General features: G+C 46.5%; 4 protein-coding genes, 1 long non-coding RNA gene and 1 pseudogene across 24 annotated transcripts; 3 read left to right on the forward strand and 3 right to left on the reverse strand.

The window, feature by feature from the left end:
- Positions 1-9,454: 9,454 nt before the first annotated feature.
- Positions 9,455-13,103, reverse strand: Brcc3-ps7 (BRCA1/BRCA2-containing complex, subunit 3, pseudogene 7; annotated as a pseudogene). The gene is made up of 4 exons (NR_185091.1): positions 12,975-13,103; positions 12,594-12,743; positions 11,521-11,744; positions 9,455-9,625 (listed from the first exon to the last, which is right to left on the reverse strand). The product of NR_185091.1 is annotated as a BRCA1/BRCA2-containing complex, subunit 3, pseudogene 7 (transcript).
- Positions 12,697-20,352, forward strand: Cmc4 (C-X9-C motif containing 4). 3 transcript variants are annotated; one of them, XM_039097393.2, is made up of 3 exons: positions 12,697-13,108; positions 17,761-17,828; positions 19,505-20,352. In XM_039097393.2, the coding sequence occupies exons 1-3, from the start codon at positions 12,930-12,932 to the stop codon at positions 19,651-19,653; spliced, it is 396 nt and encodes a 131-aa protein (XP_038953321.2). In that variant the 5' UTR covers positions 12,697-12,929; the 3' UTR covers positions 19,654-20,352. The 3 variants fall into 3 exon arrangements, with proteins under 3 accessions (XP_038953321.2, NP_001387777.1, XP_006254454.1); NM_001400848.1 differs by lacking the exon at positions 12,697-13,108 and adding an exon at positions 13,436-13,998 and having other exon boundaries at positions 19,505-19,834; XM_006254392.4 differs by lacking the exon at positions 12,697-13,108 and adding an exon at positions 16,623-16,730.
- Mtcp1 (mature T-cell proliferation 1) lies at positions 15,731-17,797 on the forward strand. Of its 2 annotated transcripts, none has more exons than XM_574098.7 (4): positions 15,731-16,129; positions 16,246-16,416; positions 16,623-16,730; positions 16,843-17,797. In XM_574098.7, exons 1-3 carry the CDS (start codon positions 16,025-16,027, stop codon positions 16,668-16,670), a joined length of 324 nt encoding a protein of 107 aa, XP_574098.2. In that variant the 5' UTR covers positions 15,731-16,024; the 3' UTR covers positions 16,671-16,730; positions 16,843-17,797. The 2 variants fall into 2 exon arrangements, with proteins under 2 accessions (XP_574098.2, XP_038953322.1); XM_039097394.2 differs by having other exon boundaries at positions 17,761-17,797.
- On the reverse strand, positions 16,144-28,438 carry Fundc2 (FUN14 domain containing 2). 10 transcript variants are annotated; one of them, XM_039096945.2, is made up of 6 exons: positions 25,441-28,438; positions 24,838-24,981; positions 23,449-23,599; positions 23,129-23,204; positions 21,874-22,005; positions 16,144-17,261 (listed from the first exon to the last, which is right to left on the reverse strand). In XM_039096945.2, the coding sequence occupies exons 1-6, from the start codon at positions 25,457-25,459 to the stop codon at positions 16,956-16,958; spliced, it is 828 nt and encodes a 275-aa protein (XP_038952873.1). In that variant the 5' UTR covers positions 25,460-28,438; the 3' UTR covers positions 16,144-16,955. The 10 variants fall into 10 exon arrangements, with proteins under 10 accessions (XP_038952873.1, XP_038952872.1, XP_038952876.1 ...); XM_039096944.1 differs by lacking the exon at positions 25,441-28,438 and adding an exon at positions 25,161-25,434; XM_017600984.3 differs by lacking the exon at positions 16,144-17,261 and adding an exon at positions 19,917-20,818 and having other exon boundaries at positions 25,300-25,913.
- Positions 28,439-28,551: 113 nt separating this feature from the next.
- Positions 28,552-60,501, forward strand: F8 (coagulation factor VIII). Of its 7 annotated transcripts, NM_183331.2 has the most exons (26): positions 28,624-28,849; positions 31,388-31,500; positions 32,123-32,245; positions 33,193-33,405; positions 34,367-34,435; positions 34,642-34,737; positions 35,348-35,569; positions 35,716-35,968; positions 36,517-36,688; positions 36,805-36,898; positions 37,961-38,175; positions 40,197-40,347; positions 41,210-41,419; positions 44,046-46,911; positions 49,829-49,982; positions 50,508-50,717; positions 51,394-51,622; positions 51,948-52,130; positions 53,359-53,475; positions 53,709-53,780; positions 54,216-54,301; positions 55,060-55,215; positions 55,814-55,958; positions 56,051-56,199; positions 56,484-56,660; positions 58,365-59,998. In NM_183331.2, the coding sequence occupies exons 1-26, from the start codon at positions 28,704-28,706 to the stop codon at positions 58,518-58,520; spliced, it is 6,777 nt and encodes a 2,258-aa protein (NP_899160.2). In that variant the 5' UTR covers positions 28,624-28,703; the 3' UTR covers positions 58,521-59,998. The 7 variants fall into 7 exon arrangements, with proteins under 7 accessions (XP_063133352.1, XP_063133353.1, XP_038952684.1 ...); XM_063277282.1 differs by lacking the exon at positions 58,365-59,998 and having other exon boundaries at positions 28,552-28,849; positions 55,814-55,969; positions 56,058-56,199; positions 56,484-56,627; XM_063277283.1 differs by lacking the exon at positions 58,365-59,998 and having other exon boundaries at positions 28,552-28,849; positions 56,058-56,199; positions 56,484-56,622.
- On the reverse strand, positions 39,069-40,220 carry LOC134482991 (uncharacterized). The gene is made up of 3 exons (XR_010059771.1): positions 40,089-40,220; positions 39,369-39,642; positions 39,069-39,269 (listed from the first exon to the last, which is right to left on the reverse strand). It is a non-coding gene; the product is annotated as an uncharacterized LOC134482991 (long non-coding RNA).
- Positions 60,502-60,948: the final 447 nt, after the last annotated feature.

Consider the following 60,948-nt stretch of genomic DNA (forward strand, 5'->3'; position numbering starts at 1 on the left):
CCAAATACGAATATAACAATAAGCAACAATCACTATTCCTTAATATCTCTCAATATCAATGGACTCAACTCCCAATAAAAAGACAGAGATTAACAAACTGGATATGCAATGAGGACCTTGCTGCCTACAGGAAACACACCTCAGAGACAAAGACAGACACTACCTCAGAGTGAAAGGCTGGAAAACAACTTTCCAAGCAAATGGTCTGAAGAAGCAAGCTGGAGTAGCCATTCTAATATCAAAATAAATCAATTTTCAACTAAAAGTCATCAAAAAAGATAAGGAAGGACACTTCATATTCATCAAAGGAAAAATCTACCAAGATGAACTCTCAATCCTAAATACCTATGCTCCAAATACAAGGGCACCTACATACATAAAAGATACATTACCAAAGCTCAAAGCACACATTGAACCTCACGAAATAATAGTAGGAGATTTCAACACTCCACTCTCATCAATGGACAGATCATGGAAACAGAAAATAAACAGAGACATAGACAGACTAAGAGAAATCATGAACCAAATGGATTTAACAGATATTTATAGAACATTCTATCCTAAAGCAAAAGGATATACATTCTTCTCAACTCCTCATGGTACTTTCTCCAAAATGGACCATATAATTGGTCATAAAACAGGCCTTGAAAGATACAGAAAGATAAAAATAATCCCATGCGTCCTATCAGACCACCACAGGCTAAAGCTGGTCTTCAATAACAATAAGGGAAGAATGCCCACATATACATGGAAGTTGAACAATGCTCTACTCAAGGATAACCTGGTCAAGGAAGAAATTAAAGACTTCTTAGAATTTAATGAAAATGAAGGTACAACACACCCAAACTTATGGGACACTATGAAAGCTGTGCTAAGAGGAAAACTCATAGCTCTGAGTGCCTGCAGAAAGAAACAGGAAAGAGCATATATCACCAGCTTGAGAGCACACCTAAAAGCTCTAGAACAAAAAGAAATAAATAAACGCAAGAGGAGTAGAAGGCAGGAAATAATCAAACTCAGAGCTGAAATCAACCAAGTAGAAACAAAAAGGACCATAGAAAGAATCAACAGACCCAAAAGTTGGTTCTTTGAGAAAGTCAGCAAGATAGATAAACCCTTAGCCAGACTAACGAGAGGACACAGAGAGTGTGTCCAAATTAACAAAATCAGAAATGAAAAGGTAGACATAACTACAGAATCAGAGGAAATTCAAAAAGTCATCAGATTCTACTACAAAAGTTTATATTCAACAAAACTTGAAAATCTGGAGGAAATGGACAATTTCCTAGACAGATACCAGGTACCGAAGTTAAACCAGGAACAGATAAAACATTTAAACAACCCCAGAACTCCTACAGAAATAGACGCAGTCATTAAAGGTCTCCCAACCAAAAAGAGCCCAGGTCCAGACGGTTTCAGTGCAGAATTCTATCAGACCTTCATAGAAGACCTCATACTAATACTATCCAAACTATTCCACAAAATTGAAACAGATGGAGCACTACCAGGTTCCTTCTATGAAGCCACAATTACTCTTATACCTAAACTACACAAAGACCCAACAAAGAAAGAGAACTTCAGACCAATTTCCCTTATGAATATTGCCACAAAAATACTCAATAAAATTCTGGCACACCGAATCTAAGAGTACATCGAAACAATCATCCACTATGATCAAGAAGGCTTCATCCCAGGCATGCAGGGATGGTTGAATATACGGAAAACCATCAACGTGATCCGTTCTATAAACAAACTGAAAGATAAAAACCACATGATCATTTCATTAGATGCTGAGAAAGCATTTGACAAAATTCAAAACCCCTTCATGATAAAAGTCCTGGAAAAAACAGGAATTCAAGGCCCATACCTAAACATAGTAAAAGCCATATACAGCAAACCAGTAGGTAACATTAAACTAAATGGAGAGAAACTTGAAGCAATCCCACTAAAATCAGGGGCTAGACAAGGCTGCCCACTCTCTCCCTACTTATTCAATATAGTTCTTGAAGTTCTAGCCAGAGCAATCAGACAACAAAAGGAGATCAAGGGGATACAGATTGGAAAAGAAGAAGTCAAAATATCACTATTTGCAGATGATAGGATAGTATATTTAAGCAATCCCAAAAGTTTCACCAGAGAACTACTAAACCTGATAAACACCTTCAGCAAAGTGTCAGGGTATAAAATTAACTCAAATAAATCAGTAGCCTTCCTCTACACAAAAGAGAAACAAGCCGAGAAAGAAATTAGGGAAATGACACTGTTCATAATAGTCCCAAATAATATAAACTACCTCGGTGTGACTTTAACCAAGCAAATAAAAGATCTGAATGATAAGAACTTCAAGCCTCTGAAGAAAGAAATTGAAGAAGACCTCAGAAGATGGAAAGATCTCCCATGCTCGTGGAATGGCAGGATTAACATAGTAAAAATAGCCATTTTACCAAAAGCGATCTACAGATTCAATGCAATCCCCGTCAAACTACCAATCCAATTCTTCAGAGAGTTAGACTGAACAATTTGCAAATTCATCTGGAATAACAAAAAACCAGGATAGATAAAACTATCCTCAACAAGAAAAGGATTTCTGGGGGAATCACTATCCCTGAACTCAAGCAGTATTACAGAGCAATAGTGATTAAAAAAACAAAACAAAACAAAAACTGCATGGTATTGGTACAGAGACAGACAGATAGACCAGTGGAATAGAATTGAAGACCCAGAAATGAATCCACACACCTATGGTCACTTGAATTTTGACAAAGGAGCCAAAACCATCCAATGGAAAAAAGATAGCATTTTCAGCAAATCGTGTTGGTTCAACTGGAGGTCAACATGTAGAAGAATGCATATCGATCCACGCTTATCACCCTGTACAAAGCTTAAGTCCAAGTGGATCAAGGACCTCCACATCAAACCAGATACACTCAAACTAATAGAAGAAAAAGTGGGGAAGCATGTCGAACACATGGGCACTGGAGAAAATTTCCCGAACAAAACACCAATGGCTTACGCTCTAAGATCAAGAATCAACAAATGGAATCTCATAAAACTGCAAAGTTTCTGTAAGGCAAAGGACACTGTTGTTAGGACAAAATGACAACCAATAGATTAGGAAGATCTTTACCAATCCTACAACTGATAGAGGACTTATATCCAAAATATACAAAGAACTCAAGAATTTATACCGCAGGGGGACAAATAACCCTATTAAAAGATGGGGTTCAGAGCTAAACAAAGAATTCACAGCTGAGGAATGCCGAATGGCTGAGAAACACCTAAAGAAATGTTCAACATCTTTAATCATAAGGGAAATGCAAATCAAAACAACACAGAGATTTCACCTCATACCAGTGAGAATGGCTAAGATCAAAAACTCAGGTGACAGCAAATGCTGATGAGGACGTGGAGAAAGATGAACACTCCTCCATTGTTGGTGGGATTGCAGACTGGTACCACCATTCTGGAAATCAGTCTGGAGGTTCCTCAGAAAATTGGACAGTGAACTACCTGAGGACCCAGCTATACCTCTCTTGGGCATATACCCAAAAGATGCCCCAATATATAACAAAGACACGTGCTCCACTATGTTCATAACAGCCTTTTTTATAATAGCCAGAAGCTGGAAAGAACCCAGATGCCCTTCAACAGAGGAATGGATACAGAAAATGTGGTACATCTACACAATGGAATATTACTCAGCTATCAACAACAATGACTTCATGAAATTCATAGGCAAATGGTTGGAACTGGAAAATATCACCCTCAGTGAGGTAACCCAATCACAGAAAAATACACGTTGTATGCACTCATTGATAATTGGCTATTAGCCCAAATGCTCAAATTACCCTAGATTCACAGAACACATGAAACCCAAGAAGGATGACCAAAATGCAAATGCTTCACTCCTTCTTTAAAAGGAGTACAAGAATACCCTTGGCAGGGAATAGGGAGGCAAAGTTTAGAACAGAGACAGAAGGAACACCCATTCAGAGCCTGCCCCACATGTGCCCCATACATATATAGCCACCAAACTAGATAAGATGGATGAAGCAAAGAAGTGCAGGCTGACAGGAACTGGATGTAGATCTCTCCTGAGAGACACACCCAAAATACAGCAAATACATAGGCGAATGCCAGCAGCAATCCACTGAACTGAGAACGGGACCCCCGTTGAAGGAATCAGAGAAAGGACTGGAAAGGCTTAAAGGGGCTTGAGACCCCATATGAACAACAATGCCAACCAAGCAGAGCTTCCAAGGACTAAGCCACTACCCAAAGACTATACATGGACTGACCCTGGGCTCCACCCTCATAGGTAGCAATGAACAACCTAGTAAGATCACCAGTGGAAGGGGAAGCCCTTGGTCCTGCCAAGACTGAACCCCCAGTGAACGTGATTATTGGAGGGAGGTTGGTCATGGGGGGAGGATGGGGTGGGGAAGCCCATATAGAAGGGGAGGTGGAGAGGTTAGGGGGATGCTGGCCCGGAAACCAGGAAGGGGAATAACAATAGAAATGTAAATAAGAAATACTCAAGTTAATAAAGATGAAAAAAAAGAGAGATTGTTGAATCTGGGACATGGCCATTTAGGAAAACTGAGGATCAAAATCATAATTCCTACTCCTGGAAGGACCAGTTCAAGCCAACCTCCTCCACGAAGCTCCCTTAACCCTGCCCAGTACTCACTAGGCCTTCCCCAGGACCACTTCCTTTGTGTTGTTCCCCAACATGATAGAAGGCTGGCCTCATTCTGCCTTGGTCCATTCTCTGCATGTATATGATTCTCCCTGGAGAATATGCCTGCTTCTTAACCCATTAGACTCTGAAAGGATATCACTCAGGCAGTCGGTTTCACCACAACACTGGTGACATCACAGAAGATTCTAGGGTTCTCCTGGATACAAGAGAATTTCCAGGGAAGACACTACCAATGATGTCACTGGGAAATGCCATAGCCTACTTGCTAACTACCTCTACCCAGAATGACCAGTTTCTGGAGTGCCTTTTCCAGAGACTCACTTTTGAGCCAGGGAACACCCATTCACACACTCTCCTTTCAGAGTTAGAGAGTTCTCATTATTTCATTACAATTCAGTTGCTGAGGATAGGGAGAGTTGGTTAAGGCCTTGATATGGGTAGAAAATCTTTGTTAACACCCAAATATCTAAAGGCCTTATATGAGGGAGATTCTTCTCCCTGAAATGTATAAACCGGGTTCCATTCATGTCACATATAGTCCAATTTTCACAGTTTTTGCTATTTCCCATGGCCAATATTGTTCCTACACCTTTAAATGTATGCAAGTTGGAATATATTTTTTCATTGAGTATGCCTTGAGAGGGGGCATGGTTTCAAAATATTCACCCATGTGTTTTCATGAAATCTCTGTCTTACAATCCCATTTTATGCAATGAAAACTCCATTGTCCTGGCAACATAGGTGATCTAGTATAGGGCAAATATCAAATTGTAAACTTTCTGTCCATTCTTAAAACGTAAAATCCCACATACTCACAATCTTCCATACAACCACACAAAGTAGACATCAGTGAGCAAAGTTCAACAGGCACTGTCATTTGCTGCTCTGTGGTCTCATCAACTGTCACTTCTCCAATATCTACCTTCCTGAATTCCCAGGTCCAGGCCTGAGTTAGTTGGAGTTGGATCCTGATTCTATATTCATAATATAGCTAGGACTAACAAGAATAGATAGGGAATGAAAAAGCCTCGATTTTCATGTGTTGTTAAGTGCCTAAGGGAGTGCCTTAGACACTTATCTGGGCTTCTGTCTTCTTGACAAGGGTCTGCAGAATCCATGGTAAAATGCTGCCTAAGCACACAGGTGTTAGAATGGGTACATCATGTAAATCCTTTCCAAATTGATTTCATTACTTCTGCTACCCCCTTGAGTAGGTAGTGTCACAAGGACAAGGCTCAAAATGGGAACTGTTGGGATGTTGGGGTAAGTAGGAAATCCAATGGATCTCTGAGATAGTTCAATGAATAGCCTTTATGGATAACTAGAGGGCCTCGATAATGAAAAGGAATTGGTTAGAGATTTTAGCCAACTACTGATTTCTGAGCCTGAGAAACAATGAAGGAGGTATTTCAAACATGAAATTATATGGATGTATCCCTCCGTGTATAGAGTTAAATAGGCCCAAGGTAAGTAGGAGGCCTATCCACTCTTTCTTGGACAACAATGAGAGTTTTGCACTGTTTCCTGTAATGTCCTTTTCTTTATTTGCACGTGACCAAAACTTTGAAGTCTGCAGGTACAATGAAGGTTTTCATCTATACATTTTTATTCGCCTTTAGTTGACAGGGTGATATGGGATGGAGCCTAGCAGGTGAGACGCTTTGTTGACAGAGATGAAAATATCCCACAGATGCCATGTGGCCCTGTGGTGCCAGCACTAGTGCGGGATAAAAGAAATGCCTTTATTATATATACTGCAACAGGTGGTGAAACACCGTGTTGGGCAAGAATCCACTAGTAAGTTAAGATTATCACCCTAAGAGTTGAAAGAAAGTTTTATTTTCTAAGTAAGAGGGTGCCAGTGCCATGTTGAATCACGTGATGGCCCAAACATAGTAACCTTAAACAAAGGGATAGAAGGGGTTCTGCTCACAGACTCTAGGTCACCTGGGCTGCTCCTATAAGAACTAAAAAATGGAAGCGGCCTGCTTTCTTAGCAGGTGTTGATTAGGGACATTGATAAGTCTTACAAGATACTCATTTTCTTTCTAATATGGGATCCACAGGAATTTTAGGTTAAAATTCTAATTAGACAAGCTGCCTGCTTCTTAATGACAGGTGTCATTGGAAGAAGATTAAGTTTGTTTTTAGGAGAAGAAAGTAGAATTTAACTGAATCACCTGAGGATTTTCACCCATAGTTCGAAATTTAGGGAAAATTAGTCACTGAATCCAATTAAAGACTTTGGATATTTATAAGGTAATATGGTTATTAAAAAATAGAAGTCTGTACCCCAGGCACTGTAAATATAGACATATATTATAGAAACTATTAATAAATAAAAAAATAAAAATCTGAGGCTCCAGGTAGAGAGGTTGACAGATCAATGTATTTTGGGCTAAAGTTCTGGTTTGATAAGTTGCTTAAATGCCATAATCTCATTTGATAACTAAGCTATAATCATATTTTTACTTTGGTATACAATTTATTGGTTACAAATTTTAAAAGCACAAGGTTTGGACCCAGTCCTTTTATTGATGCCATTATAAGCTTCTGAGTTAATTAAACATATGAGTTAAGGGCCAAATAGCAAATTCATGATTCTAAGTTTATTTATAGAGTGCTTTCAAGATAATATATTAGGATGGTTAATGGACAACAGTCCAGATTACTTTATATAGATAAATGGTTTTCAAAAACATCAGAAATCCACAAAATATGACATTTAAAGTTATTTATCTTTTGTTGACACACATCTGCCCCTATCAGTTCCACTTTGGTGGATTTAATGAAGAAATTGAGCATATCTACCTTTAGGTGAAGTAGTACTTTGTGGCTAGGCAGCCACTGGGCAGAAACTGCCTATTTCATCTACAGACTAACACTGTCCAAAAAGGGACACATACATAGTAGTTGACTGATAATCTTTGCCGAGCCAGAATTATCAGCCCTTCAAGATTTCTACATTTCAAGGGTCTGTCAGTTGATCCTAGGCTAGAAGGCTGATAGCTAGACATGCCTGGCATTTTAAGATGCTCGATTTATTCATAAGCTTCATTCTGTTTTATTTTTCAAAGATTTATTTAGTTTTATTTATATGAGTACACTCCAGCTGTCTTCAGACACAGGGCAGAAGCGTGCATGGGATCCCTTTGCAGAGGATTGTGAACCGCTATGTGGTTGCTGGGGAATGGAACTCAGGACTTCTGGAAGGGCAATTAGTGTTCTTAACCTCTGAGACATCTCTCCAGCTCTTCACAAGCTTTATTTAACTAAACACTAAACATTAATTAGAAATGCTAAATCCTGTAAATACGGTCCAGATTCAGCCTTAGAAATCCCAGAGCTGGCAGGGCGAGGCTGGAAGTTGAGAGTGAGCAAAGGGAGTCTTTCTCTTTCCCTGAGGGTGTGCTATCAACTCCATTACCATTTCCAACAGCAGTGAAAAGACCACCCAACCCCGCTCAGCGAGCTCCTGTCCACCCTTCCCCCCTCCCCCACATAAGGGGAGGAGGCCTTGTGGGGGGAGAGAGGTGGAGGTATTGAGAGAGAGTTCGGGTCCCTCAAACATTTATTTACTTTATTTCATTGAGCATACCATGGAAGAGGGAAAAGGAAAAGGGAAACTAGGCCAACTGGTCGAGCTCCTTTCATCTCGTTTCAAAAAGGAAAAGCCAAAGAAACAACACTCCCTCATTTTTGTTAAAGGAACAGAATGGTAAAAGTTAAAACATCAGCTCGCCACTTAATACTTTGGCTTTTAATAAAAGGCACAACAGATCGACCTCCTATTTGATAAAAAAGAGAAAAAAAAAAAACACAAAAAAGTTCTGTTGGCCAGCCTCCTTTTAAACCTCTGTTAAACAGGAAGATTGGTCAACTTTTTTTTATAACCTCATTTTAAATATTTAAATATGTATTTGTGTGTCTGTCTGTCTCTCTGTCAATGTCTTCTGTATGGAGAGGATGTGTTGACTCTGAAGCTATGATCACTTTCTAGATCACAGTTCAAAAGTTTTTAATAACTGTGTGAAGGAGACAGGTGTGTGTGTGTGTGTGTGTGTGTGTGTGTGTGTGTGTGTGTGTGTGTATGTTTCAAAACCCAGAGCCTGTCTGCAACAGATCTAAACACAGTTCTCAGAGGGGAAAATGGAGACAAGTTTATAGTCTCTGGCAGTGAAGTCATCTGCCATTGACAACCACAGGAGATGGGAATATTGTTCTTTCTTCAATGGAGACTCAATATCAACCAGTATTTCACAGGCAGACCTTCAGGGAGGTGCAGATTCCCCAGCCCTATCTCCCCTCCCATTCCCCCCAGCGCCCCCCCCCCCCCCTTATCTCCTGTCCACCCCTTGTTGTTGTTGTTCCTGGTGTGAAGAACACTGTGAGGTAGCCTTCCTCTAATAAGCCCTCTGGCCTTTAAGGATCCTTCACCCACTTACTCTCTGTCAGACTGAGTTCACAGCAGAAAACAGGCTTTTGAGAGAAGCATGTTCCTGCTCCTGTGTGCCCATGTTGAGGGAGACATGAGAAAGGGATAACAGGGAAGGGAGACCTGGTGGTGGTAAGGGGCTGGGGTGGGGGCAGGGGTGGGTGTCCTAGTTTGCTAATCCTCACACGACTCCACCCAACCCCCCTCCCCCCCACACACAGGGAGACAGCCTCCCTGTGTAGTGGGGGGAGGGGTGGAGGTGTTGAGGGATAATTTCCAACAAATAAATTCCAACAAATAAATTACTAGAGACTTGATTCATTGATTTACTTTAATTTTATTGAGTGTATCGGGGAAGAGGGAAAATGGGTCAAAAGGGAGGGAGGGAGGGCCATCTTTTCCTCCAAATTGGCTGGTAAGCAGTGCTTCAAGAAAAAGATCGGTTCTGGCCTCCATTCTGATTCCCCCAAGGCAGTCTGGGCACCCTGCTGGGATAGAAAGGGAAACCACAGTCAAGTCCTGGGAGCGAGTGAGCAAGCAAGGAAGCAAACAAGCAAGCAAGCAAACAAACAAGCAAAACAAAAACAAAAACAAAAACAAAAATACTTCTGTTAAGTTGAGCAGGGCAAAGCAATGCAAGGTCACATTCCACAAAGGCTGATAGTCTGCCATCTTGGTTTACAGAGTGTAAAGTAGAAGGAGAAAATAAATATCGTTTTCTGTGTCACAAAATTTCTAAGTTTTAAGGTACATTGCAGGGCTCAACCTTCAAATCCTCAGGTTCCCTAGCATCTTCCTCAAACCACCCAATCAATGCTTACCTCCTCCTCCTCCTCCTCCTCCTCCTCCTCCTCCTCCTCCTCCTCCTCCATGATTGCCTCCCCCACTGGTGTGGTGTGTATATGTGTGTGTGTGTGTGTGTGTGTGCGCGCGCGCACGTGCATGCATTTCTTTCACTGCACAACCATCACTGGAGGAGGCTTAAATAAGGACAAATGAATAAGACAGACAGACAGACAGGGGCCCATAATGGATCCCTACAACATGGTGGGGGGTGGGGCACGCCGATTTGTTGACCTCTTTATTTTAAAGGACAAGAAACAAAGAGAAATAAAAATGAAGGAATATAGACCTAGCCAAATATTATTTTATTCCCTCCTTCATGGAGAGACAAGATTTACTGATCAATCTTTGTCTAGATTAAGAAATTACAAATTAAATCGAGCCATCTTACTGTAATAATCATTGATTCTGTTGAGAGAAAGGGGAATCGGATACTCGATCAATTGCTGCCCCCCCACCCCACACAAATTGGAAAGAAAAGCAACTCCTCAAATCACTCAACTAACAAGGCTTATTTAAAAATGGAAAAAGAAAGGCCAACTGGTTGACCTCCTTTCTCTTTCTCTCTCTCTCTCTCTCTCTCTCTCTCTCTCTCTCTCTCTCTCTCCCCCTCCCTCCCTCCACTCACTCACTATGACCATGCACACACAAATTGAAAGGATAAGCAACTCCCAAAACCATGCAAGTGACAGGTCTTATTTTCAAAAGAAATGGAAAAAGATGCCAACTGGCTGACCTCCTTTCATATTACTTCCTTCCATACACACACACACACACACACACACACACACACACATTTAATATTTTAAAAAAAATACAGGCTGGAGAGATGGCTCAGCCGTTAAGAGAACTGACCGCTATTCTAGAGTTCAAATCTCAGAAACCACATGGTGGCTGACAACCGTCTTGATGCCCTCTTCTCCTGTGTCTGGAGAGAGAGCAACCATGTACTAATATAATAGATAGATAGATAGATAGATAGATAGATAGATAGATAGATGGTAGAAATAGAGAGGATATAGATATAGAGGATATAGAGACTATATAGAGAGGGTATAGATATAGAGACGACATAGATATAGAAAGGGTATAGATATAGAGAGGATAGAGATATAGAGAGGATATAGATATAGATATAGAGGATATAGAGAGAGGATATAGATATAGAGAGGATATATACCTCAGGATGCAGATACAGAGAGGAGAGAGAGAGAGAAAGAGAGAGAGAGAGAGAGAGAGAGAGAGAGAGATCTTCGCACCGCGTGGGTGGGGATCTCGTAGCTATGAGGGGAAGGGCCCGGGTCACGTGTCATCCTTACAGTACCCAGCGTTCCCTGGGGTCACCTTCGAGTTGGGGAGGTCAAGGGCTTCGCAGATTGATTATTCTTTATGTTTATGTCTTATGTTTCTTATTTTATATATTTTTTCACTTATTTCTTCTATTTTTTAATTAAGCAATCAATTTATTTACTTAAGATCGTATATTTGTTTTATCTTTTAAATTTTTTTAAATTAAAAATTAATTTTCTAATTTCTTCACCCATTTCCGGTGCATTGCATTCTGATTCGCCAACATCACAAGGACCCACTCTTCTCCCAAGCGTTTGCGCCCTCGTCTTGCATGTTTACGCCCCGGGCTCGTTGGTAGCTAATTTCCATATGTGCTGTGAGCTGGGGTCCGGCTCCACTGTCCTATATGGGTAAGTATAGCCGTCAAAGTGCGACCTATAGGGGAGAATTCTCGTCCTCATGGAAAAGCAAAACCTGTGTAGGAAAAGAACTATTATCATATATCACAGTCGTCATCACACTATCTATACATGTATAGTGAATGAACTGTCATCATATATAACAGTCGTCATCACACATCTATACATCTATAGTGATATGAACTGTACATCATATTACACTATGGACACGGTGACGCCATGGCTGTGGCCCGACACGTGCGGAGCGTGTCACGCGTGATGGGCAATGTCTCCGCCCACAGAGATCTCCACGCAGTTGGAGCGGACGTGGACACCCCTGAGCGCATCCACCTAAAGGGAACGTATAGAGACGGTGACTTCCAAAGGGAAATGTATAGAAATGATGGTATCCGCGTGAAGGGAAAAGTATGTATATATGTATGTATGTACATGTGTATGTATGTGTGTGTGTATTTATATGTGTAGGTAAGTAAACCGTGCTGTGATATGAGGTTAAAATGGATCTATAGGACAGTGGATCTATAGGATGGGGGGATCTACAGGATGGGGGGATCTATAGGATGGGGAGATCTATAGGATGGGGGATCTATAGGATGGGGGATCTATAGGATGGGGATCTATAGGATGGGGGATCTATAGGATGGGAGGATCTACAGGATGGGGGAATCTACAGGATGGGGGATCTATAGGATAACGGATCTACAGGATGGGGGATGTACAGGATGGGGGATCTATAGGATGGGGGATCTATAGAATAACGGATCTACAGGATGGGGATCTATAGGAATGGGGTGGGAGTAACATGACTGTGAGCGACCTCTATACATGCACACTGAGGTCGCAGACGGTCAGTCCAGAGGTCATAAATACATATAGGTTATGCAGCGCTGTAAACAAACCTCACCTGATGTTGTCGCTCAGTCGCAGCGGGGAAGAGAAGACAACGTCAGCGTCGCCCTCACTGAGTCACTGGAACGTGGGGTCACATGGACACCGGGCCATACATTCAGGAAGCGGAGCTGGCGCTCTAACCACTGAGCTGTCCTTCCAGCCCCTGATAAGCACAGTGTGTGTCTTAATCCCTCACAGCAGGGTGTGTATCCACCGGTCAGAGGTCAGAGGGGGTCAGAGGGGGTCAGAGGGGAAAAGCAGGAGTCAGAGGAGGTCAGAGGGGGTCAGAGGGGGTCAGCACGGGTCAGAGGGTTAGAGCCCCATCCCGACCGGAAGAACCCCACCCACCATGGCCACCCAGAAGGACCCCGCCCACCATGGCCGCCAGCCTCACCTCATCCTGCTCGGTGCTCAGGGCGTGGTTCAGACAAACCAGGAAGGCGCCCAACTCAAGATGGACGGAATAGACAGCCTGCACCACCCGCGCCATCTTCTCCCCTCTCACTTCCGCCTGGGGCGAGTCCTGAGGTTAGGGAAGGGGTCTGGGGTTAGAGGTGAGGCCTGGGGTTAGGGGCGGGGCCTGGGGTTAGGGGCGGGGCCTGGACTTATTGGTGGGGCCTGGGGTTAGGGGAGGGGCCTGAGGTTAGAGGTGGAGCCTGGGCCTTAGTGGGGGGAGTCTGGAGCTTGGAATCGGAGCGGGGGATAGGGGTAGAGCCTTGCTAGGGGCGAGGCCTGGGGTTAGGGGAGGGGCCTGAGATTAGATGTAGGGCCTGGGTTGGGGCGGAGCCTGGGATTAGGGGCGGGATCTGGGTCTTGGGGGAGGGGCCTGAGCGTAGGGGCGGGGCCCGCGTGTCGTCACCAGGGAGACTCCGGGGTTGGTCCCGGTAGCAAAGCGGAGAGGAGGGAGGGGAGGAGGAAGCGGAGGGCGGCGGGTAGGGCGGGCGGCTGTCTGGCTGGGCGGCGTCGCTCCGCCGTGGCGGACGTGGGCTGTGATTGGATCCGAGTCAGGGCAGATACCTTCCCCGTGCTGACGTCCGTTTCGCGCGCCCGCCGGCCCTCTCGCTCGTGAGAACTCGGCGCGGAGTATTGCGTCACGGACAGCAACCTCGCCGGCGCGGCGTATGTGCATCACGCCGTCGGAGGCGACGTCGCCGCGAGAAAGGGGCACCGTTTTAAACGTCAGCCCGGAAACGGTTCGTGATCGGTTTCCTTTCTACGTCACGGACCTCGGGGCACTTCCGGCTTCCGGCCTACGGCCCCCGCGTCCGGTTTTACTCCGCGGTTCGTCCCGGGATCCCTGCGCACTCGTTGCTTGAGTGTCCGGTGTGGGGCGGGGGCGGCGGCGGTCGTGCGACCCGGAAGTTTTAGCCGCGCTGCGCCGGAGGCGGAGGAATCACTTCCGGAAACGTCGTCTTCCTGTGAGTAACCCCGGCGGAAACAGCGACCGCGGCCGCTGCGCTGTGCAGAAGGCTTTGGACATCTATCCGTTCGCGTGGGAAGACTTTAAAATATAACGTATATAAAACTGACCTTATGCTAAAGATAACGTATATAAAACTGACCTTACATTAAGAATAACGTATATAAAACTGACCTCGTGTTAAAGATAACGTATATAAAACCGACCTCGTGTTAAAAGATAACGTATATAAAACCGACCTCATGTTAAAAATAACGTATATAAAACCGACCTCATGTTAAAAGATAACGTATATAAAACTGACCTCATGGTAAACATAGCGTATATAAAACTGACCTCATGGTAAACATAGCATATATAAAACTGAACTTATATAGCGTATGTAAAACTAGTTTTACTTTTACACACGCCGATGAACTGAGGGATAAACACACAAACCTTCCTTAGGATTTACGAGGTCACCTGGGACACGAGGGCCTAATGGTTAGGGCGCGTCTTTATGGATAACTCATGACGGGCTAAAGCGTTTACGTATAGATTAATATTAACGTGTATGGCGAGGTCCTGATGCGCTCGCTATATGTTAACTAAGACTTTGCATATGCAGTGTGTATAGACTGCATAGTCATGGGCTAAAGACTGGTAATTTACATATAATTTACATATATGGTAAACGAAACCGGCCTGTGGCCCTGACGTGTGTATGTGTATGTGTGTATGTATGTGTGTGTGTCTGTATATATGTATGTGCTCACCTGACTTACACGTGCCGCGCATGCGTCCCCTTTAGGTGGGAAGATCACGTGGGTCAATGTATGTGAACATATGTTAGACATGTGGGGAGTGTTTAATGCATGTCAGTGCGATCCGCGTGTTTCCCGTTTTACACCTCAGAGAGGGAAGGGGAGGAAGGAAGGAGCCTAATGGTAACAGAGCTTCAAGTGGGTCAATGTATGTGAACGTATGTTAAGAATAGGAGAAGTGTGTGTGTATGTATATGTATGTTTGTATATATGTATGTGTGTATGTATGTCTATGTATGTATGTGTGCGTATGTGCCTATGTATATATGTGTATATGTGTATATGTATATTTGTATGTATATATGTGAGTGTATGTGTGTATATGTGTGGGTGTGCATGTGTGTATGTATGTGTGTATTTATGTATGTGTGTGTATGTGTGCATGTGTATGTGTCTGTATGTGTGTGTCTGTATATGTGTATGTGTATGTGTGTATGTGTGTGTAAATATGTGTGGATGTATGTATGCGAGTGCATGTATGTTTATGTGTGTATGTATGTGTATGTGTGTGCATGTGTATGTCTGTATACATGTATGTATGTGTGCATGCATGTGTATGTATGTATGTGTATGTGTGTATGTATGTATGCCTGTATGTATATGTATGTGTATGTATACGTGTATGTGTGTGTTTATGTGTGTATATGTGTGTGCATGTGTGTATGTGTATGTATGTATGTGTGTATATATGTATGGCACTGTACCTTGTGACTAACTTTATCCTGAGCTGACGATGTTCCTCAGGCTGGAGAATCCTGACATGCGTGAACAAACACCATGCGCCAGAAAACGTGTTCTGCTCACATACATGTAGGACGGGTGTGAGGATCACGTGCGCAGAGACGACGACGGTGCACCCAACCCGGGTTACAGCCTCTAGGGGTCACAGCGTCTAGGGGTCACCGTAATTCGGAATATCCGGGGTAGCAGAGGGAGTGTAGCTCAGTGGTCGGCCATGGACAGCAGAGCACCCCGCGCTGTCTGCCCCCTCGCCTACCCCAGTTTCGTTTCCCGACACCGTAAGCTGTCACGTGATGCGCCCAGGTCACGCGATCGATGCGCGTGAGGCTTGATTCCGCCGCGCGGTCGCCCATCCCGGGTCGTGTGACTCAATAGGGAGTTCATCCTGACGTCTCCCAGTCACCCCCGTGTCCCGCGCGCGCGGATGCTGCAGGCTCGGGTGCAGGAGAGCAGGGCCCGGACTCGAACCCCCAGCCCGGGATGGCCCGAGAGGACACGGGGGCCCCGCCCACCCGACTCTGGGTTCACTGTGAGGGTGTCTACCGCGACGAGCACCAGCGCACGTGGGTCGCTGCTGCAGAAGAGGTGAGGCCGCCATCTTGGTTCAGTCTAATTTTAATATTTTAATTTTTTAATTTTTTAAAGATATTTTAATGCTTTTAATTTAATTTAATTTAAATTTTAACTTTAATTCCCCTCAGGACACAGCCACCCTAAAGGCTCGGGTCCGGCGAGTTCCAGTTCCTCTGGGTGACGCTTCGAAGCCCCGTGACCTCCTGACCTCACCGCTGCCTCTCATGTGGCAGCTCTACCCCGAGGGGCGGTACATGGACAACAAGTCCCGCCTCTGGCAGATCCGGCGTCATTCAGTGGTAGCCGTCTCTGTTAATCATTTCAGCCGTGCTTGTTGATCAGTCATGTGCTTGTCAATCATTCAGCCATGTTTGTCACTCATGTGCTTGTCAATCATTTCAGCCGTGCTTGTCAATCATTCCACAGTAGGCGTGTCTGTTCATCATTTGCCCCGCCCTGAGGTTCTTATGTCAGAATCCCTCACGTGATTTCCTTTTCCTCACAGGTCAGGGGGGCGCAGGAGCTGCTCCTACAACTTCTGCCAGAAACCTGACCCGCTACACGGTTTCACTTCCGCTTCCTGGAACACGCGCGATTGTACTTCCGCTTCAAGGTTCACACATGATTATACTTCCGCTTCCTTGTTTTAGTTCCCAGCCCTGGGTGTGCAGGCGAGGCGCCCCTCAGTTCCGTGTGTCACGTGACCATCGCTTTCTGCACCGCAGCTGCCGCCCACCCTGGGCCTCCGGGATGGGGGGAAGGGTGGGGGGAGGAGGGCAAGAGCGGAGCTTCGAGGGAAGGGCTGTGGAGAGCGCGGCGTCATCATCACCGGGACAGGTTAGCGCCATGCGAGGGCAGGGGCAGAGTCAGGGCCCGGAAGTGACGCCTTTGGGAGCAGCCACCAAACCCTCAATGGACGCCGATGGCCCAACTCGCAGCACCTGGGACCCGGTCGTGATTGACATGGAAGAGAGCGGCATCTGCAGGGCCCACGCGGGTTTCCCACTCCTGGCGCCGAGCGCTCAAGGGATTCTGGGAGGGAAAGACGAGTCGCACCTCTGATTGGCACCTCTCTTTGATTGACACCTCTCTCGTGAGGCCGTAGCCACCAACGTTGCTGATCACTGGGCACCGTCCGTGGGAACTGTGAGGAATTTCGGGGGTGAAAACATGCACAGCGGTTCATTCACATCGAAGTCGGGTTTTGCTTTTTGGGATAAGTGTGGGGCCCAGAGCAATGGTGCGGACCTGAAATTCCAGCTGTGTGGGAGACCATTGTGTGCACTTTGTATGTTGTGTGCACTTTGTATGTTGTGTGTACTTTGTATGTTGTGTGTACTTTGTATGTTGTGTGCTATTTGACTACACTGAATTTTTCCATGAACGTTTACATCCTCCGCATTAATGATCCATGTAATCCGTCTGTCCAATTGGTGAGGAAAGAGTATTTTTAGCGTGTTCATTTTCCCAGATGTTGTGAGGTTAAAGGTCATTACATGAGCCCCAGAAGGAAATCCTGTGTGCACAGGCTGCAGAGTCTTTACAACTGAAACTAAAAACAAAAGGTGTATACATAATGTGTATTATTATGTTACACATGTATACTTTTTTCATATATATATATTTTTTTGTTGTTGTTTTAGTCTCTTGGACATGCCGCGGAAGGATCCGTGCCAGAAATACGCCTGTGAGTTGCAAAAGTGTTTACAAGGTAGGGTGCGGATTTCTTTAAAAACACGTTTTTCCATACATTATCTTTCATTAACTTTAAATGCGACACTTCTGTGAATCACGCACGTGAGTTCACCGTTGCGGACTTCAGACACTGGAAGGTGGTGCTGGATCCCATGACACAGGACTGTGAGCCACCACGTGGGTGCTAGGTATTGAACTCTGGACCTCTGGGAGAGAGCGGTCGATGCTCTAACCACTGAGCCACCCCTCCAGCCCCCGAGCTGGTTTTAACGCACAGCTGTGGTTAAAGAATCAGTGGATGAAAGAGAGGGGTAGAACGCGTGCTCAGAATGCATGGGGCTTTAGCTGCCATCCTGAATACCACGTGTGTATGTACTCGGAAAGCTGACACGCTTACGGTCCCATACTATGGAAGAGAAGCAGGGGCGGGAAGATAAGTTCAAAGCCAGCTCAGGCTACAAAATGACAGCCTATCTCGAAAACTCAAAAATACATACTACACACACACATACATATATGCATATATACATACATATATGCACGTATATTCATACACATACAAACATATATATACACATGCATACATATACATACATATATACACATATACATAAACACATGCATACACACATATATACGTATACATACATGCACATATACAAACACATGTACATTACATATATACATATGCATACATACAGATATATATACATGCATACATATACATACACACATACATATATACACATACAAACACATACATATAGATATATGCATATATACATATATATGTACACACACATGCATGCATGCATAATACATACATATTGGTTTTGTAAAATGAATTTGTAATTCTTTCCCTGTCTGTGGACATGTTACCTGCACATATGTACACCTACACTTCACCCGTGTGCTTGGTGAGAACAGGTGTCAAACCCTATAGACCGCTGCAGTCAGAGCTGTGCACGGCTCTGCAGTGTGCGCTGCCGGGAAGCGAACTTGGGTCCTTTTTCTAAGTCACAGTTTTGGCCTCGTCCCTCGCTGCTCCTTTACCCAGGGTTTTGTGCTGCAGGTTCAGACACACGGGATCCACCCACCGCTCTTAACGTTTCCCGAAACATTCAGTGATTGCTTTGGTGGTTTTGTTGTCATGTTTTTCTGCTTCCATTTATTTTTGTCATTATTTCTTTACTTTTATTATTTTCGGTTATTATTATTGTTGTTATTGTCATTCTTCCTGCTGTTATTCTCGGGATTTGAACATTTTTTTTTTTGTGTGTGCACACATGACACCGAAGGAGCCATACCCTCGTCGCGTTTTAAATTTTGAGGCGAGGGGTTGGGGATTTAGCTCAGTGGTAGAGCACTTGCCTAGCAAGCGCAAGGCCCTGGGTTCGGTCCCCAGCTCTGGAAAAAAAAAAAAAAAGCATTGTTTGTAAAAAAATTTTGAGGCGGGGTTTCGCTAAATTACCCTTCTTAGGCTTGAACTCGCTCTTTAGCTCAGGTAGGCCATGTACTCGAGACGTCCTGCTTGTGTTTTTTCAATTTTTTTTTTTTGCATTTCTTTTTCGGATCTGTGACGTCATAAGCGAGCGACGCGCTGAAAAAAATAGGCCATGGAGTGCCCAATCGCCCCACAGTCTTGGCTCTCGATGTCATCACTAAGCGTCCCCATCTTTTTTTTTTTTTCAGCCAACAACTACTCGGAATCGAGGTGCCAGGCCGCCCTCCAGGAACTGCCTCGGTGCTGCGCCCGGTTCCCCAAGGGGGTGTCGCCCGTGTGCGCGGGATGGGAGAAAGAAGAGGAAGAGAAGTCGGTCATGGGGTCCGGGTCCGAGTGAAGCGGTGTCCGGACATTCACTTCCACTTCCGGTTTCCCTCGGGCTTCATTTCCTATCCTTCCTTCAAGCCTGGTAGCGGCTGAGGGCAAATTAATGTGTGGAGAATACATGTGTGTAATGTACGCAGAATAAATGTGTTCAATGGAGAAGGATCCGCTAAAATAAACCTGCTTTACATTGAGTTCTGGGTCTGTTACTAAATGAGTTTTAAGAGCCCACAAGATACAGAGGGTCATGAGTTGACAAAGCGCACACCACATGTGTAACATGTAAAGCGTACACAATTTATAAAGATTTACTTATATGAGTACACTGTGTCCCATGACACACGGTTGTGAGCCACCACGTGGCTGCCAGGAATTGAACTCTGGACCTTCAGGCGAGCTGCCTGTGCTTTACTGTCCCACCCTCTCAGCGCCTCCTCTGCACAAACACAAGTGCGGCCTGCGCGGACCTCAGGGCAGACTCAGATTTTATTTCAGACGAGGGCGGGATCTGAGGCTTGACCACTCGTGATGACCACTGCTCGTGATGACCTTTGAACCTCGAGAAGAACACAGGGGATCACAACGCAGATGGTGGACGCGGTTATCAATCAACATGCGATGCACACAGGGGGAGGGGTTAACACACGGCACGTGCTCGGTGTTAAAGGTCTGTTATTGGTTCTGTAATAAGGACGGTATATATATATATATATATATACATATATATATATATATATATATAATAAAATACCTCAATGTACAATAATGTATATAGTAAAATACCATAAATATTATATATATATAATAAAATACATTAGTGTATAATAGATATAATAAAATACCATAAGTTATTATATATATATAATAAAATACCTTAGTGTAATAATGTATATAATAAAATACCATAAAATATTATATATATATATATATATCGCTGTAAGATTCACTATAAGGTTTGCTATAGGATTTGCTATAGGATCTACTATAAGGTTTGCTATGAAATTGGCTATAAGGTTTGCTATAGGATCTGCTATAGCATCTGCTTTAAGATCTGCTATAGGGCCTGCTATAGGATTCGCTATAGGGGCCACGTGACACCCTCAGGACGCCAGGCCGAGCAGGAAGCCTCCAAGAAACCCTGCGGCTACTGGAACATTCTTCTTCACGAACGACAGGGCCTGGAGGACAGGAGACACTGGGTTACTGCAGCACAGTGGATCCTGTTCACTCGAGCACACGCAGGTGGGCACCGACCGCGTCTGTCCTACCCTCAGGATGCACACATGAGATAATGTATGCCACGTAAAATAACATACAATAATACACCCAGCATCCTGATCCCATTGTCTGCTCCTGTCGTTTGCACTGTGTGCTGTGTGTGCACGTGTGTGATGTATGCACGTTTGTGCTGTGTATACGTGTGTGTGGTGTGTGTGCTGTGGGTGCACACGTGTGTGCTGTGTGTGAACGTGTGTGGTGTGTGTACATGTGCGCACCTGTTGCACATACATATGCATGAACATGTGCACATACGTGTGAAGATTGATGGATGTCTTCCGAGTTCACAGACTTCAGATATCGAGGTAGGGTCTCGTGCTGTGCATCCCATGACCTCTCTCTGACCCCCCAACACCCAGCTATGCATCCTGTGACCTCTCTGACCCCCGACCCCCCAGCTGTGCTTCCTGTGACCTCTCTCTCTGACCCCCCACGTCCAGCTGTGCAGATAGGGCGGTTCATATAGGGTGGCCCACCACACTGTGGGCAGACGTGATGCCGTGTGCAAAGAGCCATGTGTTTGTTTCTGTTTTTAATGAATTCAGGTCAGGAACTTGGGCCCTGCAGTCCCATGTATGGTGGCCTGAAGCCGGGCATTGTGGGCCACCGCCCTCTTCTGGTGGCTGCAAGCAGCACAGGTGCACACTTGGATCTGTACAGAGACATACGTGTAGCATGTACACAGACATACATGTAGTATGCACACAGATGATATACGTGTAGTACTACACACAGACATACGTATAGGAAAAGTTTTTGTCTCCCCGTCCCATGGTCATCATAAAACTTTCCATACCGCTGAGAAGATAAACACACACACAGCTGCCCACACTTTTCCATACAGAAAGTCAGAACAGGATGAGCCTCACCTCTGCCTGCCATTTTCCATACATTAAGTGGGAACACAGCTGCCCACCCTTTTCCATACATTAAATGGGAACAGGACAAGTCTCACCTCCTCGGCTTTGCTCCCGACCTCAGTGGGCATTTGCCGACCCCTATGGATCTTCAGCTGCGCCTTGGCTTTCTTTACGTCTTTTTCCAGTCTCTGCCAGTCGACTCTGATGTACCCCGTGTGGCTTGCCAGCTATACATTCGATGGGAATGGAGAAGGGATGAGGAGCATGGTCCAAAACATACGAACTGTGTTCAATGTTTGGGGAGATCTGCTATTTTTCGATGACCTTTGGCCAAAAAATGTATGTACTCCATATGTACAACCTCCAGTGTTCCGTGTTTGGTCATAGAGACCAACAGCCATGTTCAGTTGGTGGCGGTCATTTAATGTATACATCATTTAATGTGTAACACATACACCGAGCTCTACAGAGTTCGAAGCGAAATTTAAAAATAGGGCATTGGCAGAAAGCCCGAGTGACGTGCTCAACGTAAACGATTCTTCAGGGAAATGCGGACGGAATGAAATTGACTCGGGTGTGCCATTTTTTGATAGATTAGTGTCATCCAAAGGGTTATCGATGATCATTTACCATTAACCAGTTACTGAAATAAACTGGAGAATATATATATATATATATACACACACATACATATATAACTTATACATATATACATAATTTATACGTACACACACACACACACACACATATATATAACATGAGCACTTATAAAGAGTGAAGTTATAGAAAACTGAGCAGGGGATAGGTAGGTCAGTGGTTGGGGCACTAGCAAGGATTCACGTTTGATTCCCAGCAACCATGCAGTGACTCTTCACAGCATAGATGTAACAGGAAATGTGGCTTGGGATTAAGATTTCGCCTGGGCTGGGAATCAAACTTATAATAATGTACAATGTATATAATAATGTAGATAATATATATGATAGTAATGTATATACTTAATGTAATGTATCGTGATATAATGTATATAATTTCTCACAAAACACTAATGAGCAGGTGGAGTTCCCAGCCACCGGGGAAATGAAATATATAATGTATATAATAATAATTTATATATTTAATGAAAATTGTGGTATGTATATAATTTCTCACAATATGCTGATGGGCAAGCAGAATTTCCAAACACTAGGGAAACGACACATGTAATGTATATAATAATGTATAACGATAATGTATACGATAATAATGTATATATTTAATATAAATCATGATATAATGTATATAATTCCTCACAGCACACTCATGGGCAGGCGGAGTTCCCACACACCAGGGAGAACATGACATACGAACCTGCAGGAGGAAGAACCCTCCTCCTAGGGCCGTGGCTGCCAGCTTTCCGACCTTCCGGAACACGAGCCCCGTGCACCTGTGAACGCAGAGCGAGGGGAGGAGAACCGGGCACAGTGTGAGTTGCCATGCGGCGGGAGAGGCCAGAAATGCATGCCAAGTCCTTGTGCACGGGGCCCTGAGGGAGCCCCGCGGACCTGAACGCACCATATGTGTCTCTCACCAGAGACGAGGGAGTGGCTTTGATTTCATTTCCGTATATCTGGGTAATTTCCGGACACTCGCACTTATGATATCCCGGGAATTGCACACACACCACTTACCATCCAGTGACACCCCCGACGGCCAGCTGCGTCGCCGCGCTGTACTTCTCAGCCGAGGGCCCAGACTCTGGCCCGAACAGCTTACGCCACCATGGTTGCCTCCGCGTGAATTCCGCGAGGTCCAGGGCCTCGCGCTTCCTGTCGGGGTCCCCTATGGAAAATGAAGACAAGTGGCTGTGAGGACTGCGACATAGCCCTGCCGGCTATGGCCCTGTTGGAATGGTGTTGGAGTGGGCATGGCTCTGTCATAGTGTGGCCCTGTTGCAGTGGGTGTGGCCAGCTGGAGTGGGTGTGGCCCTGCTGAAGTGGATGTAGCAGTAAAATGGGTTGATTTACAGCAAAAAAAACCAAAACCAAAACCAAAACCAAACCAAACCCCAAGAAATTGAAAGAGGGGCTGGAGGGGTTGCTCAGTGGTTAGAGCAGCGACCACTCTCTCCCAGGGGTCCCGAGTCAAATCCCAGCGACCGCACGGTGGCTGCTAGCCGTCGTCTGCCATGGGATCTGACGCCCTGCCGCGTGTGAAGACGGCGTTCATATAGGATAAATAAAGTAAAACGTACGTAACATTAAGCAGGTGATTTCTAAGTCGTCAGTGGGCAAAGGAAAAAATGATGAAAACTCCACTCCCGAGGGTAAGGAGATTAAAAAAGCCGAATAAACTTTATATTATTTGTTTTATTCTACTCTGAAGTCGCCGCGAAACAATTTTATGTCTAATTTTATTTTATTTTATTAATTTTATTTACTTTGTTTCACTTATTTTATTTAATTAATTTTACTTTTATTTTATTTTTAAAATTTATTTTATTTATTCTATTTTATATATTCTATTTATTTTATTTTATTTCTTTTACTTTAATTATTTTATTTCATGTCCGGGGTCGCTACAACACGGGAAACTACGTCAAAGGGCCCAGCACGAGGCGGGTTCCAACACCTGGGAATTAAATGCACGGAGGGGGCCAGGGACAGAGAACAGTGCTGAGGTCTCAATGGCTGCACAGCAATGGCTGCCAACACTGCGAATCACTTATTCTGCCTGTGGCTCTGTGTGCGTGGATATTACTCCTGCTATGACGGCCTCTCTGTGAATCCGTGATAGAAAACTTACGGGACGGGGTGTGGAATAATAATAACAATAATAATAATAGTAATAATAATCTACAAAGTCTACATTAATAACAATAATAATAAAAATCTAAAGAGCCTGCAGTCACAGATACTTATGGAATAATAATAATCTAAAAAGTATACAGTAATAATAACAACGATAATAATGTAAGAGGTCTACAGTCCCATATACTTATGGAATAATAGTAGTAGTAATAATAATAACAATAACGAAAAAAAGCTCTGGCCTCTAAATCTATTCAGTGTTATTTTTACCGGACTCTCTAGCGTAGCTCCCGTCCAGGCTAAAGAAGACGATAGATAATGTACACAGTATATATGTATATATCTCTCCCAATGCTTCCTGGAACGGGAATATGAGCTGCACCGAAACCAGGACGTACGCGAAAATTCGGTCTTCTACGTGATAAAAAAAAAAAAATCCATATATAGTATATAAAATTTGTCTTTAATAGATATTCACTGTTTTTTAATAGATATTCGTTTTTAATAGATATTCGTTGTTTTGTGTAAAACACACACACACACACACACACACACACACACACACACACACACACACTCACTCACTCACTCACTCCACACAGGGCTGCAGCCAAAAGGGAGGACGGGGGTCGCAGGAAGGAGGGACGGAAACGCCACCTCCGTCCCTAGTGGCGGAACCGAAGAACTCGAACTAAGCAGAAACCACATCGAACCCCAGCTGGAACGCACGACCTTGGCCGGATCCTGGAACCGCTGCTAAAAACCCCTGCACGCCGCCCTTTCCCCGCGCCGCAGGGACGAACCCAGCGGGCGCTCGGCCTCTCCTCAAAGACGAGTCCAGCCTGGCACTCGCGCGCATGCTCCGGCCTTTACCTTGACCGTTGGCGGCCATTTCCGGGGAGGGAGTACCAAGAGGACACGACTTCAGATCAAGAGCTCAGGAAAGGGCGTTCGTCACCCGCCGCCGGTTTCCGGCGTGTGCGGCTGCTATTTCCGGCGTGTGGGGCTGCTGTTTCCGGTCCCCTGTAAGTGGGAGCCAGCGACCTGGTTCCGTAAGGCGTCTTTCGTGTACTGGAGCCGCGCGTGGGGCTGCTGTTTCCGGTCCCCGGTGAGGTTCCGTGAGGCGTCTTTCGTGTACTGGAGCCTCTATAGCAGAGGAATGGCGGCTACGCGTGCGCAAAGTGTCCCCGCCTTTGAGATAATAGAGTCCGTGTCACCTTTGTCGATTTTATATATACGTATGGACGTAAACAGGGAACTTGCGTCATTTCCTGTGTTCGTTTCTACGCTGTTTAAGTACTGGAAAACACTTCTTACTCGACCACTTGATAATGTGCGCTTGTGTTATAATGGCTGTTTCCGGTCCCTATGGGCGTGTTCAAGCGTGTGTGTCCGGCTCGTGTGTGTGTGTTCATGCGTGTGTCCAGCACGTATGTGTGTGTGTGTGTGTGTTTTCATGCGTGTATGTCCGGCACGTGTATGTGTGTTTTCGTGCGTGTATGTCCAGCACGTGTATATGTGTGTATGGGTGTGTTTGTGTTCATGCACGTGTGTCCGGCACGTGTGTGTTTACATGCATGTATATTTTGTCACGCCAGCCATTACAGTCGCTCAATAACTCCCCAAATGGCACACACGTGACCTTGCGGCACTGTGAAGCCTCCTCAGTGCCTGTTTTGTGATTCACGTACGTCACAGGGTCAGCAACAGGGTCTCAACCATCAACTTATATAGAATTGCCAAAAAATCGGCAATTGCCTGTAACAATAATATAATAATTTAACGTTTGGGGCATATATAATAATAACACAATATAATGTTTCAGGGCGTATATAATAATAATATAATGTCTCGGGGCATATATAATAATACTATAATAATATAATGTTTCGGGGCAAAGCCAGTCTGCAACCTCCGAAAGTGGTGACGTCTTCCTGGCACTGGGCTGTACATTTATTTGTATTCAGTAGGGACGTTGTCTCCCTGTGGTAGCAGTGACAGTATTTAAATTCTTATGTATGCATATATTATCCTCTTTACGTATACGTGTATATTTCATATTTTATATTTAAATTCTCATGTATTATGTATATATACATGTATATTTTGTATTTTATATTTAAATTCCTATGTACGAATATATTATGTGTGTATACGTGTATATTTTATAAATTCTTATGTACGTACGTTTTATGTACGTATATGTGTACATTTCAATTCTTATATATGCATATATTCTTATGTATGTATACATGTTTATTTCATATCTTATATTTAAATTCTTATGTATGTATTCTTATGTACATGTGTATATTTCATATTTTATAAATTCCTATGTACGTATATAATCTTATGTATGTATGTGTATATTTCATATTTTATATTTAATTCTTATGTACATGTTTTATATGTATGTATATATTTATATTTAAATTCTTATGTATATATTATCTTCTGTACGTATACGTGTATATTTCATATTTTACATTTAAATTCTTATGTACGTATACATGTATATTTCATATTTAAGTTCTTATGTACGTATATGAGAATTCCTACCCCACTTCACTACCCCAGCTTCTCCCATCCCCTTCTCACCCCTGTCCCTCGAAGTCCGCGTCCCCTCGCTGGCCCCTCCCTCATTTCCCGGTCGCTATGGCCGCCCTCATTTAAAATGCACACGTAAAGACCCTGGAGTTAGCGTTCCTGTGTGTGTGAGAGAGAACCTGAGGGCTGGAGGGGTGGCCCAGTGGTTAGCATGCCGACTGCTCTTCCGGACGTCCCAAGTTCACTTCCTGGCAACAGCACAGTTATTGTGAGCTGAAAGGTGATGAATATGGATATACAAGAATCCCTATAGTGGAATGAATAAGTCCTTTTAGATGTATGCTCATGGGTGACACGGCAGGGTTGTTCGCAGTCCTCTGAGAGGTAGGACGTCTCAAGGTTTCCCTTGCTGCAATGCAGCACCACGGCCCCAAGCAGCAGGGTTTTATTTCAATGTATAGTTCCATAGGACAACAGATCACTGATAGGTCAGGGCGAGAACCGGGGTGAGCTGAAGCCCGGACCACGGAGGAGCACTGGTAAGCGACCTGACCGTTAAACATTTTATATATATATATATATATATATATATATATATATATATATGTATGTACATATGCCTGTTTTCTTATACAATTCAAGACATAATACACATAACATATACATGTTACACATATACTACATATTACATATGTACACATATAACTCATACATATCATATACGTTGCATGTGTATGTCATATATATTACACATGTACACATATAACACTGATGTTTCACATGTATATCATATACTATATTACATATGTACATATATGTAACTCATACCTACAAATTATGTGTTACACATATATACTATATATCACATATGTATAACTCATACATATGTTGTATATTATATGCTGCACATATACATATATCATGTTACATGTATATTATATATGATGCATATTACATGTATATCATACACATACATACACAGATACATATTACATATATGCATACCTACATATACATCACATTATATGTTATACATTTATACATACACACATATACATATTACTATATTATATACATAAATATTAAATATATATTGTACACATACATATATATACATATACATGTATATTATATAGATACATATACATATATACACATATCACATATGTATATATTTAAATACAACTCGAGACCACCTGTTCCGGGATAGCTCTGCTACCCCGGAACCCGGCTCTCCCCCTACCCCCCAACCCCATTCCACCCCACCCCACCCCACCCCACCCTCGACAAGGCCAGCGGATGTAAGGATTCGCTCAACGGATGTGAGGATTTGAACCCCGCAGGCCGTTGCCGGCACGGAACGGGTTAAGCCCCAGCTCCTTGCCCTTCCCGTCCCAGTTTTCCTGCGCCCCCCCGCCCCCCCGTAGCCGACAGGAAGCCGCGCCCCCGGCTCAGTTTCCGGTCCCTCTCTTCCCGGGGCCGAGAAGCGTCCCCAAAACCCTGCGCGACCCGCTCGGGAATTTTTAAAGTTATATCTGGGCCGGGGGTTCTGTGGGTGGCGCTCGCGCCTCTCTCCGGTGGCGGGAGACATGCGCGCGGCGCGCGGCCTGTGCTTCTTCCTCAGCCTCTGCGCGCTCTGCTCCTGCGCCACCCGGAAGTACTACCTGGGCGCCGTGGAGTTGCCATGGGACTATGTGAGCGGTGGTGCTTCCGGTGCCCAGCGCAGCGACTCCAGGTAACTGTCGGTCCTCGGGGGCGGGGCCGGGGACCGGGCGGGGGGCTATGAGGGCCGGGCTGGGGCGGGGCGGAGGCCGGGCTGTGCGGGGCGGAGGCGGGGCTGTGCGGACCGGGCCAGGGCGGGGTTGTGGGGGGCCGGGGCCGGGCTGTGAGGGCCGGGGGCGGGGCTGTGAGGACCGGGGGAGGGCCTGTGAGGGCCGGGGCGGGGCTGTGAGGGCCGGGGCGGGGCTGTGAGGGCCGGGGGCGGAGCCGGTGCTTAAGTGCAGCGCTCGGATATCGTATGTTTTTGCACGGAAGATGCATGAGCTGCCCAATTGTTTGCCCCGCGCTCGGGTATTTTGTGATTGTTTGCACCGCGCAATAAAATAGTTGAAGAAAATGTATAGAAGGTCCTGGATTTGAGAGTCTTCCTCACGGACCATAAAATATTTGAAGAAAATGTATAGAACGACTATAGGAGGGAATAAACTCAAGGGCACAGGCGTGCAATGATGACGTTTTCTACGTATAGCCAAGACCAATGCTGGGAAATTTTTAGAGATCAATAATATTAGAATGTGTTTAGGTACATTCTATAGATTCTATGCATATAGAATATGCTTCTATACAACCTCCAGCAGGTGCCTTAGCTTCTATACATCCTCCAGCAGCTGCCTCAGCGTCTATACATCCTCCAGCAGCTGGCTTAGCTTCTATACATTCTCCAGCAGCTGGCCTAGCTTCTATACATTCTCCCGCAGCTGGTTTAGCTTCTATACATTCTCCATTCCATAGGAACTCAGTGTGGTCCTCTGTTGCTGGCATGTTAGAGAGAGGTGGCCATATAGGTCAGCCTATGTAAAGATAATCTTATATAACAGCACAGTGTGTGTGTGTGGTGTATATAATCTTATATAACAGCACAGTGTGTGTGTGTGTGTGTGTGTGTGTGTGTGTGGTGTATATAATCTTATATAACAGCACAGTGTGTGTGTGGATTTCACGCTGGCCTCAGTCACGTGTTTCTTGGGTTCTCATCCCTCACGGTTTAGGTGTGAACAGGCTATGGTGGACCTGAGTACATATACACGAGTGGCAGGGCGGGGCAGCATCTGCTTTATGTTTTGCTGAAAGAATTAACACATCATGCTTCCCATCTATCCTGCATGTCACACCTGTGAGGAACAGACACGGGGACCCTCTGAGCCACTCTGCCAAGGTCACCATTGTGTCTGCGTGTTTTAGCCGTGTTGTTGTAAATATATAAAAAATGTAAAGCTGTCCTTCATCCCCCACTAAATCCATCCCTCCATCCTGTGCAATGACAGGCCTCATTCTGTCCTGTGCCTGCCTCACCTGTGACATCATCCCAAACATGTGTGTGCATTTTTCACAAATGAGGTCATGGGATTTGATTTGATTTGGTTTTGACTTCATGCATATGTGTTTTATGCCTGAACATGTATGAATTGATTTGGTTTTTATTTCATGCATATGTGCTTTTTGCCTGAACATGGATGATTTGATTTGGTTTTGACTTCATGCATATCTGTTTTTTGCCTGAACATGTATGATTTGATTTGATTTCATGCATATGTGCTTTTGGCCTGAACATGTATGATTTGATTTGGTTTTGACTTCATTCATGTGTGTATGTAACTTACACATGTGTATAGGAACTAGAAGAGACTTTTGCGTCCTCTGGAGCTGGGGTTGCGATAGCCAAGAGCGGTGCCATGGGTGCTGGGATGTGAACACGGGTTCTGCAACCAAGCACCAAGCACTCTGAGGACTGAGCCCCAGCCCTGTGACCGTGTTCCTTGAGTGTATGTGCGATGCGCCTGCTGACGTGAGTTTTCACGTGTGTGAGATCTCTGCCTGGGTTTAGAGTTCAGCGATTTTATCCATTTACAGCGTGTGCCCTGTGTAAAGATTATCTGTGTGTTCATGGAATGCTTATTTCTCTGCCCTGACAGCTTCATGCAATCCGATGGGGAGCATTGTAATGCATATTATATGCATGCATGCATGCATGTATGTATATAGATATGTATGCACATATGTATGTATGTATATAGGTGTGTATGCACATATGTATGCATGTATGTACACATGTATGTATGCGTATATATATGAATGTATGTATGCATGTATGTGTATATAGGTATGTATGCATGCATGTATGTATATAGGTATGTATGCATGCATGTATGTATGCGTGTATATATGTATGTATGCATGAACGTTTCAAGTTTGAATAACCGATGCTCACCACGTATTCTCTACCTCGTCCATAAAAGCTGTCAATCAGCTTACAGTTGGGCAGGAGAGAGCAATGGGGGAACTCCTGATATCCAGGGGTGGGTGGGGAGAGCAGAGTGGGGTTCAGCTGCAGAGAGGGGGAGGGGCGCACACATGTGAAGTTCAAAGAGTGAGCCCGACACCGACATGCAAGCGCGTCTGGGGTAACATGTGTGTGCGGCATCCGGGGTGGAGCCATGGGTTCGCAGCTGAATCCAAGTCCTCCGCACTGAACGACATTTTGTTTGTCACCCAGGTTCCCTCCCGGGACACCAGCGCCGTCTGCGCATGTTGTGCACACGAAGACGGTGTTTGTGGAGTACATGGACCGGTTTTTCCACACGGCAAAGCCCAGGCCACTGTGGATGGGTAATGAAAATGATATTGATCAATCAATCAATCAATATCAGTAACTTACACATGAGTGCACCGTTGCTGTCCTCATGCGCACCGGATCCTATGACACACGGCTGGGAGGCACCATGTGGGTGCCGGAATCGAACTCAGGGCCTACCGGGGGGAGAGCAGCCGTTGCTCTAACCACTGAGCCACCTGTGTGTGTTTGAATTTTCTGGTCCGTGTCCTGACGACCCCGCCCCTGTGTCTATTTGGGTTACTCTGTAAATCCCACGTGTGTATCTCCACCTACACGTCCAATACATATGTGGCGTGACCTTAGCATGAGTTCTGCATCAGGCATGTTGGTCGTGCAACCCAGGACCCTGCAAGTGTGAAGCGCATGTACGTCTATAATCTTACATATGGTGTTTCCTGTGTACGTCTATAATCTTACACACGATGTTTCCCACGTACATGTATAATCTCATTACGTTTATAGTGACCAGAATTGGGGTTGGGGATTTAGCTCAGTGGTAGAGCGCTTGCCTAGGAAGTGCAAGGCCCTGGGTTCGGTTCCCAGCTCCGAAAAAAAAAACCATTATAGTGACCAGAATTACATGTTTTATTCTCATTTGTTTTCTCACTTTACCAGGTCTCCTAGGCCCCACCATTTGGACCGAGGTTCACGACACTGTGGTCATCACACTCAAAAACATGGCTTCTCATCCCGTCAGTCTCCACGCTGTCGGTATGTCCTTCTGGAAGGCGTCCGAGGGTAAGTCAGTGTCTCTCCCATCTGGAACACGCCATGTGTTCATGAGTGATCATACATGTAAATATCTGGATCACGCCGTGTGATATAGCATGATGAATGATCATACAAGTGACTATCTGGAACATGCCATGTAATAATATAGCGTGATGAGTGATCATACATGTGACTATCGGGAACACGCCATGTAATAATATAGCGTGATGAGTGATCATACACACCATGTAATAATATAGCGTGATGAGTGATCATACGCCATGTGATATAGCGTGAGTCTAGTCCGTGTTCATTTCCGTTTTTAGATCCCAGATAGTTTTGTTCAACCCCTTCACCTGTGTGGCCATGTTTTCCCATGATTCTTTCAGAGATTTTTTGCGTTTCCTCTCTCGGGGCTTCTACCCGTGTTTACCCGTGTGGTCCTGCGTTTTTGTTTTTGTTTTTGTTTTTTTTTTTACATTTATTTACTTATATACGGTGGCCATCCTCACGCACACGGGAAGTGGGCGTCGGATCCCATGACAGACGGCCGTGAGCCCCCATGCGGCTGCTGGGATCTGAACCAAGAACCCGGGAAGGGCAGTTGGCGCTCTGACCGCTGAGCTGCTCCCCCAGTCCGTGTCCAGATGCTCTCTGACCCGGGCGGTCCGCACGTCATTCTCACAGCCCAGTGACTTCACCACGCCCTCCATGGCGAACCGCCAATCTGAGTCACGTGTTAGATTCTCACTGCGCCACCGGTCCTCAGAGCGAGGCTTTGATTAACGGATTAGGGTGCGCATTGCGCAACCGGATGACGTAAATTTGCTGACAGAAAATCTGCCCCGACCCTGTGGGCACTCAGGACAACCCTGGTCTGGGGCCGCCGCCGCCGCCGCCGCCGCCACCACCACCATCTTGATTCCCCTCCCGCTCGGCTCTGGCTCTCGCACTCAAACACTCCCTTCTCCCAGGCGCGGCATACGACGACCACAGCAGCCCGGCCGAGAAGGACGACGACAAAGTCCTCCCCGGCGAGAGCCACACTTACGCGTGGCAGGTCCTGGGGGAGAGCGGCCCAATGGCTTCCGACCCCCCGTGCCTCACCTATGCCTACCTGTCTCATGTGGACCTCGTGAGGGACCTGAACTCGGGCCTCGTCGGGGCCCTGCTCGTGTGCAAAGAAGGTAAACGGACGGGGTTCGCGGGGGGGGGGGGGCGGGCGGGAAGAATTAATGGGTAACACAGGAAGGATTATGGGTAACACAGGGAGAATTATGGGTGAGACAGGAGGAATTATGGGTAATAATAATAAAATAATTCCGTGCCATGAGGTCCCATTTATTAATCATTGACCTCAGGGCTGGAGAGGGTGGCCAGTGGTTAGAGCACCAGCTGCTCTCCCAGAGGTCCCGAGTTCAAATCCCAGCGACCACACAGTGACCCGCACCCTCTCCTGGTGTGGTCTGAAGACGGTCACAGGGCACCCCTATAGAATAAATAAATAAATCTTTAAAAAAAGAAATGGTCGACCTCAGCGCCCTGGCCACCCGGGTGACTTGGATTTGAGTCGTGCACAGGGCGACGGGCACGAGCCTCTTCGCTTCCTTTCATGCGCGGGCGCCGCCCGTCCGATCTCTCTGTTTTCTGAGATCTTTAATTTCTGTCCGCAGAACGGACACCCAGGCACACATCACCCCCACACACGTCACCCGTGCACACATCATCGGTGTACGCGTCACCCATGTACACACTTCACGGACAACGTTTACTGTTTCGATATTTTACCCTGTAAAAAATTCATCAGTCCGTTCGTCCATCCATCTGTCTGTTCTCTGATTTTAAATCCCATTTCCCAGCAGCTCAGTATTTTTTGTTTTTATTTTACAAAAAAAAATCAATTTCTAGAAGAAATCCCAAACTCCCATCAGTGACCTTTCACCCCAAAACTCACATCAGTGACCTTTCACCCCGGACAATTCCCGAAACACCAGTGCAAAGACCCTGACACGGAAGACCGAGATTGACACCGGGCGACGTGTGTCATTTCTCATGCCTGAACGTCGCATGAAGAAGCCGTGCGCTCTCGGGGCGCCTTCCCGCCAGGGCGTGTGTGATGCACAGTCACTGCTCTCTTCTCCCTTTCAGGCCGTCTGTCCGCAGACAGAACACGGATGCCACCCCACTTCGTGCTGCTTTTTGCTGTCTTCGATGAAGGTTGGTGAATTTCAGTTATGATATGTTACATACACGGTCATGTGATATGTTACATATACCGTCATGTGATATGTTAGGTATACCGCCATGTGATATGTTACATATACCATCATATGAAACGGGGACAGTGACTCGGGAAAGGAGAGGAGGAAGTGATGTCATTGACTTCTGGAACGGACCCTGCTGACCTCGTTCCCCTTCCACAGGGCGGAGCTGGCACGCAGCAACACGTGACCCCGCGTCCACCGAGGCCCAGCCCACGGTGCACACTGTGAATGGCTACACGAACCGGACACTGCCGGGTTCGTGCGCGGCCATCCGACCTCCCTGGGGTTGCAGCCTTGCGTGTCGTGTGCGGGTTCCAGAGAGTTCTGGACCCATGAACTGTACCCTGCGCATGGCTGCTGTGTGTTTGTGTGTGTGTGTGTGTGTGTGTGTGTGCAGGGCCGGAAGTGCAGGTGTCACACGAACACCATAGCGCAATTGTGTGTTTGTTGTCGTGTCCTTGCACAGAAGTGTTTTTTGTTTTGTTCAGATGTGAAAGGGGAGGTGCATGTATGTGTGTATGTGTGTATGTATGTATGTATCTGTGTATGTATGTGTGTGTGTATGTATGTATCTATGTATGTATGTGTGTATTTGAGTGGCTATGTGTGTATGTATGTGTCTATGTGTCTATGTATGTCTGTGTGTATGTATGTATGTATGTGTGTTGTACGTATGTGTCTATGTATGTCTGTCTTATGTGTATGTGTGTATGTATATGTGTATGCATGTATATGTGTATGTATGTATGTGTCTATGCATGTAGATATGTATGTGTGTATGTATGTATACATGTATGCATGCATGTGCTTTGAATCCTGCTTATCCTTACTTCTTCTCTGTAGCTGTCTCACTCCCATTTCACAGGTCTGACCGGATGCCGCGGAACATCCGTGTACTGGCACGTGATGGCGGTGGGCACCACGCCCGACATACACTCCATCCTCCTCGAAGGCCACACATTCTCTGTGAGGAGCCACCGTCAGGCTTCCCTGGAGATCTCACCTATGACTCTGCTCACGGCTCAGACGTGGCTGATGGACCTGGGGCGGTTCCTGCTCTTCTGTCACATCTCCTCCCACAGACACGGTACTGACACATCACAGACACAGTACTGTCACCTCACAGACACGGTACTGTCACATCTCCTCCCACAGACATGGTACTGTCACATCACAGACATGGTACTCTGCCTCCATGACATTGACGATCCCGTATGCCCCGTGTGCCTTCAGGTGGCATGGAAGCCTACGTCCAGGTGGACAACTGCCCCGAGGCGCCCCAGGGGCAGGGGAAAAGGGACGAGGACACAGAGGACTATGATGATCTGGACTCGGAAATGGACGTCTTCACCTGGGACCCCGATGCCGCCCCCTTCGTCCAGGTCCGCTCAGCAGCCAAGAGACACCCCAAGACCTGGGTGCACTACATCGCAGCAGAGGAGGGGGACTGGGACTACGCGCCTGCGGCCGCCACCCTAGAAGACGGGTAACCATGCGGGACGCAAACTACTGCACCACCCAGCCCTGCCTTCTCCCCAGAACCCAGACCTCACATGCGTGTCAGTTACTCAGGCCAGTGGATCCAGAAGCCGGGCTTAAGAGCACGGATGTTCATGGTCATGCGCAGGCCAGAAGGGCATGGCCCGCACTGGAAATGGAGGGAGATGAAAGAGACCCAAGAGTCCAGGGCTGTGCGTGCGCTTCAGAGGGACGGGGGGCGAGAGCTCTAGCCACTGCACTGCATGGCTTTGCTTCTTTCTCAGGGTTTCACATTTATTTCAGTTGTTCAGCAAATATCTACACACACACACACACACAGACACATGCACACAGACACATGCATACTCACGCACACACACACGCATACACACAGATATACACACACACAGACACACATTCACACACAGACACACATACACGGACACACACACATGCACACACACAGACACACGCACCCCTCACTGAGTAACTGTGCAAGCACCGTGTTCAGGCCCCACATCGTCTGCACCGCTCACCTCCCCACCCATCATGCAGGAGCCTGCGGAACCGGTACCTGGGGCGCGGCCCTGGCCGCATCGGCAGCAAATATAAGAAAGTCAGGTTCGTGGCCTACACGGACGGCACCTTTCACACGCGTGAGGCCACCCCGCGTGAAGCTGGGCTCCTAGGGCCACTGCTCTACGGGGAGGTCGGAGACTCACTGTTGGTGAGAACACGGGACACACATAGGGTCGTCTCAGTGTGGGTGAGAACACGGGACACATGGGGTCCACGCCTCTCCCACGGCCACGCCCTGAATCGCCATCTCGCTTGCACTTTCAGATTGTGTTCAAGAACCGAGCGAGCCGGGCATACAACATCCACCCTCATGGGATCCGTGACGTTGGCGCTGTGCATGCAGGGAGGCTGCCACGAGGTAACAAGTGTCTCCCTGTGTGTCTGGGTGTGTGTACGTGTGGTGTGTGTGTGTGTGTTTGTGTGTGTCTGTGTATGTGTTTCTGTGTGTGTGTCTGTGTGTTTGTGTGTGTGTGTGTGTGCGTGTATGTGTATGTGCGTATATGTGCACACATGTGTATATATATATTTATATTCGAGACACACCTCCAGCTGTTGACACACTGCTGTCACCATAATTTCACACACTTTTCTGCACCGTGTGAGGAGCACATGGAATTTTCCCAATGTTTTTCCCGTGGAGCTCGGTCACGTGCTGCCCTTCCTTCCCTGGCCCGTTTTCACCGTGCGCTGTGCGAGCCGCATGTGTCCGGCAGGTGCCGTCTCACTCTGTTTGCCGGAAGTTTGCATGCGCGTGTGCATGAGTCATTCCCATGACGAAAAAACGCTGTCATCGCTGAAGCAGGAAATTTCTTTCTTTTTTTTTTTTTCTTTTTTTTGGAGCTGGGGACCGAACCCAGGGCCTTGCGCTTGCTAGGCAAGTGCTCTACCACTGAGCTAAATCCCCAACCCCAGGAAATTTATTTCTGTTTTGTTCCAAATTGTGTGAGAATACACGTGTGCCACGTCAGGTTGCAGTTTCGATGTGCAGAGAACTTGAATTGCATACATATATATTATATTTAATATATTAATGTATTAAATGACAATTTAAATTGTTAAATCATTAAATTATTAAATTATTATTAAACCAATATATTAAATAATAATATATTAATATATGATATATGTTAATATGATATGTATTAATATATTTTATATATTATATATAAATATATGTATATGTACATACATATATATGCAGGTTATACATATATACACATATATATACAGGTTATACATATATGTATATATGCAGGTTATACAGATATATATATGTGTGCAGGTTATACATATACACACATATATATGTGCAGTGTGCAGGATATATATAAAATATTTGCAGGTTTGGACTTAATGCAACGTCACTGTATACGTCATCCACGATCCTGTAGTGACTCACTTTCGGTTTGAACGTGTGCAGGGGTGAAGCACGTGAAGGATTTGCCGATCCGCCCAGGAGAGACGTTCAAGTACAGGTGGACGCTGACCGCAGAGGATGGGCCTGCAAGGTCGGATGCGCGGTGTGTGACGCGCTACTATGCGAGCGCTGTGGATCCCGAGAGAGACCTGGCTTCCGGGCTGATTGGCCCCCTCCTCATCTGCTGTAAAGAATCTGTAGATCAAAGGGGGAACCAGGTGAGACCCTTTCTTCCCAGCGACTGGACCTGAACGTAGACATATGTACATATGTACATATATACATACATAGATATAAACATGCATCGCATGTACATATATACATATGTATAAACATACATACACGTACATATATACATGTACATATATACATAGTTATAAACGTATATACATATACATAAATATAAACATATACACGTGTACATGTATACATACATAGGTATAAACGTATATACATATATACATAAGTATAAACATATATACATATATACATAATATAATCATATATACATATGTACATATATACATACATAGGTATAAACGTACATTTATGGCCTACAGAAAACGCAACCCGATAAAAGTGCAGAAGCCAAGTCCCACTCGACTCTCATCAAATCTGAGTTTTCTTTTTTTTTAACATACATTTACTTATTGATTGATTGATTGATTGATTGATTTAGTTTTATCTTTTTTAAAAAAATTTTTGCCACACAGATTTCTTCATTTACATTTCTCTTCTTTAAAACATTTACGTGAGCACACGGTGGCCATCTTCACATGCACCGGAAGAGGGCATCAGATCCCATGACGCACGGCCGTGAGCCCCCGTATGACTGCTAGGAATCGAACCAGGGACCCCTGGAAGGGGACGGTGCTCTAACCACTGAGCCATCTGCCCACCCGTATTTCAATGACCATTTTTTGAGTCAGGGTTCCAGTCTTGCCCTGAGCTCTTCATGTAGCTGGCGGTGACCTTTGACCTATGGTCCTCCCAACTATACCTTATGAACCCCGCGACTGTGTCATGTGATGCCCCTCCCGGTTTGTGCAGTGCTGGGGGTGAGGCCGATTTGCTGATTTACAGGGTAATAAGGATGATTGATTAGCTATGATAAAGATGATTGATTGGCTATAATTAATCAAGACATGATGACCAAGGTCTGGTCAGGCCGTGGAGAGCGGAGTCTCTGGGCAGAGGGATGCTGGGAGAAGAAAGCACTGTACAACTAGCCGTGTTCACCGTGCACGCCGTCGGCCGCACTACAGGGTGTTGGGTTGGTTTCTTCCAGGCCGGCCTGGCCTATGAGCAAAGCCTGTCCGAAAACAAAAGTAATAATAATCAATAATAATGATCAATTGGTCATAACAATAAGTATATTATTTATTATGATAATAGTGATAATAGTCATTACCTGAGTAAGAAAAATTTAGTTCTTTGCAAAAGTAAATCTCACTGCTCGGGTGTGGAGGAACCGATGGCCGTGTTGTGAAGCTTGGTGGTGAATTCCTGCCAGTTACATGGCATTCTGTGGGTTTGATGCACGCAGCACACGGTCTTGGATGCAGGCGTGACGTATGGCATACAAATGTAGAGTAGCCGGGCTTTGAACTCATACTCAGACGTGAGCAGATGCCACACCTGAGCATGTTTCCTAATCATACTTTCCACATTCATCTTCCAGAAGCCTGTGGAAAAGTATGTATATATATGTATATATGTATAAGTATATGTATAATATAATAAATATACATATAATAATATATGACGATATATGTGTTATATAATATATAAGTATATATAAATATATATTGTATATGTATGATGTAATATACATATGATAATATATGATAATATGTGTGACATATAAAATAAATATATACAAGTATATAAGTGTATATACATATACATACATATATATATTCTCTAATTTCCTCTTCAGCAACTTGGCTTCTGTAACTCTGGGTCATATAAAACCAAATTTACACACATGACGTTTATATCTATGGAAAGCGCCATTCCGAGGTGTCCTGGGGCTTTTTTTGAACAAAATCTTTTGCTCCGCCGCCATTCAGCATCCACCCCATCACATGCGATCCCCGCTTTATGTGTTCTAATCTCCAGTAGGCCTTACGTAGTGACGTGTGTGCGGGCCGCCGGCTCCTGCCTACGGCATGAGTGACGGCTCCTGCACTCTACTGTACACGTCATTAGTGACGTCTCCTTCATACATCATTCACAGATGATGTCAGACGAGAGGAACGTCATCCTGTTCTCCGTGTTTGATGAGAACCGGAGCTGGTACATCTCGGAGAACATGCGACGCTTCCTCCCCGACGAGGCACATGTGCAGCTGCAGGACCCCGAGTTCGAGGCCTCCAACCTCATGCACAGTGAGTGAGGAGTGACAGGCGCTCTGTGCTACCCTGACCTTCGAATCTGCACTTTATGTCATCACTCCCTGTGCCCAGTGATGACGCACCGCGTAGCTCGCTTTGAAATATCTTATTATGATGTCATCACGTGCCATGCACACGTCATCCGCCCTCTCTATATCTTTTCACTTCAACCCGCTTTTGTTCACTTTTAATGTAGGGGTGGGTCATCTTGCTTTTCCTGTCCCTGCCTCCTACGGGGTCTGTTCTACAGGACAGCCTTCTATAGGGATGTATGGGAATATATATATTTATATTTACATTTATATTTATGTATATTTATTTGTAGATATTTGGTATATGTTTATAAAATATAGGACTATATTCCCTGGGGATATTTGCTGACTCAGTGGACCGAATGACACGTGCCATGGGCGTCCCATTGGTCTATCTCACTGACCATGTCGCATTGAAATAATTTTCATCTCCTTATGAAATAAAACAATCAGTGGGATCCCTTGTCCACTTTCTCCTCCCGTAAAATTCACTCCACTCGTTTTCCGGTGAGGCCTCCGTTCACGTGTAAATGCCATGACAGTTAACGGCAACTGAATATGTCACCTGTCCTCACGTGACCCCGCCCTGGAGCTTCATCTCTATGGCTCCCACACTGTGTGAATCTCCCCACTTTGGGTTTGCAGCCTGGCTATTAGATATTGATCTTCTCCCTGATTGCTCACGGTTCTCCATGGTAAGGTGACAGGTGTGGTTGCTGGGAAACGAAGTCAGCATGTCCGCGCTCTAACCACTGAGCCTCCCCCCCAGGCCGTAATAATAACTTCTCATCGTTTCCTAACAATCGCATCCATTGGCTTCACAGGCATTAATGGCTACGTCTTCGACAGCCTGGAGCTGCGCGTTTGCCTGCACGAGGTGGCTGCCTGGCACGTGCTCAGCGTCGGCGCGCAGACTGACTTCCTGTCTGTCTTCTTCTCTGGACACACGTTCAGACACAGGGCAGTGTACGCAGACACACTCACGGTGTTCCCGCACTCGGGGGTCACCGTCTTCATGTCCATGGATAACCCAGGTTGGCTGTCGGTGTCGGTTATTGATATCAGTTATCGATATTAGTCATTGATATTGGTTACTGATATCAGTTATCTATATCAGTTATCAATATCAGTTATTGGTATCACTTATCGATATCAGTTATCGATATCTATAATCTATATTAGTCATCGATATTAGTTTTGATATCAGTTATTGATAGCTGTTATTAGTATAAGTTATTGGTATTAGTTATGTACATTACTTATCGATGTTAGTTATTGATATTCATTATCTATATTAGTTATTGATATTAGTTACCGATACTGATTATTGACATCCATTATCAAAATTATTGATAGCTGTCATTGGTATTAGTTATGGATATTCGTTATCTATATTAGTTATTGATATTAGTTATCAATAGCAGTTATTGATAGCAGTTATTGGTATTAGTCATCAGTATTAATTATGAATATTGCTTATAAATACGACTTATCAATATTAGTTATAGGTATTAGTTATAGATATCAGTTATTGATATTAGTTATCGATATTGGTTATCGATATTAGTTATTGATATTAGTTACTGATAACAGTTATAGTAGCTGTCAATATCAGTTATCGGTAGCAGTTATTGGTATTAGTTATTGGTATTAATTATGGATATTAATTATAGATATTACTTATTGATATTATCAATATTAGTTATCAATAACAGTTATTGCTATTAGTTACTGGTAGCATTTATAGATAGTAGTTACCAATATTCATTATTAATATTCATTATCTATATTAGTTATGGATGTTATTGATGTTAGCTATCGATATTAGTTGTTGATATTAGCTATCAATATTAGTTATTGATATTAGTTATTGATATCAGTTACTGATACTAGTTATTGGTATTGGTTGTGGACATTAGTTATCGATATTAGTTATCCATATTATCCTTTCGCCGACAACTGTGATCATTTCATGCTTCTTTTGCCCACTCCGTCACATTCAGGCAGACGGGTTTGATCCGTGGCTTTGGTCATGGCAAAGTATTCTAATGAGGAACAAATTGCTTAGACATGATTGTGATTGTGATATCGACAACCAAGGCACACACACGTGAACAGATACGATATTTCTTCCAAATTTTATCCGTGTGTTTGTGCCCAAGGCTGCCGTGTACACCTCTGTATAGGATCCGTATGTTTAGTGTCGCACATTCCAATGCAACCATTCCGTTTATTCCTGTGAACATTTACCCATTGTCTTCTTTTTTTTTAAACAGAATTAACTCCATGGTGAAAATATCTGAGTTACGAACACATGTGTGCACATATGTGCTGTTTTCTTATACATATTATTTCCAACCGTTATATTCTTTTTTATTTCACATTTTTTCAATTTATCCTTTTTTTTCACTTTTACTAAATCAGGTTTTTCTTATTTACATTTCAAATGTTATCCCATTTCCAGTTTTCTGTATGTCTTCTTATATTTTTTCTCTGTACTTTTCTCATTTTTTATTTATATATTTATTTTTCCCCATTTTTTGTAAATCAGGGATTTCTTACTTACATTTCAAACATTATTCCCTTTCCTGTCCATCAGCCCCATCCCCTCCCCTTCTATATGGGTGTCCCTCTCCATCCACTTCCTTCCTGCCCCCCCCCCACATTCCCCTGCACTGGGGGTCTAGCCTTGGCAGGACCAAGGGCTTCCCCTACCACTGGTACCCACTAGGCTATCCTCTGCTACGTAGTATGCAGTCGGAGCTCTGGGTCAGTCCATGTGTGCCCTTTGGGTAGTGGTTTAGTCCCTGGGAGCACCAATTACCTTCTCTATGCCAGGCATGATAGAGAGTGGCGACATAAAGATAACAGTACCCACTCAGCATGGCAGGTCAGTGCCACAGGACTTGCCTGCCACATATACATTCCCGGATCAAGTTTTGAAAAACAGATAGAAGCCTCGAACCTGCCTTTCATATAGAGACAGACAAAGTCTTTGTGTGACGTGACCCCCACCGATGGGGTCGGGGAGATCGCTGATGGGGTCAGGGAGAGCACCAATGGGGTCAGGGTCAGGGTTTAGTTTAGGGTTAGGGCTTAGGGTCAGGGCTAGGGCTTGAGTCAGGGTCAGAGTCAGGATCAGGGTCAGGCTTAGGGCTTAGGGTCAGGGTTAGGGCTTAGGGTTAGGGTCAGGGTCAGAGTCAGAGTCAGGGTTAGATGCAGAGACACAATTGTCGCATAGTTGAACGTTCCACATGTTTTTGTCATGTTTATCATTCTACCGTGTGTTTGTACTTGTGTGGGCACCCGTGCTGTAGCGCAAGGTCAGAGGTTAAAGGGCAACTATGAGACACGTTCCTTTTCCCCTACGACGTGGATTCTAAGGATCGCATTGAGGTCGTCAGACAGCTCTACCCGCTGAGCCCTCTTCCGCGGCCTTGCGACTGGCCATGCGCAGGGCACGCCGGCGGCAACGCCACGGTGACCCTTACCTAGCATCAGTGAACCCATGTCGGGGATTTAACCGCGTCACCCGTGCATAACAGGACAGACTTCTCTGCCGTGTCTTCGTCCATCTGGAAGTGGGCGAGAACCTCCAATGTGAAACAGACTTGGGGAATGCGGCTATGTGTGACTGGTTTTACCCTTTCTCATTCCCAGGTGTGTGGGTGCTGGGGTGCCACAACCCGGACTTCCGGGAGAGCGGGATGACCGCACTGCTGAAGGTTTCCAGTTGTGACGAGGGCGTGAGTGATTACTACGGAGAGACCTATGAGGGCGTTCTGGCCCCGTTGGCCAATGACAACGCCGTGGACCCCAGGAGCTTCTCCCAGAATTCAAATCATCTGCACAGCAGGAAAAAGAAAAGCAACACGCCGATGCGCTTCCCACTGAGCCATCCTACCCAGCATGGCTCCTTTTGGTCGGACAGCCAGGGAGATGTCCATGACGCTGTTCATAGAGCCCATTCACCCGCTGCAGCACACAGCAATGAAGGCCCAGCCGAAGCAGCCCAGCTCGAGCCCAAACCCCATCCCGGTGAGAAAATGGCACTTCCTCCTTCTTGGTTAAGAGCAAAGAGAAGTCTGGTGACAACCATGGAAGCCAAGCGGAAGAAACTGGATCTCCAGGTCCAGGTTTCTGGTTTGCCCGACGACAGAACAACCGCAGTGGTTGCGCCGGACGATCCGATGGCGGCTTGTAAGAAGGCGGGTTCTTCAGGGTTTCCAGATGAATCGAGTCCTGCTGCATTGGGTAAGAAAATGTATCCCCGTATCAGGCCCCACGGACCTTTAAGCATCATTGAAGGAAACAGGGATTCCAACTCGTCGGACTCGACTTTAATGTATAGGCTGGGAAGTCCACCAGGAGACGCCACATCATGGACGGAGAACCGCAGAGGACTTGGCGAGAAGAGGTCTCACAGGGTCGCTTTCCTGGCCAGAGGTAACACTTTACTCAGCGACGTTGATGAAAAATCGCATGCCCCCGGCCCAACATCAGTTGGGAACAGCACAGCAGCTGTGCAGGACACCATATTAGAGATCTGCAGTGAGATTCTCGAGGTCACACCTCCGATTCATGACAGGATACTTTCAGACAAAAGTGCTACATATTTGAGACCGCACCGTACGCCCGACAGAATCACCTCGACGGAAAGGAAAGACATACGTCACAAAAAAGATGGAGATCTTGTTCCGCAGGATGCAGATGACACAAGCGCACCATTCTCGGAGGCGCCTTTCCTGTCAGAATCCACAGATTGGTTAAAAGAGGCCAATGGGGATAACTCCGCAAAACCTGAGCAAGAACCCAGTCCAGAGCAATTAGTGTATTTAATGTATATAAAGTGTATGGAAAATCAGAGTTTCTCGTCAGAGAAGAATAAAATGATAGCAGGGCAAGGTGGATTTACCAAGAACACAGGACTTGAAGACACGGTTTTTCCCAGAAAGACGAGTGTGTTTCTCACCACTGTGGCTAAGCGGCAAGAAAGTGGGAGGCACAACCAAGAAAACATTCCTCAGGCAGTGACAGAGAAGGAAGCGCCAATCGAAGAGAAGGGAGCTCTGCCCCAGGTGCACATAGCGACTGGCTCTAAGAACTTCCCGAGAGACATGTTTGTACTCGGTACTGGGCAAAATATAAATCTCCACGAAGAGACATATGTACCAGTTCACAAAAACGTCCCATGGACAAGAAACCCAACAGACACAAGACAGATTCCCATGGTTCATTTCTTTAAGAAAAGGAAGGAGGAGGAAACCAATTCAGGAGGCTTGGTAAATAAAACGAGAGAAACGGTGAGAAACTACCCAAGCCAGAAGAATAGCGTTGCTCGACGTAGGGAACAGGCTTCGGGACGAATCAAAGCATCCGCTCGTTGGCTTCCAGACGTAAACCGTTCAATCCAGAGTCTCCTTAAACAGATTGACCACCGCAAGGAAAGGAAAAAGTTCATTATAGAATCTCGCTCCGCAGATTCTTCTGGGACTAAAAGTCCCACTCAGACCAATCATTCTCCCTCACACGTTGTGAAAATGTCAGCATTCCCACCGAGAGACATCCGAAGGATCGAGTCGCGAGACAGTTCTCAGGTCTGGGTGTCGTCCTATGCTTACGACTTTGAGACAGGAAGTTCTAGAATTCGAGAGAGCAGTCCTTTCCTGAATGAAACTGAAACGGATAACCCTTCTCTCGCCGTGCCACCGCGGGAGAGGTTCGTGCGTCGAGGAAGGTTCGCCTCCCCAGAAAAAGTGAACACACACTCAGCGCCGTGTGACAAACCCGAAAATGTTGTCTCCTCGGAACCAGTGTCGCCTGGCGAAGCTGTCACAGTCGCACTCCCTCCTCACGTCTCCACTCAGGAGGAGGAACCTTTGCCTGCAGGAAGTAGCTGTGAGCGTCGCGGACATGTGGATCTCTTTCTCGAGATCTCTCTCCAGAGAACACGGGGGCCCGTTGAACGGAGTAGAGGAAGGAGGTCTGGGGGAGACACGGAAGGTCACACAGAGAACCCCGGAAAGACTCCCTCCCCACTGCCACAGATGCCGAAAGATCAGCGTGGGTCTGAAGCGGGGTACCCGAAAATCTGCCGCTGGAGAGACGGCACTGTTTTGCCCCCGAGGCCTCACAACCTTTCCCTAGGAGCAAAGAAAAAACCAAATCTGCCCCGAAGAGAAGCCACTCGGGTGGAGCAAGGCGAGGCTCCGAGCCTGGTCTCTCCAGAGCCCCTGGTGCTGAGACGACGTCCAAGGGAAGCTAGCACCCTTCTGCCAGGAGGAGAGATGCGAGAGGACGACGGTGATGGTGTCACGGCGGAGTACGACGACGACGATGACGTCATGGCAGAGTATGACGACGATGCTGTCACGGTGGACACGCCCGAGGATTTCGACATCTATGGCGAGGAGGCAGGGCAGGGACCCCGCGGCTTTCAGCAGAAAACGCGGCACTATTTCATCGCGGCCGTGGAGGAGCTTTGGGACTACGGGGTGCGTGTGTCGCCTGGAGCTCTGGGAGACAGGTTTGTGTTGTTGTTTGTTGTTGTCGCTTTTTATTACACTGTTGTTTGTTGTCATCGCTTTTTATTGCGTTGTTTGTTGTGATCGCTTTTTTTTCCCATCTTTATTAACTTGAGTATTTCTTATTTACATTTCAATTGTTACTCCCTTTTCCTGTTTCCGGGCCAGTACTCCCCTCCCCCCCTCTTCTGTATGGGTGTTCCCCTCCCCATCCTCCCCCCATTACCACCCTCCCCCCGAACAATCACTTCACTGGGGGTTCAGTCTTAGCAGGACCCAGGGCTTCCCCTTCCACTGGTGCTCTTACTAGGCTATTCATTGCTACCTATGAGGTTGGAGTCCAGGGTCAGTCCATGTATAGTCTTTGGGTAGTGGCTTAGTCCCTGGAAGCTCTGGTTGGTTGGCATTGTTGTTCATATGGGGTCTCAAGCCCCTTCAAGCTCTTTCAGGCCTTTCCAAGATTCCTTTAACGGGGGTCCCATTCTCAGTTCAGTGGTTTGCTGCTGGCACGCCTATGTATTTGCTGTATTCTGGCTGTGTCTCTCAGGAGAGAGAGATCTACATCCGGTTCCTGTGAGCCTGCACTTCTTTGCTTCATCCATCTTATCTAATTGGATGGCTGTATATGTATGGGCCATATGTGGGGCAGGCTCTGAATGGGTGTTCCTTCTGCCTCTGTTCTAAACTTTGCCTCCCTATTCCCTCCCAAGGGTATTCTTGTTCCCCTTTTAAAGAAGGAGTGAAGCATTCACATTTTGGTCATCCTTCTTGAGTTTCATGTGTTCTGTGCATCTAGGGTAACTCAAGCATTTGGGCTAATAGCCACTTATCAATGAGTGCATACCATGTGTGTTTCTCTGTGATTGGGTTACCTCACTCAGGATGATATGTTCCAGTTCCATCCATTTGCCTATGAATTTCATAAAGCCATTGTTTTTGATAGCTGAGTAATATTCCATTGTGTAGATGTACCACATTTTCTGTATCCATTCCTCTGTTGAAGGGCATCTGGGTTCTTTCCAGCTTCTGGCTATTATAAATAAGGCTGCTATGAACATAGTGGAGCATGTGGCTTTGTTATGTCGGGGCATCTTTTGGGTATATACCCAAGAGAGGTATAGCTGGGTCCACAGGTAGTTCAATGTCCAATTTTCTGAGGAATTTCCAGAATGGTTGTACAAGTCTGCACTCCCACCAACAATGGAGGAGTGTTCTTCTTTCTCCACATCCTCGCCAGCATTTGCTGTCACCTGAGTTTTTGATCTTAGCCATTCTCACTGGTGTGAGGCGAAATCTCAGGGTTGTTTTGATTTGCATTTCCCTTATGACTAAAGATGTTGAACATTTCTCTAGGTGTTTCTCAGTCATTCGGCATTCCTCAGCTGTGAATTCTTTGTTTAGCTCTGAACCCCATCTTTTAATAGGGTTATTTGTCTCCTTGCGTTCTAAATTCTTGAGTTCTTTGTATATTTTGGATATAAGCCCTCTATCAATTGTAGGATTGGTAAAGATCTTTTTCCAATCTGTTGGTTGTCATTTTGTCCTAACAACAGTGTCCTTTGCCTTCCAGAAACTTTGCAGTTTTATGAGATCCCATTTGTCAATTCTTGATCTTAGAGCATAAGCCATTGGTGTTTTGTTCAGGAAATTTTCTCCAGTGCCCATGTGTTCAAGATTCTTCCCCACTTTTTGTTCTATTAGTTTGAGTGTATCTGGTTGATGTGGAGGTCCTTGATCCACTTGGACTTAAGCTTTGTATAGGGTGATAAGAATAGATTGATCTGGGTGATCTGCATTCTTCTACATGCTGACCTCAAGTTGAACCAGCACCATTTGCTGAAAATGCTATCTTTTTTCCATTGGATGGTTTTGGCTCCTTTGTCAAAATTCAAGTGACCATAGGTGTGTGGGTTCATTTCTGGGTCTTCAATTCTATTCCACTGGTTCATCTATCTGTCTCTGCACCAATACCATGCAGTTTTTATCTTGTGATCGCTTTTTATTGCGTTTATTCCCTTTACAACCCCATGTCAGCCCTTCCTCTGCCCCACCCCGTGTCTCCCTCACAGATTTCCACCCCCATGCTCCCCTCCCCTTTTTAAAAAGTGAAGCCCTCCTCTGGGTGTCAGAACCCCCATCTGCCCCACCCATCCCATCCCCCATCTTCCCCAGCCCCCACCTGTCCCTTCTGCCCCAACCATCCCACCCCCATCCACCCCAACCCCCATCTACCCCATCTGTCCCAACCCCTATGTGCTCCCTGCTCCATCCGCCCCAAGCCCCCTTTGCCCCACCCATCCTACTCCCCACTTTTGCACATCAAGTTACTTCAAGGCTAGTCCCAAACGAAGGCCAAACCTCTCATCAGCCACACATGTGCAGAGGTCCAGCCTGTGCTCACGCCTTGGCTCAGAGGATAGCGTCCTCTATCTGTGTCCCTGCGTGTCATGTAGACAGAACACATTTTGGGTTGAAGGTTTTGTGTGTGCATGTGTGTGTGTATGAGTATGTGTGTATGAGTGTGTGCATGTGTGTGTGCATGTGTGTTTGTGCGAGTGTGTGTGTGAGTGTGCATATGAGTGTGAGTATGTGTCACCCAAACCAAAACCTACAACTCTCTCGTCTCCTCGCCTCTCTCTCCCTCCTCCCTTGCCATAGTCACTGACGCTGCCGCCATCATCGATTTATGCTGCACTAGAAATGTGACCCCGAGACCCCTTGCGCGTTGGCCAGCGCTGCTCACTGAGCCGCACGCCCCACTCCTGAGAATCCCCTTTCGTCTCCGTCCCTCTCCTGCCCGCGCAGTCACATTCGCTGTGAATCTCGGACCCTGCCCAAGTGTGACCTCACACACGGGGGGAAGAAAAGCATGAGGCGCTGTTCTTTGCGGGTCCGAAAAACACAGATTTTTCTCTCCAGGGCGTGGAGTGGGGACGCAGCTCGGTTCCGGAAAGTGGTTTTCCGTGAGTTCACGGACGGGTCGTTCACGCAGCGTGTGCACCGTGGGGAGCTGGACGCACACCTGGGGCTATTGGGGCCATACATACGGGCGGAAGTGGAGGACAACATCGTGGTGAGTCGCGGACGCGCTGGTCACGGACATGATTCTATATGTTCAGTCGCCTCCTGGTTGTGGGAATGACATATGTGCGTGGGAATGACGTACGTGCGTGTGTAGGGTGGAAGTAGGAGTCATGTTGTCCAGGCCGGCGTGTCTCAACCTGTAGGTGAGGATGCCTTTGGGTGATCACGTGACCCACATGTCAGGTATCCTATACATCGGCTATTTACATTAACTTCTGCCCAGTACCGCGGGTCGGCACAACGTGAGGGTCGCGGTATCAGGAAGTGCAAACCGTGTGCAACCGAGTCCGTGTGTCCGTGCGACCCTGTCCATGTGTCCTTTTGAACGATGCCCATCTCCTAACCCGCCTCCCTCTGAGCGTTTAAGGATTTTTCACGTTGTGAACTCGGAATTTGAATTAAATTTAAAGCGAATGAATGAATTTTCCTGGTAACTTTCTCCTCTAAGTCTGCATTTTTTCTCCTTAGGTTTTTATCACTCTGATAAAAATTACTCGTCTGCGTCTTTACCCAGGTGACCTTCCGGAACCAGGCCTCCCGCCCCTACTCCTTCTACTCCAGCCTCGTGTCCTACCCGGAAGCCGACGGTGGAGCTGCACCAAGGAGCAACTTTGTGCGGCCCAACGAGACCAAAACTTACTTCTGGAGAGTCCGGCCCCACATGGCGCCCACGGACGGCGAGTTTGACTGCAAGGCCTGGGCCTATTTCTCCGACGTGGACCTCGTAAGCTGCGGGCTACGGGGGTGTCCGGGCGGGGTAGGGGGGCGACCTCTTGATGCGCGTGGGGATTTCGCCGGTGCTCGCGTGTGCGCGCCGTATGCAATCCCGACGCACACATGAGAGACCCGGGGGAGACTTCAGGTTCCCTGGGACTGGAGTCAAAAAATAGTCGTGAGCCGCCATGCGGGTACTGGGAATGAGACAGATAATTCTGGAAGAGCAGCCAGCGATCCTGACCATTTGGCTACCCTTTCCAGGCTGGTTTTTACGTCCTGACCACTGGGCTAAAAGTCTCAGTGTTCACGCTCAGCACAGCGGGACGTTTTAGGCCAGGGCGTTGGCGTCACTGTTCTGTGTCAGAAATGTCGCTCTGGAATGTTCTAGGGAGAATGAATAGTGCAATTGATGCACCGAGAGGACTTTAATGCAATCAATACAACTAATACAGTTATTACAATTAATTAATGAAATTAACGCGATGGATACAATTGTTACAATTAATTAGTGCAATTAATGCGATCGATACGATTAATGCAATTACTGCGATTGATAAAATTAATTATTGCGATTAATGCACATGAGAGACAATTAATGCGATCACTGTGATCGATGTGATCGATGGAACGCGGCTGGCCAACGCACACAAGCGGACGCTGATGCAGCTGCCGCGTCACTCTAGGAGCGAGACCTGCACTCGGGGCTGATTGGGCCACTGCTCGTGTGCCACGCCTCCACCCTGCACCCCTCGCACGCGCGGCCGCTCGCAGTGCAGGAGTTCGCGCTGCTCTTCGCGGTGTTCGATGAGACCAAGAGCTGGTACTGCGCTGAGAACCTGGACCGGAAGTGCAGGCCGCCCCGTGGCACCCCCGCGGGAGACCCCGCCTGGAGAGAAGAGTACCGCTTCCATGGTAAAGAAGAACGGTGTATACGTCATCCATACGTAAATATTACTCGTGTGCACGTCATCCATACGTAAATATTACTCAGCGTGATTACTCAGCGTGACTGTCATCCATACGTAAATATTACTCAGCGTGCATACGTCATCCATACGTAAATATTACTCAGCGTGCGCGTCATCCATAAGTAAATATTACTCAGCATGCACGTCGTCCATACATAAATATTACTCAGTGTGCATGTCATCCATACGTAAAGTGTTATTTTCTGGGGAGAGACAGGAAGTTGTCAGAGCCGAGGGTGATGACTTTCTGTGCATCACTTCCTCCTCAGCCGTGAATGGTTACGTCGCAGATGCTCTGCTTGGCCTGGTGATGGCGGAAGGTCGGAGGACGAGGTGGCATCTGCTCAGCATGGGCGACCCCGGGCACGCACAGTCCGTGCATTTCAGCGCGCACAGCGTCACCGTGCGGGACGGGGGCGAGCACAGGACGGCGGTGTGCAACCTGTACCCAGGTGCGCGCGGCTGTGAGCTATACCCTATATGTTCACGGGGGTCCACGTGATGCTGTGCTGTATACATTCTGTTCTCTATACATTCTGTGTTCTATACGTTCTGTGCTCTATACATTCTGTTCGCTACACGTTCTGTGCTCTATACCTTCTGTGCTCTATACCTTCTGTGCTCTATACCTTCTGTGCTCTATACATTCTGCTCTCTATACATTCTGTGTTTTATACATTCATGGGGACGCGCACTTTATCCCAGACACAGAGATAAATGAATCAGCAAACGAATGATGTAATTCCAGGAACATAAAGAATACTTGGAATCAATAATTCACACCGGGCAGTGCTTTCTTCACGAACCCCACAGTGTATGTGCAGCTGTCAACACTGATTGCTGGGGACTGGGGAGGTGGCTCAGTGGTTAGAGCGCCGACCGCTCTCCCAGAGGTCCAGAGTTCAATTCCCGGCGGCCACACAGTGGCTCAAAGCCGTGTGTCATGGGATCCGACGCCCTCTGCTGGCACGTGTGAAGATGGCGGCCATGAACTCACATAGAACAGGGAGAGCCTGACAGACGTTCACAGATGTGAACAACGCATGGAGGAAGCACTGATGACCTCATGGATTGACGCACACTTTCATGTCAGTTTCCACTTGTCCCTCTAAGTAGTGTGACTCCACCCCGTTTTCACTGAGTGCGTGTGTGTGCATGTGTGTGTCTCTGTGTGTGTGTCTGCGTGTGTCTGCGTGTTTGTGTCCATGCGTGTGTGTGTGTGTGCATGTGCGTATGTGTGCGTGTGTGTACCTGTGTCTGTGTGTGTCTATGTGTGCGTGCCTGTGTCTGTGTCATGTGTGCGTGTGCGTGTGTGTGTCCATGCGTGTGTGTGTGTGCATGTGCGTATGTGTGCGTGTGTGTACCTGTGTCTGTGTGTGTCTATGTGTGCGTACCTGTGTCTGTGTCATGTGTGCGTGTGCGTGTGTGTGTGTGCGCGCGCGCGCGCCCCGGAGAGGTTGGAGGTTTCCTGTCACGAGGGGTGAATGACCGGTGGGTTCAGACACCCGAAGACGGCATCGGACCCCGTCACATACTGTCGTGAGCCACCGCGTGGTCACCGGGAACCAAACTCGGGACCTCTGGGACAGCAGTCACCGCTCTAACCAGTGAGCCGCCCTCCCCAACCCCCCATCCTTACTTTTCCCAGGAAATAATCTTTGTTCCTTCCGGTCCCCCAAGGCGTGTTCACAACCGTGGAGATGTTGCCGTCCAGAGCGGGGATCTGGCGGGTGGAGAGCCTGGTGGGCGAGCACCTACAGGCTGGGATGAGCGCCCTCTTCCTGGTGTACAGCACGCGTGAGTAACCGGACTGGGAACTAACCATTTGGCCTCCTTCCCTACGGCTGCCGTCCTCCCTGACGCGGCCGCATTTGTCAAAGCAGACAATTGGTGTGGCCCTGGGGCGTGGGCGTGGCCCTACCAGAGTGGCTGTGGCCCTGTTGGAGTGGGTGTGTCCCTCTCAGAGCAGGAGAGACTAAGAGGTGGTTGTGTCTGTGCGTCCAGCTGACCCCGCGTCCATGTGGTTCCAGGCTGCCAGGTCCCGCTTGGCATGGCTTCCGGTTACATCCGGGACTCGCAGATCACGGCTTCCGGCTACCACGGTAAGCGTTGGGACCCCGAGTCTGGGATTCGCGTCCCGCCTGCCTCTCCTCTCGGGTGTCGGGGGTCGAACCTGTGTCCTCGAGCGGAGCGGAGTTAGTGGGGGGGAGCCTCGGCTCTGACCGTGGCCATCTTGGTTCCGACCACACCCATAGCCCCACCCCTGCCTGATGTCCTGCCCTTCTGCGGGAGGGGGCACTGCGGGTCCCCCCTCCCCACTGTGGGGAAACTCATCAACCCCTCCCCTCCCCCGCCCATCTCAGCCTTCCCTCCCCTCCCTCACCCATCTCATCCGCCCCCTATATGTGTATTACAATAATATAACGTATAGATTGAAAGTCACTGTAACAATATGGCCGCTCTCTCTCGCTCTCTCTCTCTCTCTCTCTCTCTCTCGCTCTCTCTCTCTCTCTCTCTCTCTCGCCCCTGCGGTGAAGGGCTGTGGACCCCGCAGCTCGCGAGGCTTCACAACGCGGGATCCGTGAATGCCTGGAGTGCCAAGGAGCCATTCGCGTGGATCAAGGTCAGGACGTATGGTGGGGGCGGCACCGCGTGTGCTGTGGGACAGCGCTTAACATATGCATAGGATGACGTGTTATAGCCGTGATCATGTTATGTCCATGATTATATGTTATAGTATGTAATAATATATGATATAGTGATCTATTAACACAGTATACCATATAACATATTATATAATGATTTTATAATATATTATATTCATAATTATATTGTTATATCCTTAACTATATATCATACTATATGATAGTACATTATCATATATTAATACAATATATTATATATTATTATCTATTAATACAATGTCATATTAATATAATAATATAATGTACTTTATTTTAATTATATTAAATTATATTCATGATTATGTTATATAGCATTATAATAGTATATAATAATCTATTAACACAGTATATCATATAACATTCATACAATGATATATGTTTTATTCATAATTATATCTGTAATGAATGACTCACATGTAACAGCGTGAAGGACGCAGACCCCTCCCACTTCCTGCTACTTGGAGTCCAGCCTCGGAACGCTTTCCATGACCACGGGTGGTGGTTACTGCAGGCTGAACCCCTGTAGATCAGTGGGTCACATGCTCAGCCACAGGGGTAGCTCCATTAGGAGGTGTGGCCTTATTGGAGGAATTGAGTCACTGTGGGGTGGGCTTTGAGGACATATGTGGTCAGACCATCACACATATGCCCCATGGTCTTTAACATACATTAAAATGCGTGTCCTTCTAATTGGCAGGTGGATCTCCTGGCGCCCATGATTCTTCACGGCATCGAGACGCAGGGCGCCCGACACAGACTTTCCAGCCTTTATGTGTCTCAGTTCATCATCATGTACAGCCTGGATGGGAAGCAGTGGCTGAGCTACCGAGGAAACTCCACGGGAAGCCTGATGGTATGTGATGGGTTCTCCCATGTAACAGGTTCTCCCACATAAAGGGTTCTCCCATGTAATGTGTTTTCCCATGTATCAGGTTCTCCCATGTATCGGGTTCTTCCATGTAATGTGTTCTCCCATGTAACAGGTTCTCCCATGTGACGTGTAATGTGTTCTCTCGTGTAATGTGTTCTCCCATGCAACGGGTTCTCCCGTGTGATGGGTTCTCCCGTGTTATGTGTTCTTCCATGTAACGGGTTCTCCCGTGTGCGTGTGCTTGGTTGGTGCTGTTGTGGGGTTGGTGCTGTGCTTTATGGGCTGGAGAGGTGGTTCAGTGGTTAGAGCACCGACTGCTCTCCCAGAGGTCCCGAGTTCAGTTCCCAGCAAGCACACAGCGACGCCCAGCCATGCGTCATGGGATGCGACGCCCTCTTCCAGTGCGTCCAGGACAGTGAGGTCATACATGTAAAATAAATGAATAAGTCTTCACATGTGCCGTGCCCTGCCTCCGCACAGGCTCCGTGTTTTTCGTCTGCGGAATTCATGAGGTGGTCATTTTTCACGGCCGTGTAGTACTCCACTGTACACATGTGTTTCCCGTGATCCCTCCCCATAGGTTTTCTTCGGCAACGTGGACGCGTCCACTGTGAGGCACAACCGCTTCGACCCCCCGATCGTTGCCCGCTACATCCGTGTGCACCCCACACATGCCAGCATCCGTACCGCCCTGCGCATGGAGCTGCTCGGCTGCGACCTTAACAGTGAGGAGGAAGTGAGGGGAGGAAGTGAGGGGGAAGTGAGGAGGAAGTGAGGAGGAAGTGAGGCGACAACCCGCCACTCTCGTCTCTCCGAGGCTGCAGCGCGCCCCTGGGCATGGAGAGTGGATGGATCTCGGACACGCAGGTCACTGCCTCGTCCCACCTCAGCACCACGTTCTCTGCTTGGCCGCCTGCGCTCGCTCGGCTTCACCTCCGGGGTGGGGCCAACGCCTGGCGACCCCAGGTGAGCGGCGCGCATTCACCCCACACCTGAGGAGGATGGGAAATGGGGAGATGCCCTTGTGTTTCCTATGTGTAAGCGCTGTCCACCGTGAAGCGCAGTGGTTAGCGCTGTGAACCGTGATCCGCCATGGTAAGTGCTGTCCACTGTGATGTGCAGTGGTAAGCGCTGTCCACCATGGTGCGCAGAGGTTAGCGCTGTTACGTGGTCACAAAGATGGTTGTGGGGTCCTCCCAGCCTCAGCAAACAGTCACGGAGGAGATTGTATTCGAATTTCTGCCCTCCAGGTGAATGATCCCACACAGTGGCTGCAGGTGGACTTGCAGAGGACTGTGAAAGTCACCGGCGTCGTCACCCAGGGTGCGCGGTCTCTCCTCACTGCCATGTTTGTGAAAAAGTTCCTCGTCTCCACCAGCCAAGATGGCCGCCACTGGACTCACGTCTTGCAAGACGGCAAGGTCAAGGTATTTCTCCTGGAAAGGGCGTGGTGCTCACAGTAACTCCGTCCTGTCACCAGGCCGGGCTAACCTGGACTCTGCAGCGTGCGTAGGCTAACCTGGACTGTGTAATGTTGGATCTTGACCATTCAATGCTTGTCATATCTCCCACTCTGTGACCTTACCCTGCTTGGGTTGTGGGGTCGTGGTTTCCCATCGACTTTGATATCAGGACTTGGTAGAACCGAGCGAGGGCCTAGGTGTGACCCGCACTGCACACGTGACCCCTCACCTCCCTCCACACGTGACCCCCTCACCTGCACCGTGGACACGCAACCTGACCCCCGTGGCAGCGCGGGTCTGTTACCCCTCCTCACGCCGCTCTTCCCGTGTTACCCCATCGCCCCCGGGGCATTAGGAGCCCAGAATGAACAGGGTGGAGTCTGAGCAGGGCGGGGTCTGAGCAGGGCGGAGGTGCACTTCCTGTTCCAGACCCAAAACTCACTTAGTGGAACCTGGGGGCATGGGCACTGGAAGCTCAAACTTTCCAAAAGGTCACGAGGGGCGATGGTGGGTGGGGCTAATCCTTCTCCACCCTCCACCCCCTGGACCCATGCATCCTGGGTATGGGGGAAATCGTACTGCCCTCTGATTGGTCACTGACCCACATTCTGCCCCAGCCATCCATGTTCCTGCCCCCCGCATTGGCGCCGTCACTGCGTCTACCCAGGGCCGATGACGGGACCACGGTGTGACCACTGAGTTCCATGACCGTGTGCCCATGGTCACACTCCTTGGGCTGTGAAATAAGTCCCTTCATGTGACGTAACAGTGCAGGATACCATGGAGGACATAGCCCAATGTGGACAGGTTGCTCAATGGTCATCTCACCAGGTGGCTCAGTGGTCATCTCACCAGGTGGCTCGGTGGTCATTTCACCAGGTAGCTCAGTGGTTATCTCAGGAATGGCGCCCAACCCGGGGCTCAGGGTTGGTCCCTGCCGTTGGCACATCTGGCTCTCGGCAGCAGCTGTGGCCAGGTCAGTCTTGGTGACCGGAAGTCCGTGTTGTTGAGCCACCGTCGCTGCCACCGTAGCTGCTCTGTCTGTGCCCACGGAGTCATGACCGGGATGGAGTCAGAGGCAGAGCCATGATGGGGGCGGGGTCAGAGGCAGAGCCACGACCCAGGCGGCGTCATCCCCTCGGCGGAAGTCGCCTTTTATAAGGGAACGCCCGGCGAGGCCATAGGTGCATCCCATGGCGTCCCATGTAACAGAGTGGAAACCAACAGGCATTCGAGCAGCTTCATGTAACTTGGTTGGGCCTTCGGGATCTGCCCGGTCACGTATGTGCTGCTTGCATGTGACAACACGCTGCTGCCGTGCGCATCCTACCTCACGAGTCTTGGGGTCCGATGGCATGCAGCCTCACATGCGTGTGTATCTGTACCCCAGCCTCACATGCATGTGTACAGGAAGCGCTTCATGTCCTCGCCACCCTGACTTAGATTTAAGGCGATTTCAGGCGAGGAGCGTGATGCATGGTGTGGTCTTTTATCAGATTTTTTTTTAATCGTGCATTTATTTTTCCCTTTATTTATAAGCGCCGTGCCACACTCCCCCATGTGTTGTGCAAAGCGGAAGTGACACATGCACTTGTGTGTTGCGCTAGTTGGTGACACACTCACTTGTGTGTTGTGGGGAGTAGAAGTGACTCCTGTGTCCTCCTGCAGGTTTTTCAGGGTAACCGGGATGCGTCCACGCCCATGGTGAACTCTCTGCACCCCCCGCGCTTCACTCGATACCTTCGGATTCACCCCCAAGTGTGGGAGCGGCAAATTGCTCTGCGGCTCGAGATCCTGGGGTGTGAGGCTCAGCAGCTGGACTGAGGTTGCCTTCGCACCTGCGCCTGTCACCCCTCCTCAGTTCGAGGGTTGTGTCACTGCTGTAAAGGGAAGCATGGCAGCGCATAAGCAGATGTGGCGCTGGAGGAGTGACCGCGATTCCACATCTGGACCCACGGGCAGCAGGAGGACAGAGACGCGCCACCACCATTTTATTTAAGACCATACATGATGTATAACCATATATGATCACACACGACCCCACTCTGATACTCTCCAAATTATTCATCCTGAATTTCCTGAAGACTTAACTTTCGACGTTCGGAGTGGAAGCCAGGAAGCGATGCACTAGGTTTTACACGTTCGGTGTATATGGTGTATATATGATGTATATTGTGCACGGCCAAAACCAAAAAAAAAAAATCCGTGATAGAATGAGAACTGGAAAAAATGATTCTTTTTATTCCTTCTCATCCATGAACTTCATTCACTCATTCATGGCCCCACTATATGTAGCCTTCCATGTTCTCTTTTCTTCATGTTATACTGTATCTAAATGTATGTTTGTTTACATATATAATATATAAAACTATATAACTATACATAGGTATATATAAGTATATATAAGTATATAACTATGTAACTATAATGCTATATATATAACTATAAGTATATATAACTACATAACTATATACATAACTATATATATAAACTCTATATAACTGTATATAACTAAGTATATATAACTATATATAAGTATATAAAACTATATATAACTATATGTAAATATGTATCATCAGCTAGATTATATATATGAGAGAAAACATATAGATCTTTTCTTTCTGACATTGCGTGACCTCATTTAATAACATACATTCTAAGGCTATTTATGTTCCTGAAAGTTTTATCTTCATTTAAACTTTAATTGAAAACCCGAAACACTGAAACTTTTAGGAAAAAAAGAAAAAGAAACCCACAGGATATATATATGTATATATATATATATATATGTATATATATATACATATATATATATATATATTTTCACCCTTGAATATATACATACCCTTGAAGATCTCAGTCTAGGCAGGAACTTTCAAATGGAGCATAAACTCGACAGGAACTGACCCCAAGTATCAACATGTGAAAAACATGCGCAGCAAGAGAAACGACCATCAGTTCACACTACGTCCAGAGGATAAGAGACAAATCTTTACCAGCTACACTTCACAAAAGGGCTAATTAATATGCAGGGGCTGGAGGGATGGCTCAGTGGTTAGAGCACCGGCCGTTCTCCCAGAGGTCCCTAGTTCAATTCCCAGTGACTGCACGGTGGCTCGCAACCCTCTGTCATGGGATCCGTGTCCACGCACATGGAGCAGTCTCTGCCCTGTCACGCACACAGAGTGCTACTATCTTCAATAAATGAATAATTCTTAAAAAGGGCTGATATCCAGGATTTACGAGAACTGCGGAAATTAAACACCAATGAGATTAAATTGTTAAGCCACAAATGGGCAAATGCACAGAACGTAGTCTTCTAAACAAACACACACAAAAATGAGCCACAAATGGTAAATAACTTTTTTAATGTCCGTAGCCATGGCCATAAGAGAAACACAAATCCAACCATTTTAAGACACCGCCTCACCCCAGTCATGCACATCTGATGGGAAAAGTCGGAGGTGATGCGGAGAGGAAGGAGCCTAGAATCACGGTTGGCGGTGGCATAAATTAATGCACCTGTCATGGGAATCAGTTTGGAATATTTTCAAAAATTAAAAAATAATACGGTAATGTGACCTGACTGTTTCACTCCTGGGCGTATACTCGGGAAACCCCACACCCTACCCTGAAAATACGTGTTCATCTCACTTAGTTCGCTACAGCAAAGAATTAGAACCAACGGGTAAATGTATAATAAAAATTTGGTCTATACGTACATGTCTGTAAGGGACGCTACTTAGCTCTAATGTTAACAGTCGATATTTCTATCAGAAAATAAAAACTTTAAAGTTACATTAAAGGGTTTTACCCCCCCCAATCCCTTGTGTTTCACTCGTTCCGTTACCGATTTCCTGCTGAAACAGAAAATACAACGGGAAATTTTATACAACCGACAAAGTTAGAGAATTTTTATTATTATTATTATTATTATTATTATTATTATTATTATTATTATTATTATTATTATTATTATTTCTGTAGTCGGAATATCAAGGAATCCTGAGAAAACAGCACTGTTGCACACATCGCAGTAGCCATGGCCATCAACTGAGCTGTCCGAGGATGCGTTCAAAACTTGCAGCCCGAAGATGATTTGAAAAAAAAAAATATATATATATAATATAATAAAAATAAGAGAAAAATTTGTCCTGGTCTCAGAAAAGGCAGAGGAAGAATGCGTTCGTTTCACGCTGGTGCTGGTTCAGGGATCCTGCTCGCCTCTTCATTTATCAGAGTCCACAACCAA

Source organism: Rattus norvegicus, chromosome 18, assembly GCF_036323735.1.
Source record: "Rattus norvegicus strain BN/NHsdMcwi chromosome 18, GRCr8, whole genome shotgun sequence".
NCBI classification, from domain to species: domain Eukaryota; kingdom Metazoa; phylum Chordata; class Mammalia; order Rodentia; family Muridae; genus Rattus; species Rattus norvegicus.

What these genes read in the sequence shown, in the direction of transcription:
- Cmc4 (XM_039097393.2), top strand. Translation starts at nt 12,930, where the DNA reads ATGGCCACCCAGAAGGACCCCGCCCACCATGGCCGCCAGCCTCACCTC. An exon ending in CGCCTGGGGCGAGTCCTGAG is followed by an intron (nt 13,109 to 17,760) that starts GTTAGGGAAGGG and finishes TTGTTGTTTTAG; the next exon opens with TCTCTTGGACATGCCGCGGA. An exon ending in GTTGCAAAAGTGTTTACAAG is followed by an intron (nt 17,829 to 19,504) that starts GTAGGGTGCGGA and finishes TTTTTTTTTCAG; the next exon opens with CCAACAACTACTCGGAATCG.
- Mtcp1 (XM_574098.7), top strand. Translation starts at nt 16,025, where the DNA reads ATGGCCCGAGAGGACACGGGGGCCCCGCCCACCCGACTCTGGGTTCAC. An exon ending in GGGTCGCTGCTGCAGAAGAG is followed by an intron (nt 16,130 to 16,245) that starts GTGAGGCCGCCA and finishes AATTCCCCTCAG; the next exon opens with GACACAGCCACCCTAAAGGC. An exon ending in AGATCCGGCGTCATTCAGTG is followed by an intron (nt 16,417 to 16,622) that starts GTAGCCGTCTCT and finishes TTTTCCTCACAG; the next exon opens with GTCAGGGGGGCGCAGGAGCT.
- Fundc2 (XM_039096944.1), bottom strand. Translation starts at nt 25,275, where the DNA reads ATGTGGTTTCTGCTTAGTTCGAGTTCTTCGGTTCCGCCACTAGGGACG. An exon ending in TGGCTGCAGCCCTGTGTGGA is followed by an intron (nt 24,982 to 25,160) that starts GTGAGTGAGTGA and finishes TTTATCACGTAG; the next exon opens with AAGACCGAATTTTCGCGTAC. An exon ending in TCGGGAGCAAAGCCGAGGAG is followed by an intron (nt 17,262 to 21,873) that starts GTGAGACTTGTC and finishes AATTCCTCACAG; the next exon opens with TTCCCACGGACGGTGCCCAG.
- F8 (NM_183331.2), top strand. Translation starts at nt 28,704, where the DNA reads ATGCGCGCGGCGCGCGGCCTGTGCTTCTTCCTCAGCCTCTGCGCGCTC. An exon ending in CTTCTGGAAGGCGTCCGAGG is followed by an intron (nt 32,246 to 33,192) that starts GTAAGTCAGTGT and finishes CCCTTCTCCCAG; the next exon opens with GCGCGGCATACGACGACCAC. An exon ending in CCTGCTCGTGTGCAAAGAAG is followed by an intron (nt 33,406 to 34,366) that starts GTAAACGGACGG and finishes TCTCCCTTTCAG; the next exon opens with GCCGTCTGTCCGCAGACAGA.